This window comes from Pseudochaenichthys georgianus, unplaced genomic scaffold (genome assembly GCF_902827115.2).
Source record: "Pseudochaenichthys georgianus unplaced genomic scaffold, fPseGeo1.2 scaffold_705_arrow_ctg1, whole genome shotgun sequence".
NCBI lineage: Eukaryota > Metazoa > Chordata > Actinopteri > Perciformes > Channichthyidae > Pseudochaenichthys > Pseudochaenichthys georgianus.
Genome location: NW_027263259.1, coordinates 3,046 through 75,134, shown reverse-complemented (window position 1 = coordinate 75,134; position 72,089 = coordinate 3,046). Strand labels below are relative to the sequence as shown.

The 72,089-nt window shown below is 42.4% G+C and overlaps 1 protein-coding gene across 1 annotated transcript; it reads right to left on the bottom strand.

Annotated features, from left to right (window-relative positions):
- Window positions 1-31,131: 31,131 nt before the first annotated feature.
- Window positions 31,132-59,473, bottom strand: LOC117443911 (gonadotropin-releasing hormone II receptor-like). Its single transcript, XM_071202678.1, has 3 exons — window positions 59,444-59,473; window positions 31,679-31,883; window positions 31,132-31,577 (listed from the first exon to the last, which is right to left on the bottom strand). Exons 1-3 carry the CDS (start codon window positions 59,471-59,473, stop codon window positions 31,132-31,134), a joined length of 681 nt encoding a protein of 226 aa, XP_071058779.1.
- Between the last annotated feature and the right edge of the window lie 12,616 nt (window positions 59,474-72,089).

The window sequence follows — 72,089 nt, the reverse complement described above, 5'->3', positions numbered from 1 at the left end:
GGACTCTCCATGGAATCACTAGGATCTACTAGGTACTGTAATATACATCTCTGGTAAACAGGCATGGATCTAACGATAACACAAGACGAACCAACACCAGACAAAGGGAGAGAAGGACTAAATATACATATTAGGTAATGGGGCACAGGTGGACACAATCAGGGGCGGGAACAACAATGAGTCTAGCAGGTGCCACACGGACAGGAAGTGCCGACACCTGGAGAGAGTATAGTGATTATTATCAACAGACCGATAGACAAAACACTAAAACACAACAGCTAACAGCATACTAGCACTAAACCATGACATATACAATGTTTTCCAAAGAGAGTAAGGCTTGCCACTAGCCATGTTCCTTGTTCTAGGTCCGTAAATTACAAAAAAGGTATTAATTGGCCATGACACGTAAAACACAAACCAATAACTTAATATATACGATATAGATATATGCATACACAATTTTTGACAAACACAGATAATAAACGTACACCTGCAAAACACAGAACTGGCCAACAACCTTTTTTTTAGTCTCCGTAAAAATGGATTAATTTGGTCAGTTTTCTACGGACTACTTTTCCTTCTTTAATCTTATCCGTCTGCCGTCTTGCTATATGATTTAATCTGACTTTGCAGTACAAGGCAGAAGCCATCTTTACCAGAACATGGACATGGTTAGCTTCAACACACATGTCAAACATGTGGTTGTGCAGCTGTGGGAAGAGATTTTTCTCAGAACACTCAGAAAGCACCTGATGGACAATTGCCGCTGTTGTTCCTCTTCCCTGTGGAGCCTTTCCCTCATTGGCATTTAGAAGCCGCTGAAAACATCTTTCGGTAACTTGACACACTGAAGTGATGCCTGGTGATGGTTTCTGTAGGCCACCTCTGTTCTTCAAAGTTACAAATGGATGCACAGAGTCAGCTGATGTCAGTGCATGTGAGCAAGGCATGCAGGTGACCTTCTGTTCTGTCTGTTTGACACTGAAGCCTGCGATGTATGAGATCGCTGCTTCTTTGTACTCAGAGAGATGGTTAACGTCAGGAAGGTTAGCAAGGGTGTCATCCTCAGTCAAAATCTCTTCCACCGGCTCAATACCCAACCTGCATGCCATGTTGATATTTGCCGGTGTTGAGTCAAGGATGGTTGTGTTGTCACGAAGAAGACAGTTACCTGTGCCTTTTTTCACCTGGTGCCTTACAAGGAGACGCTTGTATGCCCCTCGGAACTGCCTGACATTGGGGTTGTTGTTGTAACCTCCACGCGCTCTGATTGCAGAGAAAAACAGCTCCAAATGATCCTGACTTAGCTTGTAGGTCAGAAGGTATCGACAGGGGGCAGCTGGCTGCTCTACCAGGTCTTCGTAGATGCCAATAACACTTCTCCCACAAACAATGAAACCACAGATGGGTGTTTTCTTCTGTGTGGCATGTAAAGGAACAAGTTTGTTGTCCTTTCCTTTCATTTTAAGCCCATGGAGAAGGGACTCAGCTTCTAATAGAATACCTATGGCACGGTGTTTAGTTGCTGGATTGATGGGTGCTTTGTGTCCTCTTCCGAGTGGGTTTCGGCTGTTAAGGACGTCAAAGGCTGCATCAATTGTGCGCAGGAACTGAACTGTGGCTGCACTTCCAGTAAACTGAGGATACTTAAGCTCCTTTTCTGAATATTCAAGGGCATCTGCCACACTGCTGCTAAATAGTTGGGCTGCAAGATTGACCTTCATTTTCTGATTTCTCCACTGGATGTGGGCCATTTTTAGTTTGTTGCCAAGACGCAAGCCCTCCTTCTCCTGCAGCTTGTGGAGCTCCTCGATGTACTTCCACATTATCTGCTGGCCATCTTCTCTTACCAGAACCCCAACTGTTGAGAAGACATTTCGAAGAAGCTTGAGCATATGACATGGATCAAGGATCACATAGATCTTTTGTGTGTGATCCTCAGGATGGAGAAAAAATGATCTCATGTAAAAAATGTCCAATTTGGCACCAAGCTCCCTGATCATGGCAAAGTTTTGGGAGGGTCCATCGCATGTCAAAGAGATAACCCTTACTCCAATTGCACGAAACCTAACAAGGCTCTCTCGGATGAGGTTTGCTCTCTCGGTTCCAGTCATGCTGTTTATGAGGAAGTAAGCAATGGAGATCTTCCAAGACTCGTTGATTGCAACAACCATAAGGACCAATGCTTGGGTTGCAATCACATTTTCAATTTCTCCAGAGCCAATGTCAACATACCCATGAATTTGGTCCCCCCCAAACTCAGTTTGCTTATGGATGTACATTTCATCCATCATTAATGAGCAAACTGTATCTTTCCCTGCTTCTTTCCTTTCAGCAACATGACTTTTTAAAGCTGGGAATGCAGCAACAGTAAATCCAGGATCTGCCGAGATGCTACTGTACCATTTTCGAATGGTCTGAGGATGAGGCAAAGACAAGTAAAACTTCTCTCTGACATAGTCATAGGCCTTTGGAGAGTAGAAGTGCAATGTGGTGGCAAATTGCTTCATGTTTTCAGAAAACACTGACTTCTTCTTTTTTTGTATTCTCTCAAAGACATCTCGGGGAACCTCATCAAGACCATCAAGAAGAGAGGCACAGTCAGTTGAAATAAGGAGTTTCTTCTGAAGTACTTTTACAATACCTGCCAAGGAAGAAACTCGTGCCGTCAGTCTCCTTGTCTGCTGGGCCTTCAACCTCAGTTTTTTGCGAGCTGCGCATAGCTTAACCTCAACGTGGGAATGTTTCCTTTTCAGTGTTTTTGGAGACTCAGAAATAATGTAGCAGTGATCACTCAGAGAGCTGCTAGCCAGCTGTGTTGTAATGGTGTAAGAGTGAACGGAGTCTGCCTGTTTTCCAATTTGTTTTGTTTGTTGGCTGCTGCTACCCAAACCAACATCCTCCCAAGCATTGACTGTTGGAATGTCATTATGCTCGACATTTTGAACAACAAAGGCTTCTTCAGGTGTGTCTTGTATCATAATGATATTGCTCTCATCAGCAGCAAGACTGTTTTCACCACTACCATGGTCTACATCTGCAACCTCCTCCTCATTGCTATTAACAGGCCAACACGGAGTGTCACTTACCTCGTCATTGCTACTCACCCTGCTTTTCCTTCCAGGCTGTTGTTCTTTGCCATTGGTGAAATAGAAAATGGTGGGCACTGCAGTGTTTTTCAGGCATCTCCTTCCCTAATAAAAATAATAAACAAAAACACATAAAATAACAGTTTGAGGTCTGTAGATATTCAACTTTCTTTTGAATAATGTTGTTTTAAATGTAAGAGTGCATTATAAAAGACAATAGAGGGTCAACAACAATTGACACCTACAAATTGAACCATAAAAGTTATTTAATAAAAAAAAAGTATCTGTACCCATGAGTCTGTGCTGAAGTGATGACTCTCAAAGTGTTCACTGCACAGGCGAGAACACACTTTGGGGGTCCATTTATTTCTCCGGATGTTCAGCAACCACTGGTCCAGCCTGTCTGGATCATCTAAAGGAAACCTTTATACAAAAATACATGAGAAGTTATATGTTAGGTGTAGGGTTACAGACTGATTAACAAGCAACACATAGAACTTAAAATAGTGATGCAATGCCGAAATGTAAAAATGTGACAGTCAAAAAGTGTTTTCCCCCTTAGTTTGGTGTTCGCGGTCAAATTTGACCGGTCCTGTTTTAACTGCGATTACATTAATACAAAAACCATCACCACATTTAATTTAACAGTCTTTCAAACTGTGGGGGGATGGGCACATAAGAGCGGGAAATGTATCAAATTGTTCTCTGCGCGTGTTTGTGTGTGGCAGGTGTGATAGGCACATAATGGGGAGGGGAAACCTTTATATGCTTTATATACAGTCTATGGGGGAAACACATCTAGTGTGTGCGTGGGTTTGTGTGTGTGTTTTATCTGATCTGGATGGTTAGTAATTCCTTTTCTTTATGGCGGTGACCGGGAACACCGTGGGTGTTACAACGTTGACTAAATCATCCATAATTTACTGAAAGTGGTGATCAGTATATGTTCAAATGTGTATTGTGAAGGATATCATAAAGCCTTAATGCAATCGAATGTAAAACATGATTGATGAATGTAGTAAATTGGTCAGATTTGACCCGAAGACAACAGGAGCGTTAATGCCATATTCACTTAGTAACGCATGAACAACTTTTACAAATATTTCTATATAGTCTGTGTTGGTAAATGTCATCTAGGTTGCACATTTCCTGCTGAAATACATGCATGGGCCTACCAAGTTACTGCGTGGCACTTTAGTTTGGATAAAACAGTGTAGTTTCACTATATAAACGTTACATTCATAATCAAACGAGACAATCTGCAAGATAATTAGCTATTTGGTATTATTCTTAATGCTTGTCATTCACAATAAAATAAAAGAAGTACCGATACATAGCAGAATAATTGTGGCGGTGTTCAGCTTACCTTGTTCAACATCATTTATTTAGCTAATACTACAGCGGGCTGCAGGCGAACCAAGTCCGCGTTTCGATGCATTCCTTGATCTCCAGTTATAACGCCGGACTCCGCCGCCGGTCAAAGCTAACGGAGCCCCTGGGGGCTAGCTACGGCCGCCGGGACCTATGGCCGGGACGCGCTAGCGAGCTAAACCCCCTGCAGCCCCGTTAGCTTCGGCGGCGTGGACTCCGGCGGCCCCACTGGGATAATTGGGTCCCCTTTTAACATTTGCTCCCGTTTAGCATTATGGGCGTCATATCCATATAGTATAAAAGTCTTACCCAAGGCTGAATCATAAACTAAACTGTATATATGTATAAAGGGTTAGGTCCTTAGCTGGCTAATAAGCTACATAACAAGCTAAGCTAACAAGCACACAAACACCTGCTAACGGGGTGTATAATATTATCATTTTACTCACCGAAAAAGCTGAAAGTAGACTTCTTGGAAGGTCTGTTAGTACATTCAAGCGCACAGCACGACATTTTAATTATCTGGTATTTGTAACAATATTCCCTAACAGGCACGATCACCACGAACACAGCTAAAGGGTCAAGTACAGTACTATGACTAACTAACGTTGTAGCCTCTATGGTTGTAGCCTAGCAGAGTGGACAAGTTGCTGTTAGCTGACAGTGAGGCACGTATCTGTCAATCAAAGTGACCACGCCCTAATGTATGCACAAACTTTAAGACCTAATATAAATAAAAGGGTCGCGTTAGAAAACAATTCACTCACAGATCCATAATCATGAAGGTGGAATCTAACTATATCGATAATAAAATGTATGGAGCCAGGGAGAAAAACCGCTGTAAAGTTGGGCATTTTAACATGGGGGTCTATGGAAATTGCTCCTTTCTGCAGCCATCGCCTATCGGCCAATATATGAACTGCAGTGTGTGGCACTTCCGTATTGGCTTCCCGGCTCTTCCCCAGAGTTTGCCGCTTGATGATAACTAATGAAAAACTTGGGTCACAGGTTCCTCAACAGTGCATTACAAGACATCTATCAATATGTGTGTACCTTCACCATTAAACTCTCATATTCTGCACATTTCTTATTCTATCTACATACATAAGAGTATAATTAATGTGTATAATATCAGTTAAAATAAGTGCTTCAACATAGTTAACATTGCAGGAAAGCAATATATTAGACGTTAATTACTTTGTCAGGCTTAATATTTAATGTTTAAATAAAGGTTAATCCGTTTTTCTGTTTTGCACCTCCTCCTATTAATATCTGTGTACATCCTGCACTAAACTGTTTTATTGTAGAGATCACTTATAGTATCTTCTTGATTTTTTATATTCTATATTTATACTTTCCCCCTATGAAAGTATGTACTCTTAATATTTTTTTAATCAAATATAACACATAAAACAATAATTCAATAACGTGCTTTAACCACTAGGAGGTACACACGAGGTGCACACAGCCATAATAACTTTGTATTATTAGTGTGTATGTACAACATCTGAAGATGTATAGTTTTATGCATGCTTTCACATCATTTTACAGCATATTGCTATACTATTTCAGACTCAGTATTTACATTCTTACATTCAAAGAAAATCAGTAATATCTTTGAAAACTACAGTCCTTTTCTATCACCGTGCACCGTTATGGTGTAAATATAACCTATCTATGAATTAGATCAAATGTAAAAGTCAGCCGAATTATTGTTGATACTGCAAGGAGACGTATTGTGTGAAGAGAAATTGAAGATGTTGTTTAATTGTTGATATATTTATGATCCACGTCAAGTATTCAGTTTCGGCGCCATTTCTTCCAGTTTTTCCAAAGGTCTTCTCATCAGGGCTCTCTAAATAAAGAACTACGGCAGATCTGTAATATGTAATGCAGCCGAACCGTGTATTACAATGCCGTTATGTGATGACTTTCAAAGAGAAAAGCAAGAGCACTCGGAATTAAGTATTATTTTATACTTTTAAAATGTTTTCCGGATTTCATATAATATAAACACCAAATCCCAGCATGCATTGCGGCTAACACATCCAATCAACCAGCTTAAAACCATAGCTGAGGATCTTGGGTAATCGCTCGAAATGCGTACGTCTGTTTCCGGTTATATTTATTTTGAAATTCAGTTCCTGACGGACGCCAAAAAAGCCAGAGATTATGGAATTAAACCAATAAATAAAAGCAAGGATAATTGTGTGTTATTGTGAGTAAATAACAGTGTGTTATTTTGAAAAGAATAACAAATTAGAAGGAAAAAAAGATTTAAAAAATACAGATTTCAGTATCCTGAGGCTCTGAGCCCCATTTATTTTCCTCACAGACGGCAACAAAAGTCCGAAATTATACGATTTAAAATAAAAGCAATAACTGTGGCTTGATATTGAGTAAGAACATGTTTTTATGAACCACACAGCTTCCGGTCTTCCACGACCCGACCGGAGAAAAAGACGTGCTGCAGCCTGCAGGCACGAAACACATTACCAGTAGAAATACATTGCTTTTAAAATCGTGCTGTGCAACACGAAAAAAAGGGGCAAATCGTGTTGGTGAACACGAATCAATAGATTAAAAATCGTGTTGGTGAACACGAAATGCCGTGAGACTGGGTTGGGCTGCAAAACAGTTTTTAATTTTTTATTTGTATTGTTTAATGGCATGCCTTTTTGATACACCATTTTTTTTTTTGTATACTGCCATCAATAAAGTACTTATTTGACTTGGGCTAAGGCTAGGAAATCAGGCTCAGAGGTAGAATGGCTACGTTATCTTATCTCTTGTTGATAATGAATTGCACCCAACAGAAAAAAATCAGATTCACATAATCTTGATTTAGAGAAGATATAAACATACATGAATTTATAAAGGAATAACAAACACCATCAGTTAGGAAAAAGCCGAGCAGAGATTTAAAGCAAGAAATTGAGTTTGCTAACTTGAGGTCCTCCTCTAAAACATTATTACATGTTTATTTTGTAATAGTATTAAGAATACATGATACATATATAATACATGTAGACATTTCTCAATTGTAATACCCTCGTTCTACTAGACTCAAACACATTCCTTATATATTTCAAAGACGAGAGAACAAAAGAAACCTATAACCCATTCAAGCAAGCTTTTAACATGTCTAGAAGAAAGATTGAGGTTATATTTTAATATATTTTATATTGTGGAGACTTTAGCCTCCATCCATGTTTACAATTGTCCACACTATTTTACACTTGCATTTATGAATATAGTTTTGCCGTGTTTTACACTTTAGTATTTATGTTTATAGTTAGCTTTGATATTTGCTTAATTGATTAGAAAGATTTTCTTTTCATGATCTGATATTTCCTCAAATGTTATTATGGGGCAGTACTTACTGGGGATTGAATTTCAAATCAGATAATATTTGTTTAAAACATTTGACAAACACATACAATGCTTGCTGTGATCACTTTCCTTCTTGCTGTGATAACAAGCCATACACCAAGAAACAAGTAAACGATCGCTTCCACATCCTCCATTGGTGTGTGTGTTTTGTGAGTTGTGTCGCATTGAAGATGACGCCACTGCAGTTTTACCCAGCGTCGCTCCGCCCAAAAAGCCCGCCAAAAAGCTGATCGCCCCGCCTACACTGCGTTGCTACCCCAGGTCCTAAACTGTAATGGAAATGCGCCACGGCCTCGGTCGGCCAGCGAGGCAGCCCGAGGCCTGAGCGAGGACGCTTAGGGACGCTTAAACGGGGCTACCCCGTTGCAGTGGAAATGCGCCATAACTCAGGATGAGATGACAAAAAATGAGACCAAAAGGAAAATCGCTCAGGTAGTGAGGAACAAAACTATTCTTGAGCACAAAAGAGCATAGACCTGACCATGGCAAGAGACAATAGCCGCGTTCACACTGCGGTACTTTTCCCACAAAGGTTCATGCGAACTTAGTTCATGATCGCGTTCACACCAAAAAGAGCAAAAAGAGCCCCTCGAAAGTCCCTGCTAGAGAGCAGGGACTTTCGAGCAGCTCTTTTTTGAGAAAAGAGCTATATTTCTGATTGGCTGGGCGGATTGCAAACCACGCCCCTTAAAACTCCCAAAAAGTTTTGTGAAGCCGCCATTTTATTATCCTCGCATTAGCATTATTAGCATTAGCATTAGCCCAGCGCAGAAACGCAGAGAGACTAACTTATGGCAACACAAAATAAAACATGGGAGCGGTGGAGATGAGGAGGTGTCGGCGTTCTGGCGATTTACTCGGAAGGCTTCAGTAGAAGCTGCTGGGACTCCCAGCAGCTTCTACTGAAGCCAGTCCCCAACTCCGGGGACTTCCGGCCGGGGACTTTGGGCGGCAGTATACGCCGTGAAGTGGTTTGCTGCCTGCCAGTAAACCCAAAGCAGAAGAAGAAGAAGTGACGTCAGCGGCTTCATTTGCCTAATCCACCCCCAGGGACTTTTTCTGGTGTGAACGCGATCTGTACTTAGTTAATGCGAACTAAAGAGTTCGCATGAACCTTTGTGGGAAAAGTACCGCAGTGTGAACGCGGCTATAACGAACTAACACTGAACACTGGGAGACAGGGGAATTTAAACACAGGGTAACTAGACACAGGTGGGAACAATCAGGGGCGGGGCTGACACTGATGAGCACAGGAGACACACAAGGAGTGACAATCAAGAAATTAGACACACCAGGGAAACTAACGACAGACATGAAAACACAGGAAACAGAGACCAGACAATATACAGGGAGGAAAACATGTCAAGGAAAACGGAAAAACACCCACACATAGAAACGTGACATGACATAATAATCCTGACAGGTAGCAAATATTTCAGACACCACAGATTGGATATTATAGAGAAAGTAATAAGTTGTTGATACTGGTGTCTCTCGCTGTCTTCTTTCCTGTCTGTTTTTTTTTTCATGCAGCAGATGGTGGAGCTGTAGACCACGATATGTCATGACGTTGCCTTCCCTGTGGGCGCTAGGTCTAATTTCACACACATCGTTCATTTGAGCCTCAGGATTTTTTGATTTACCCTTTTTTTTTGATTGCCTTTTTTTCCAAATGGAAAACTAACATGGTTTGTGTATGGTTAAAGAGTAAATTAGAGGAGAAACTATTTCTGATTGCAGCCTGATTGCTGTCTTGGAATGTCCTTCTTTATTTGTATACATTGACAGCAACAGCGTAATCAGAGTTCCGTAAATCTCCATTCATTCCCAATCGTCTGTGGTCAATCTTTTTTTATAAATTGGGAAAGCAAAGATAAGTGAAGAACAGAATAGAAGGTTTGATTGCTCCAAGTACTCATTTCCTTGCTTTAACACAGAAGTAAAGACAGTATAATTACAAATTGTATGCCTTATCATGTGAGTCTCATTGGGTTTCAGGTATTATTTGTTGTCTCAGCCATCTCATGGGTTGTTTGTTGCTTTTTTTCTAATTTGTATGTTTTTTGAATACTTTATCACACAATTATTTTAATCCTCAAATAACAGTGATAAGTTCCAACCCAGTCTCACGGCATTTCGTGTTATAGTCATGACATTTAATCTATTGATTCGTGTTCCCCAACACGATTTTCTTGGGTAATCAGTTCAGTGGGTGTGTATCGCCTATACGTCTGTTTCCGGTGACTTTATTTTGAAATTCAGTTCCTGACGGACGGCAAAAAAGCCCGATATTATAAATAACAGTGTGTTATTTAGAAAAGAATAACAAATTAGAAGGAAAAAAAGATTTAAAAAATACATATTTCAGTATTCTGAGCCCCATTTATTTTCCTCACGGACGGCAAAAAAAGTCTGACATTATACGATTTAAAATAAAAGCAATAATCGTGGCTTGATATTGAGTAAGAAAATGTTTTTACATGTATGAACCCCACAGCTTCCGGTCTTCCAAGACCCGACCGGAAAAAAAGATGTGGTGCAGGCACGAAACATACTACCAATATAAATACATTGCTTTTAAAATCGTTCTCTGTGACATGAAAAAAAAAAGGGGGAAATCGTGTTGGTGAACACGAATCAATAGATTAAATGTCGTGACTATAACATGAAATGCTGTGAGACTGGGTTGGAATTTCAGCTCCCTTCAGCAAACAGTAAGAGGTCTGGGTGTTATAGCCCATGTTAAGGCAGCAGTGTAATTCTGGAAATGTTGAAATGCAGTAAAGAGATGCAAAACTTTCCCAAGTTTCCTCAAAATCCAATCAGTGATGTCTGTGAAATTGTGACTGGCACATTGACAAATGAATTAACTAAGTTCCCTAAGGGCTGACCAGTCCAATTTGAAAATGACTACATGCAGTAGTGAGATACATTAATCTCCAATTTTTAGTGAAATTGAGGCCAGCAGTGACATTACGTGGGACTAGCAGACAAAGTCAACGTTTGTCTGCTCCTCTTGCACCAATTAAAGTCATTTTGAAAATTGCTTGCAAGGTTATAAAATGATGGTATAAAGGAAATGCAAATATTCCATACTTTTCCCATGCATTATTTGTATGTCACAAGATGACCTTGCAGATGACCTAGCAGTGCAATGATCTTTCTCCAAATGTAAACAAACAAACTGTGGATGCTTGGGGATATAAAAGTAGTTGAAATCTGTTTCAATGTGAATAATTTAAGATTTTTTTATAAACATGTATATAACAGCAAGCATGCTTCACAGGGAGAAAATGATAACACAGTAATACATTTAAAATAAAAACAGTAACACAGCAGCATTCGTGACACTCTTCATCAACGCGAGCCTCTTCATCATCATGTAATCAAAAACCTTCAAAGCTCATCACTCCGTGGGATTTGAGATCAGAAGGGTTAATGAGTTTGTGCGACGTTGAACTCAGAGTGACTCATGCTTTTCTTTCTCAGGGTCCTGTCACTTTGTTGTGCCCACAACAAGTGATCTCAGTCAACAGCGTTAACAAACAGATCGAGGAGAACGAATAGCTCGATAATGCGAGTGAGTCAGATGATGTCAGCCTGAATTTTAAATAGTTGTGTGGGTAAATGTATTATGCTACTCAGGATCTTTTATAACATTTGACTTTATTGTTGATTAAGCATCTAGTTGAACTTCTTGTTTTCCGTTTCATTGCTATTAAGTGATTCGATTTTTCTGATTCACCTAATCTAGTTTCAGCTTCATGTTTAGTGTGGTTTAACCCCTGAATACAAAATGTATACACTTTAAAGAGTGATCAGTAGGCTGATTGACAGCCATCCTGATGAATTTACATACTGATGATTGGTACACAATGCTTATTGGTGTATTGATTGGATAAGATGTGGAATGTACAGTGAGAGAGCTTTATCTCCTTTGAAATTACATAAATGTATACAAAGAATATTCTGCTGATGTTGAAACGTACTGACGTGTAATTTAAATAGTATCTAGTCAAATCATCCCTGTTGTATCCTTCATAGTGGATACAAGTGATTATCCAGCACTTATAACAGAACTTCAAGTTTTCTTTAAATCATGTTCACATGGATAGGAAACTAAATACATTTGCACACATCTTGTGTCCATATCTTTCTGTTTTGGTGGTCATGCCACAACCGTGCACGTGCATGCATACGCAAGTCATGGTAAGATATCTGGATTAAGAGGTTGATTTTTCTTTGCACAGCAAGAAAGGCGAAATTAATGGGCTGTGATTTTAGTATTTTCAAGCAGAGGTCAATCATTTGTACGGCTCTCGGAGGATGTTGAAACATTGAAATGGCCCTTGAGAGGAAAAAGGTTCCCCACCCCTGATCAACAGGAAGTTAGACAGTGGCTCTTCTCTGCAACTTTACCCTCAGAGACACTTAATAGGAGAATTCCAGGTTGGAGGGGTGTGAATTAAAGCTAAAACCCAGCCGCTGACATCTTGAACTATGTGAAGCTTGGTAAAACAGCTTCAGTTCCAATCTTCAGTCCTTATCTTGCCTTAGAGTTTCCAAATGAAAATTAGTTCATCAAACACTGAGGAACACTCACACATGTCATTTTTTGGCTTCTTCAAATCATCACAAACAGGGCCAGTGGCATATCCAGAGTTTTTAAATATGTTGTAAATCCTTTTAGTAAGCTAGCTAAGATGTGTAAAACATTTGTCTTTTTGTATGTTTGTGATATGACATCAGTATTCCACATTTTGAGTGACTTACTCACACAAGAAATTGTATCAAAAACAGCATCAGTATACAGTAAAAGTGAGAGTCAAATTACTTCCACCTGCTTTGCTGTAGGGCAGGCTATAAAATAGCCTCGAATTCTGGCAACTCCAGCTGGGTTTTCAGGATAAGATCAAATAAGTCTTTATTGATCCACAGAGAGGAAATGCAGGTGTTGCAGCAGCAAACAGAAATAAGTACAGATAATATCAGCAGAGAAGTACAAATACAAATAACTAAGAGTTGAATCCATACAACAAATATATAAGAGCAAATAAAGACAAATGTATAGTTTGACAAGTTAAAGTAAGAAGTTAAAGTGAGAGTATCATTTTATGCATATGGTTACAGTGAACACCAGTATAACATACGTTTTAAATTAAGTAACGATGTAAAGTGCAAACGTATTAAAATAGAAGATGATGTTGTAACATAGTATAGTAATACATGTAGGTATTGTACAGTTTAGTATGTAAGTATGACGTATAAGATAGCAGATCAAATGTTATAATAACAGTAATAATAGTAACAAAAAAAAGTGCAGATCTCTGCCAGGTGTGTCTGCAGCGACCACAGCTGTCATGTTTCATTTAATGAATACTAATTCCTAGTCCTTAAGGTAAACAAGAGTCCAAACTGAAGCAACTGTTGATGAGTCAATGACAGTATAAACCAGTCAATTACTGTTTCAATAAATTATTAATTACCACCAATGTCCTTGGGCATAAATGAGCCCTGAAAAAACAAGACTGATGGTTCAAATCGAGGCCAAGATTAGGCATGGACACAGATATAGACACACACACACACACACACACACACACACACACACACACACACACACACACACACACACACACACACACACACACACACACACCACACACACACACACACACACACACAAGCACAAAACTACTGAACACATCATCTCCCCTTGTTGTTCAGTGCTGACAGTCTGTGGTCTCTGCTGGTAGTCTGACAGCGGTGGGCACAAAGTACCTGAGGCTCTCAGTATTGGACCTCGGTGTGATGATCCAGAGGCTTAATAAGCTGCACATCTTCCTCAGCTCGATGTTGGGAGAGGCGGCTTTCAAAGATGACACCACTGACTCCAGAATGTCCTGTTCCATCTTGTTTTTCCTTTTATTCATACAACCATGTTCTTATACTTGTGATTTACAAATGAAGTTGTGTTTTTAAAGTTATTTTCATTTTTAACAAAGTGTGATGCCAAAGAAGACTTGGTGCTGACTGAAATATTGGTGTACGGCCACAAATAGTGCAAATATCCTATATAATTAATTATATATTGAATGAATCCTTGTTCTAACAGTGGTTGAGTTATTTTGATCATGTTTAATATGCACAGGTGTTTTGCTGTTTGTGCCCTTAAATATAGCTTATGTTCCAAAATAGATGTTTTCTTTGCAGTATACTGCCTGACACGTTGCTATGCAGTTAGCACAGCTTGACTGTGTGGAAAACAGCTGCTGAGCAAACTGACTCATTCTGCTAACTTGGGCCAAAAAGTAAAGAATCTTGGGTTCAATCAATTGTGCAGCAGATAAAAAAATGATTTGTCAGCGTAACACTGACTGAATCTCTGGAGTCAAAGGAAATAAAAAAGTGTATTAGACCGCCTCGAGACCTACACCAGGGTGACGGACACGGCTCTGAAGTGGTTCTCCTCCTACCTCACCAACCGGAAGTACCACGTGTCTCTGGGGGGGTTCCAGGTCTGACGATACCGCAGTGACATGCGGGGTCCCACAGGGCTCAGTGATGGGGCCGATCCTGTTTTTAATCTATCTATTACCTCTGGGTCATATCTTCAGACAACATAACATCAACTTCCACTGCTACGCTGACGACACCCAGGTCTATATCAAAAGACAACCCAATACCAATACTATCCAAACACTAAACCTGGATGCCTGGAAGACATCCGCTCCTGGATGACCACCAACTACCTCCAGCTCAACAGCAGCAAGACGGAGGCAATCCTGATAGGCACCACCGACCAGCTTGCCAAGGCTGCCAACATCAGCCCCTCCCTTGATGGTCAGCTAATTTCTCTCTCCTCTGTTGTCACCAAGCTCGGTGTAAGGTTTGACCCCACTCTGTCTTTCCAAGCCCACATCAAACATATCACCAAGACCTCCTTCTTTCACCTGAAAAACATTTCCCGACTGAAGCCCTCACTCTCAACTGATGACACCAAAAAACTGGTTCATGCACTCGTCTTCTCAAGACTAGATTATTGCAATGCACTCCTCTCCGGTCTCCCAGCCAAATCCATCAACCGCCTGCAACTTGTCCAGAACAGTACAGCCAGAGTTCTCACCGGTGCAAAAAGGTCCGTACACATAACCCCCATACTTGCACAACTACACTGGCTCCCAGTCCACTACAGGGTCCAGTTTAAGGTTCTGCTCCTCACTTACAAAGCCCTGAATGGACAAAGCCCAAAATTCCTCCGTGACCTCATCCGTACCCAGGCATCTACCCGCTCTCTGCGCTCCAGCCACGCTCCTCTTCTTTACATCCCCCGCACACGTCTCCGAACAATGGGACACCGAACCTTCTGCTCATTCGCCCCGCGCCTCTGGAACTCCCTCCCGATCAGCTAAGATCTGCCCCTTCCACAAGGTCTTCAAAACCGGCCTTAAGACCCTTTTATTTCAGCAGGCCTTCCAATAAACTTTGAGCATGGTACACCTGGAGTACTGCAATTTGTATCGCTATCTCCGACTTTTATTTTTTATTTATTTTTTAAATCCTCAAATTGTATCAGTGTCCTTTGTTGTGAAGCGCTTCGAGATTGTCTTGGCAGATGAGAAGCGCTATATAAATTAAATGTAATATTATTATTATTATTATTAATGAGTTTGCCCTTGGATTGAGCTCTCATTCACTTCAAATATGAAGTGTGTTATAAATGAAACCAGTGACGTGCACAGGTACGGGCTAATGTTGCCCGGGCAACAGCCCGTTTGCCATTTTTGTCCGACGCGAGAGTTTTTTTTTTTTTTTTTTTTTTTGTGACCGAATCAACATGATAAGCCCACAATTAGTATTGTAGCGTCTCACTGCGATAAAAAACACAACTTGTCAGCGCCTCCAGTCACGTGACTTTGTTTACAATCTGACAGCTGGAAAGCAAAGGCAAGCCCCTCCGAGTCCGGCCTCATATGGCTATGGTGATCACACCAAATGGCGTTAGAGTATAGGGGACAACCAGGGGACTTTACTTCCTCTTGACACTGTTGGTTATTTACAACAAAAAAAACTAAATATAGCCTATTTGTTGTTATTGTGCTTCGGTCTTTCTGTGTCTTTTACTCTGCTCCGTGAACTCCCTCAACGGGGCCGCTCACTCTCTTTTCTTGATTGCCCTCTCTCAGAGAACACTTCACTGTCCCGCTTCATTGTAGGATTTCTGCCATGTCTCTACTTTATTTTGACCATCTCTGTTATTAAGTTATGGAATTCTAAATAAATAAGTAATAAAATACCTTACCGTTACGCTCATAAAGAATTATAAGAATAATGCGTATTGAACTGGTTTCATTAATTCGTGATTTTATTTATGGCTATTTTATCAGTAGCCATGTCTGCAGAGCAGTTACAATGGTCAAACTACATTAAAACAGAATTTTCCTCATCTTTCTTTAATAGTTACTAACATTAGATATTTTAATGAGATATGTGTCACGATCTGTCTTTATGGTGTTTTGTCTTGTCTATATCTGTTTTTGGTTTTCTGTCTGCGTTGGGTTTTGTCTTGTTTAGATCTGTCTGTGATTCCCTGTCGTTAGTTTCCCTGGTGTGTCTGATTACCCGATTGTGTTCACCTGTGGCCCCTGTGTTTTCTCCTCCCTCCTCACCTGTGTCTTGTTGTGTGATTAGTCTTGTGTGTATTTAAGTTCTGGTTTTTCTGTCTGTCTGTCTTTGTTGGTTCGTCTTGTGTCATGACTAGTTCGTCGGTGAGTGTTCTGTGTTGTCTTTGTTTATCACCTAGCCTTGAAATAAAGGAATTTTCACTTTATTCTGCATTTGGGTCCTGCCTGCTTCACACACCGTAACATTACGAACCGACCATTATGGACCCAGCAGACTCAGCCCATTTGATGCTACAGGCAGAATGTCTTGGATACTCTCTGGAGTACATTTGTTATACGTGGAAAGGCGCCTCATCTAGACAGGGTAGAGAGGCTGCATTGAAGGAGGCACGTCAGGAGGTTGCTCGCAAGCCCTGGCTCTGGAGCTTGTTGCCCGAGTGGCTTAGGGTTTTTCTCACGTAGCCCTGAGTGCCAGTCTTCATGTTCTGACCCTTTCTTGGGGTCTGGTCTGGCATTTGGAGGTCCACGAAGCCTCCAAAAGACTCCTAAGAGACGCAAGGCCAGGGTTCCAGCCCCAGTTCCGGCTCCAGAACCGGCCTATACAAGGCCATGGATCCATGCACCAGTACCGGCCCACACAGCCATGCTTCCATTCTCCATTACCTGGCTTACACAGCCAGGGTCCAGGCTTCCGCTCCGCGCCCATGGCTGCATGGGCTGGTTCTGGAGCCGGAACCATGGCTGTGGGGACCGGTTCTGGAGCTCTCATTCACTTCAAATATGAAGTGTGTTATAAATGAAACCAGTGACGTGCACAGGTACGGGCTAATGTTGCCCGGGCAACAGCCCGTTTGCCATTTTTGTCCGACGCGAGAGTTCTTTTTTTTTTTGTGACAGAATCAACATGATAAGCCCACAATTAGTATTGTAGCGTCTCACTGCGATAAAAAACACAACTTGTCAGCGCCTCCAGTCACGTGACTTTGTTTACAATCTGACAGCTGGAAGCAAAGGCAAGCCCTCCGAGTCCGGCCTCATATGGCTATGGTGATCACACCAAATGGCGTTAGAGTATAGGGGACAAACCAGGGGACTTTACTTCCTCTTGACACTGTTGGTTATTTACAACAAAAAAAACTAAATATAGCCTATTTGTTGTTATTGTGCTTCGGTCTTTCTGTGTCTTTTACTCTGCTCCGTGAACTCCCTCAACGGGGCCGCTCACTCTCTTTTCTTGATTGCCCTCTCTCAGAGAACACTTCACTGTCCCGCTTCATTGTAGGATTTCTGCCATGTCTCTACTTTATTTTGACCATCTCTGTTATTAAGTTATGGAATTCTAAATAAGTAATAAAATACCTTACCGTTACGCTCATAAAGAGTTATAAGAATAATGCGTATTGAACTGGTTTCATTAATTCGTGATTTTATTTATGGCTATTTTATCAGTAGCCATGTCTGCAGAGCAGTTACAATGGTCAAACTACATTAAAACAGAATTTTCCCCATCTTTCTTTAATAGTTACTAACATTAGATATTTTAATGAGATATGTGTCACGATCTGTCTTTATGGTGTTTTGTCTTGTCTATATCTGTTTTTGGTTTTCTGTCTGCGTTGGGTTTTGTCTTGTTTAGATCTGTCTGTGATTCCCTGTCGTTAGTTTCCCTGGTGTGTCTGATTACCCGATTGTGTTCACCTGTGGCCCCTGTGTTTTCTCCTCCCTCCTCACCTGTGTCTTGTTTGTGTGATTAGTCTTGTGTGTATTTAAGTTCTGGTTTTTCTGTCTGTCTGTCTTTGTCGGTTCGTCTTGTGTCATGACTAGTTCGTCGGTGAGTGTTCTGTGTTGTCTTTGTTTATCACCTAGCCTTGAAATAAAGGAATTTTCACTTTATTCTGCATTTGGGTCCTGCCTGCTTCACACACCGTAACATTACGAACCGACCATTATGGACCCAGCAGACTCAGCCCATTTGATGCTACAGGCAGAATGTCTTGGATACTCTCTGGAGTACATTTGTTATACGTGGAAAGGCGCCTCATCTAGACAGGGTAGAGAGGCTGCATTGAAGGAGGCACGTCAGGAGGTTGCTCGCAAGCCCTGGCTCTGGAGCTTGTTGCCCGAGTGGCTTAGGGTTTTCTCACGTAGCCCTGAGTGCCAGTCTTCATGTTCTGACCCTTTCTTGGGGTCTGGTCTGGCATTTGGAGGTCCACGAAGCCTCCAAAAGACTCCTAAGAGACGCAAGGCCAGGGTTCCAGCCCCAGTTCCGGCTCCAGAACCGGCCTATACAAGGCCATGGATCCATGCACCAGTACCGGCCCACACAGCCATGCTTCCATTCTCCATTACCTGGCTTACACAGCCAGGGTCCAGGCTTCCGCTCCGCGCCCATGGCTGCATGGGCTGGTTCTGGAGCCGGAACCATGGCTGTGGGGACCGGTTCTGGAGCTCTCATTCACTTCAAATATGAAGTGTGTTATAAATGAAACCAGTGACGTGCACAGGTACGGGCTAATGTTGCCCGGGCAACAGCCCGTTTGCCATTTTTGTCCGACGCGAGAGTTCTTTTTTTTTTTGTGACAGAATCAACATGATAAGCCCACAATTAGTATTGTAGCGTCTCACTGCGATAAAAAACACAACTTGTCAGCGCCTCCAGTCACGTGACTTTGTTTACAATCTGACAGCTGGAAGCAAAGGCAAGCCCTCCGAGTCCGGCCTCATATGGCTATGGTGATCACACCAAATGGCGTTAGAGTATAGGGGACAAACCAGGGGACTTTACTTCCTCTTGACACTGTTGGTTATTTACAACAAAAAAAACTAAATATAGCCTATTTGTTGTTATTGTGCTTCGGTCTTTCTGTGTCTTTTACTCTGCTCCGTGAACTCCCTCAACGGGGCCGCTCACTCTCTTTTCTTGATTGCCCTCTCTCAGAGAACACTTCACTGTCCCGCTTCATTGTAGGATTTCTGCCATGTCTCTACTTTATTTTGACCATCTCTGTTATTAAGTTATGGAATTCTAAATAAATAAGTAATAAAATACCTTACCGTTACGCTCATAAAGAGTTATAAGAATAATGCGTATTGAACTGGTTTCATTAATTCGTGATTTTATTTATGGCTATTTTATCAGTAGCCATGTCTGCAGAGCAGTTACAATGGTCAAACTACATTAAAACAGAATTTTCCCCATCTTTCTTTAATAGTTACTAACATTAGATATTTTAATGAGATATGTGTCACGATCTGTCTTTATGGTGTTTTGTCTTGTCTATATCTGTTTTTGGTTTTCTGTCTGCGTTGTGTTTTGTCTTGTTTAGATCTGTCTGTGATTCCCTGTCGTTAGTTTCCCTGGTGTGTCTGATTACCCGATTGTGTTCACCTGTGGCCCCTGTGTTTTCTCCTCCCTCCTCACCTGTGTCTTGTTTGTGTGATTAGTCTTGTGTGTATTTAAGTTCTGGTTTTTCTGTCTGTCTTTGTCGGTTCGTCTTGTGTCATGACTAGTTCGTCGGTGAGTGTTCTGTGTTGTCTTTGTTTATCACCTAGCCTTGAAATAAAGGAATTTTCACTTTATTCTGCATTTGGGTCCTGCCTGCTTCACACACCGTAACATTACGAACCGACCATTATGGACCCAGCAGACTCAGCCCATTTGATGCTACAGGCGGAATGTCTTGGATACTCTCTGGAGTACATTTGTTATACGTGGAAAGGCGCCTCATCTAGACAGGGTAGAGAGGCTGCATTGAAGGAGGCACGTCAGGAGGTTGCTCGCAAGCCCTGGCTCTGGAGCTTGTTGCCCGAGTGGCTTAGGGTTTTCTCACGTAGCCCTGAGTGCCAGTCTTCATGTTCTGACCCTTTCTTGGGGTCTGGTCTGGCATTTGGAGGTCCACGAAGCCTCCAAAAGACTCCTAAGAGACGCAAGGCCAGGGTTCCAGCCCCAGTTCCGGCTCCAGAACCGGCCTATACAAGGCCATGGATCCATGCACCAGTACCGGCCCACACAGCCATGCTTCCATTCTCCATTACCTGGCTTACACAGCCAGGGTCCAGGCTTCCGCTCCGCGCCCAGCAGCAATGGTTCCGACTCCAGAACCGGTCCCCACAGCCATGGTTCCGGCTCCAGAACCAGCCCATGCAGCCATGGTCCCTGCTACAGAACCGGCCCACACAGCCATGGTCCCAGCCCCAGTCATGGCCCCAGCAGCCATGGCTCCGGCCCCAGCAGCCATGGTTCCGGCTTCAGTACCGGCCCCAGTAGCCATGGTCCCAACTCCAGTTTTGGCTCCAGGACTGGCTCTCCGGCCGACGCCAGCTCCCCGTGTCCTGTCGGCGTACCGGCCGACTCCAGCACCTCGTCTCCTGTCGGTGTACCGGCCGACTCCAGCACCTCGTCTCCTGTTGGCTCTCCAGCCGACACCAGCTCCCCGAGGCCTGTCGGCGTACCGGCCAACGCCAGCTCCCCGAGGCCTGTCGGCGTACCGGCCGACTCCAGATCCTCGTCTCCTGTTGGCTCTCCAGCCGACGCCAGCTCCCCGTGTCCTGTCGGTGTACCAACCGACCCAAGTCCCCTCTCGAGTTCCCTCTCGAGCTCCCTCTCGAGTCTCCTCTGGAGTTCCCTCTCGAGTCTCCTCTGGAGTTCCCTCTCGAGTCTCCTCTCGAGTCCCCTCTCGAGTCCCCTCTCGAGTCCCCTCTCGAGTCCCCTTTCAAGACACCCCTCCAGTTCCCTCTCGAGTTCCCTCTCGAGTCCACTCTCAAGTCTTCTCTCCAGTCCCCTCTCGAGTTCCCTTTCAATTCATCTCTCGAATCTCCTCTCGAGTTACCTCTCGAGTCCCCTCTCGAGTCCCTGTTCAAGACACTTCTCGAGTTCCCTCTCGAGTCTCTTCTCGAGTCCCTGTTCAAGACACTTCTCGAGTCCCCTCTCGAGTTCCCTCTCTAGTCTCTTCTCAAGTTCCTTCTCGAGTTCCCTCTCGAGTCACCTCTCGAGTTCTCTCTCTCGAGTCCCCTCTCAAATCACCTCTCGCGTTACCTCTCAAGTTTCCTCTCGAGTTCCCACTCAAGCCCTCTCTCGAGTTCCCACTCAAGCCCTCTCTCGAGTTCCCACTCAAGTCCCTACTCAAGTACCGTTGGATGTTCCGCTGGGGGTCCTGCCAACCCTTTGTCCTGTCCCGTTGGATGTCCCGCCGTCTACTCTTCTGCCGGGGGTCCTGCCAGCTCCTTGTCCTGTCTCGTTTGAGGCCCCGCCGACTACTCTCCTGCCGGGGGTCCTGCCAACCCTATGTCCTGTCCCGTTGGAGTTCCCACCGTCTACTCTCCTGCCGGGGGTCCTGCCAGTCCTGTTTCCTGTGCCGTTGGAGGCCCCGCCGACAACTCTCCTGCCGGGGGTCCTGCTAATCCTATGTCCTGTGCCGTTGGAGGCCCCGCCGACTACTCTCCTGCCGGGGGTCCTGCCAACCCTGTGTCCTGTCTCGTTGGAGGCCCCGCTGACTACTCTCCTGCCGGGGGTCCTGCCAACCCTTTGTCCTGTCTCGTTGGAGGTCCCGCCGTCAACTCTCCTGCCGGGGGTGCTGCCGGTCCTGTGCCGTTGGAGGCCCCGCCGACTGCTCTCCTGCCGGGGGTCCTGCCAACCCTGTGTCCTGTGCCGTTGGAGGCCTCGCCGACTACTCTTCTACCGGGGGTCCTGCCAACCCCGTGTCCTGTTTAGTTGGAGGCCTCAACATTACATGTCTCGCCGGGGGTCTTGCTCCTTGTTCTCTTCCGTGGGGAATCTTGCCGATACCTGTCCCACCGGCTCTGGTTACTGTCCGGTCAACTCCGGCTCCTGCCCGGTCCCCTGAGAGCTGTGGTCTTCGCCCCTCCTCGAACTCTGCCTTGCCCCCGGGCCGTCCGCCCGAGAACCCCTTTTTGAACTCTGCCTTGCCCCCGGGCCGTCCGCCCGAATTTCCCTTTTTGAACTCTGCTTTGCCCCCGGGCCGTCTGCCCGAGATCCCTTCCTGGTCCTCTGCTTTGCCCCCGGGCCGTCCGCCCGAGATCCCTTCCTGGTCCTCTGCTGTGCCCCTGGGTTGTCAGCCCAGACCCGTCCTCCGGACCCCCTCCACCCGCCCTGGTGGCCCTAGTTTTGTGTCCCTCCTCCGGACCCCCTCCACCCACCCTGCTTGAGGTTTTGGACTTTTGTGGGTTTGTTTTTTTTAGGACGTCTGGAATCCGTCCCTTGAGGGGGGGGTTCTGTCACGATCTGTCTTTATGGTGTTTTGTCTTGTCTATATCTGTTTTTGGTTTTCTGTCTGCGTTGTGTTTTGTCTTGTTTAGATCTGTCTGTGGTTCCCTGTCGTTAGTTTCCCTGGTGTGTCTGATTACCCGATTGTGTTCACCTGTGGCCCCTGTGTTTTCTCCTCCCTCCTCACCTGTGTCTTGTTTGTGTGATTAGTCTTGTGTGTATTTAAGTTCTGTTTTTTCTGTCTGTCTTTGTCGGTTCGTCTTGTGTCATGACTAGTTCGTCGGTGAGTGTTCTGTTTTGTCTTTGTTTATCACCTAGCCTTGAAATAAAGGAATTTTCACTTTATTCTGCATTTGGGTCCTGCCTGCTTCACACACCGTAACAATATGGACCGCAAAAAATGTGCCTGAATAACGAATTTAGCAGTTGGACATGAAAGTCAACTGAGTGTCACTTGCAATGACAGTGTTGTGCTTTTATTACATTACATGTCATTTGTTAGACACCTTTATCCAAAGTGACTTACATACATTCAGTACTGTGGACAATCCCCACAGGAGCAATTTGGGGTGAAGTGTCACCAGGGAAACAACGACATGCTGACTGCAGTGGGACTTTTGTATTGTATTGTAGCATTTATTTAACCAGGTGAAAATCCCATTGAGATCAACGATCTCTTTTTCAAGGGAGACCTGCAGCAGACTTGAACTTCCTTTCCCCAGATTCGAAGTCCAGCACACTACCCACTGAGCCACAGCCACCCCATTTTATATCATGAACCTTCTACATTAAAAACAAGGGGGGAGGCCCTTTTTCCAGTTTCGAGCAATAGCCCCTCCAAATGTCTGTGCACGTCCCTGAATGAAACCCATTATTATCATTGTTTGAATATCCATTTGATAAACTAAAGGACTGAATAAATGTCTCATGATTTTCATTTGGCTGACTCCATGTGCGGGGGCTCATAAAGAAATTCTGCTGTTGACATAAATTCACGGTATGAATGACCTCTGTCACACAGGAGCCTCCGTTCAACACCGGTCTTTTTTGCCTTTTGAATGAGCTCTGTGATTTCTAAAGGCTAATTGCATGTTTGAATGCTGCATGCTCCCTAACGGTGCTTCTTATCCATACTGTGCAGTGCAATTTTGTTATTTTCTTTATCATTTTTTGTTCTGGCCTGTTTTTTCTCCACATGGATAACAATTTATTTAAAAATAAATAATGTGTGTATAATCAATCTCACTTTCACTGCTAATGCTCCTGCTTCTGCCACAAACAATAAACTGGAACATTTTTGCATTGTACGTAGTGCACCCATTGCCAGACATGCATCCTTTGATTTGATCGGTAAATGTTTTTTTATAGCAAGACCAGACTAGCTCTAGTCAATGTCTCAAGCAGTATCTCCATGACAGGCGCAAGATCTCCTGCTAGGTTTCGGTTTAATAGTGTCACTGCAGCGCATTACGACTTCCTTGAGCTGGATCTGCTGAGATGAATGTCATCGCTACATGATGTAGCGTGGGCTATGTGCTCAAGGTCACTAACGAGTATTTCTCTGTGCATACCTGAGCATGTACCTGTCAGCGACATCCTGTCAGTTTTAACAGGTTCAGCCACAGTGCGCTGCTCTCTGTGGAGAATAGAAGCTGTACTAGACAGATACTTTCAATTCTTCTCAACAACACTGGAGGAGATTAATTATACTTTTATGTATTCTTGACAGCTCACATAACTGGCACTCATTGTATATGATATGGATCCAAGACAAGTTTAAGTTATATTTAAGACGGAGTCGCAGTCTTACACGCTTCTCTGCGCTCTCTCCTAGGCAGTCATCCATAGGAATCCCGAACCCAATAAAATACCCAATATTAACGGTGTGTGTGTCTGCCCAAGGACAATTTAAGGTAAAACCTAATAGAAGTGTCATACATAATAACCTAATAAAAGTAAATGTAACAACTACTGTACTACAGTGCAACAAAACAGGAAGATTAAATGTGGTCTCTTAAACATGAGATCTCTAGCATCTAAAGCAATATTGGTAAATGATTTAATATCAGATTATAATATTTATATATGCTGTCTCACTGAAACTTGGTTGAGACATGAAGAATATGTCAGCATAAATGAGGCCACTCCACCCAGCCATATCAATACTCATATTGCTCGAGACACAGGCCGAGGAAGTGGAGTTGCAGCAATCTTTGACTCAAGTTTACTTATCAATACTAAACCAAATTTAAATTATACCTCCTTTGAAAGCCTCGTTTTTAGTCTTACGCATCCGACCTGGAAAAATGTGCAGCCAATCTTATTTGTTACAGTGTACTGTGCACCAGGTCCTTATTCAGAATTCTTATCAGAATTCTCTGAGTTTTTATCAACTTTGGTACTTAAAACAGATAAAGTAATTATCGTAGGTGACTTTAATATTCATGTTGACGATGATAAAAAATAGCCTTACTGTTGCATTTAACTCTATATTAGATTCTGTTGGTTTCTGTCAGAGTGTAAATAAACCAACCCACTGCTATAATCACACTCTCGACCTTGTTCTGACTTATGGTTTTGAAATTGAGCAACTATTAGTCGAACCGCATAATCCTGCTTTATCCGACCATTTCTTAGTAACTTTTGAAGTACTGTTACTAGACTACAAAGCATTAGTCAAAAGCTCCTGCAGCAGAAACCTATCTGTTAGTGCTATAGCCAAATTTAAGGAAGAGATTCCAACAATACTTAACTCGATAGCATGTCTGCATTTAAGGGAGGAAACGTATACAAAATGTACACCACCCCAAATTGATCATGTTGTTGATAGTGCTACAGATGTGCTGCGAATAAAATTAGACTCTGTTGCTCCTTTGAAAAAAAAGAAAATAAAACAACATAGATTAGCTCCATGGCATAATGCCGAAACTCGCAAAATAAAACAAAAGTCGAGGCAACTTGAAAGGATATGGCGTTCCACTAAACTTGAAGAATCTCGTTTAATGTGGCATATTACTCTCACTGAATATAAGAAAGCACTGCGTAAAGCGAGAGCAGCCTACTACTCTTCATTAATAGATGAGAATAAGAATAATGCAAGATTTATTTTCAGCACTGTGGCCAGGCTGACAGAGAGCCACAGCTCCATTGAGCCTTCTATTCCCATAGGACTCAGTAATAATGATTTTATGTGCTTTTTTAACGATAAAATTGTTACTCTTAGAAACAAAATTAATTACCTCTTGCCTTTGACCAGTATAGTGTTATCAACAGCTCCCGGAAACGTAAGTTCTAATATTACACTAGATAGTAAACTAGAATGCTTTTCAGCCATAAACCTTGAACAATTAAATTCAATGATTCTCTCTTCTAAACCATCAACGTGTATCTTAGACCCAATTCCAACTAAGCTGTTGAATGAAGTTTTCCATTAATTAGCATTATGAATATGTCTTTATTATCAGGCTATGTTCCACAATCATTCAAATAGCAGTGATAAAACCGCTTCTTAAAAAGCACAACCTCGATCCAGAGGTTTTAGCCAACTATAGACCTATTTCTAATCTTCCGTTCCTCTCAAAGATTCTTGAGAAAGCAGTCGCAAAACAGCTGTTTGATTACTTAAAAAACAATGATTTATTTGAAGATTTTCAGTCTGGCTTTAGAACACATCATAGCACAGAGACAGCTCTGGTTAAAGTCACAAATGACATTCTAATAGCCTCAGACAAAGGACTTGTCTCTATTCTTGTCTTGCTCGATCTCAGTGCTGCATTTGATACTATCGACCATGATATCGTATTGCAAAGACTAGAGCACTTAGTTGGCATACAGGGAACTTCTGGTTTAGGTCCTATCTATCTGAACGCTCTCAGTTTGTACGTGTCAACGATGAATCTTCCACGCAAACCAAAGTTAGCCATGGAGTGCCACAGGGCTCAGTGCTCGGACCTATTTTGTTCACATTATATATGCTTCCGTTAGGCAATATTATAAGGAATCATTCAGTACATTTTCATTGTTATGCGGATGATACTCAACTATATTTATCAATCAAGCCTGATGAAATTAATCATCTAAATAAAATTCAAGACTGCCTCAAGGACTTAAAAACGTGGATGAGCTTAAACTTTTTGATGTTAAACACGACCAAAACTTATTGTACTTGGTCCGAAGTTATCTAAAGATATACTAACTATGGATGGCATTAATTTGGCCTCCAGTGAGACTGTAAGGAATCTTGGCGTTATATTTGATCAGGATTTATCCTTTAACGCCCACATAAAATCAATTTCAAGGACCGCCTACTTTATTGTAACTCTTTATTATCAGGGTGTACCAAGAAGTCAGTTAAGTTGCTTCAGCTGATTCAAAATGCTGCAGCTCGTGTACTAACCAGAGTTAGGAAAAGGGACCACATTACTCCTGTTCTGGCTGCCTTACACTGGCTCCCTATAAAACACAGGATAGAATTTAAAATTCTTCTTCTCGCCTACAAAGCCCTTAATGGGAAGGCGCCATCTTACGTTAAATAACTTATTATACCCTACTGTCCTACTAGGGCATTGCGTTCCAAGAATGCAGGGTTGTTGGTTGTTCCTAGAGTCTCTAAAAGTACAATGGGAGCCAGAGCCTTTTCTTATCAAGCTCCACATTTGTGGAATCAGCTTCCAGTTTGTGTTCGGGCGGCAGACACCCTATCCATTTTTAAGAGTGCGCTTAAGACCTTCCTTTTTGATAAAGCTTATAGTTAGGTCTGATTAGATTCAGCCCTTAGTTTGTCGGGGGACATCGTACTTCTTCCTTCTCTCTGTCTATACCTGTGTACTCTCATGTTCCGATTAACCCAGCTTCCCCAAATGTCTTTCTTTTTAGTGTCTATATATACTGTACGCCGGGATCCGGAATCATGGATGATCCTGTTGCTGCGGTCCTGTGTCCTGGATCGCGAGCCCTGGATCTTGAGTCGTGGCTGTGCCTATTGCTGTGGTCCTGGATCATAAGTCCTGGATGGATATCCTCGTGGATTCATCTTCCCATTATACACACATGCATTTCCAAACATTTGGAGTACCTATGTTGCAAATGTATTATCTTTTCAATTTACACACTTTTCAATTCTATTGCACGTCTGTCCGTCCTGGGAGAGGGATCCCTCCTCTGTTGCTCTCCCTGAGGTTTCTCCCATTTTTCCATTTAAACTGTGGGTTTTCTCCGGAAGTTTTTCCTTGTACGATGTGAGGGTCTAAGGACAGAGGGTGTCGTATTGTCATACTGATATTCTGTACAAACTGTGAAGTCCACTGAGACAAATGTAACATTTGTGATATTGGGCTATATAAATAAACATTGATTGATTGATTGATTGATTGATTGATTGATTGATTGATTGATTGATTGATTGATTGATTGATTGATTATATTTCATACATTTCAGCAAGTCACATGAGTCATCATCCTCTTAGCTTTGTAGTGATTACAAGCAAAGAGTGTTCAACAAGTGTGGGTAGTGTAAAATGTGGATCATGCTAAAACACAAGTGGTTCACATCTGGTGAATGGAAATGCTCATTATAACACCAAATAACACTTCATTATCCAGATAGCAGCTCTCGTAATCTGTAGAAAATGACAACATTTGTAGTTTAAGCAGCTTTGCATGAATATCTCTCACAATGAAATTGCACTTCAGATTAACTGATGAAAGATAACAATATTTAATATCTCGATATAATCCTCGGTAGCACTTTCATTTTACACATTCCTAATAATTACTTTTGGAAGAATCACTTTTTTGGCAGTGAACACAGAAGAAGAGATAATCCTAATGGTTACAAAGGAATTCTGTATCCAACTAAATCCCCAATTAAACAAAGTGAAAGAGTGGTTTGATATGGTATCCTGTCACTGTAGGACATTTCATTTCAATTTAATAGCTTTTCAAAAATTCTTAGATAGTCAGAGAACAAAATTGTCTTATTATAAATGAGTGTTATTCCTCTCTAGGCTTGCAGAGGGTGGCCTGATCTCAATGTTGAATGCTGAATAAAGAATACATGTTAGCAGTGTTAGAGACAAGATAACTGTGTTCATTCGTAACCTTGGAAACAGCATTTGAAAAGTCACCGGCAGGTTCATTTATAAAAGCTGCTCTGGAGTTTTCCATCATATTGCATGATCTCTATCAGCAGCTGCCAAAATTGCTCACATCGAGGAGAAGTCCTGGAAATTTGAACATCTACTATTCCATGACAATGACGTGGCGAACTCCATCAGCGATATAATTGAAGGTTCCACAATGGCAACTTAATGGACCACACTTCAGAAAATAATAATTAGTGAACTACCTTTTTTGTTTTGGGGGACGGTATCTGTTTGAATATTTGTTAAGGCTGTACAAGGGCGTGGAATCAAATGCACGATGCAGAGACAAACAAAGTATCAAAATAAAGTGTTTTAATGTAGACAGGTCATAACACACTGAATACATAAAGCAACAAAACAAACACTCAATAAACTGTGTAATCTATACTATAAAAAAACTAAAAAAACGACTTACTTAATCTAACTCTATGGACGATAATAACTCTATGGACAATGACAAAATGATCTTACGCTGGAAGGCTTGGAACTCACAAGACAATCTGGCAACGAGACAGGGGAAGACGAGAACTATATATACTAGACAGACAACACCAGGTGAAGACAATTAGACAATCACAACAGCGGGAAAACAGACAAGGCAGGAAACGTACTTTAGACACATGAGGGTAGACAAGACTATCAAAATAAAACAGGAACACATAACATGAAACCTAAACTAGGGAACAATCTTAGCAGAGCCGTCTACACACAACAATATTAAAAAAATAAAGAAAAACAAATGTGACAGATCATGTTCATTTGTCTACTCGAGCCACTCAACAATCGTGTTGGTATGTGGCCATAATGCCTAAATGGCAAAGGGTAAGTAACATAATATTATTGTATAGGAAAAAGAAAGTTATTCAGTGGATCTATATCAGTAATGTCTGTGCTCTTGACTTTAGGTTTGTGTATTGAGATACCAATAAATGCCAATTGCTTCTAGCCCTTGCAAATAGTCTCCTCTGATATAGATATTCCAGGTAATGATAAATGCAGCCGTTCTCAGTAAAAGGCAGCTCATTGTTTGTGCTTCACCCAATGCATGGAATAGAGGCAGTTTTTTTGTATTCCACAAATTGCAAGTATACATCACAACATCTTCCATACATTGCAAGAAATAAACGATATCATGCAAACAAACAAATGCTAGCCTATTGATCTCTCTTTTTTGCACCTATTAGAAAAACTATTGTTTACTGCTAACCTTACAATACCAATGTTTTCAATTAAGCAGTTTTTTTGGTCTCACAAAGCAATACAATCCACAACATAATACACTACCAACACAAATATAAATATAAAGTATAACAAATGGCATTATGGGTAATTTCTGCGTATTTCATAACGTTTTGACTCCAGTGTGATTTGTGCAACACAGCAAATACAGAATTGATCTTAGACAATTTCACAGTCAATAGCACTTCAATAACATGCAGCACAGGTACATTCAATACATGGAATTGTATGCCTAAACATTTATTTAAAAGGCCTTTGTGGTCGATAATGTTCATGTCATAACGTTTGTAATGAAAGAAAATCACAGTCTTTTATATCGCAAACACAACATTACAAATTACATTCTAGAGCAGTTTCCAATAAGCAATGAACAGCAGCAAAAACTCCCAATAAAACAACAATGTACACATTTACACATAACATGTAAACATAAAAGAGAAGCCACACAACAGACAGCATATTATATTTTTGATCATCTTAAATCAAATGCACACATATTTGTTTCTGCTGTTTCTTACAGGATATTTTGAGATCCACTTAGTAAAGCCCAAATGTGTGTGTGTCCACGAGTGTGACTGCCTTTCAAACTGTGTATCAAAGTCCTTTTAAGGACTTTTATCCGAAAGATGCTAGAAAATATCTGTGAAAGACATTTTAAATCCATTTATAGGAAATTCAAGCAGATTTGTCATCATTTGGGCCTGATTCTTTTCCCACCAGCACTTAAGCTTCATAGGAATATCGGATCAGCAGTGTGTGAGATATTCTGTGTGATGTACAGGGTGACCCTCAGCCAATCACAGGGGGGAAAATACATCATGCACCACTCTGCAGCTTTTTGTCAAATCTGATCAGTGATGCAGGAGAAAACCAAGGCAAAGCAATAATACTCAATCGATTACATCATTGCAACTGAAACAAACTGATTTCTCTGTGAAAGGAGCTTCATATTTTCTAAGCAACATCATACAACTGGCTGTATCTGGAGAAAGACTAAACTCAGTGCTGGAATATTCCTTTCATTCCTTTCATTGCAATTCGTCAAGCCATTAGATCTTGCTTACTGGGATGATTGGCCTTTTCATGCTGTGGTTTCCTTCAGTGTCTGTATTGTGACTACTAGACACCATCTGCCTGTGAGACGACAGGCGATTCATTTGTACAAGGCAAGTGTTGTTTTCCAATTCAGTCCGTTTGGTGAAAGTTGGACAACATCTTTTAAGACCCTTGTGAAGATGAATGGTGAAGAGACCATACGTGATTGGGTCCAGACAGGCGTTGAAGAGACCAAAGATAAACAGCATATGAGTCATTGAATGAGAAACCATTTCCTCCATTTTATCAGGAAATAACCAATACCACAGGCCTAACATGTAGTACGGGGTCCAGCAGACGATGAATGAAGTCACGATGACAATGCTCATCTTAAGAGTCCTCATCCGAGCCTTGGGGATGTTGTTGTGGGAGCGGCGGAGATGAATATCTCTAGACAGCACTGGAAGAGGAGAAAACACCATATTTGTCATGCACGGCTCCATGGGTATCAGAAAACATATTTTATCTTTTTAAAGATTTTAAAGAAAACGGGTCACTTACAGTTATTTTGGGCCATGCGGCTGGATATCTCGATGAGGATTCGTGTGTAACAGAAGATCATGATGACCAGAGGCAGGAGGAAGAGGCACACAAAGTTGAAAATGTTGTAGAGGGTCTCCTGCCAGTGGTGGACAAAGCTGCCGTGGGTGGTGCACTGGGTGAAATTCTCCGGGACTGTGATGGTCACTTGGTGAAAAATAAACATCTGGGTGAAATCACAAAAAGAGTTTTATTTAGTGATACATCTTAATCAGATAGACAAGACAGAATTATTGATATGAGGAGAGAGAAGGCTATGGCAATGACCACAATTAATAAAATGTCATAATTGTAAGGTTGGCAAACTACCCTTGAAAAAAGTATATATTGCGCAATCAGTAAATTAATCAATCAATTCATAAAATACATATCAACTGCTTCCGAGTCCTAATAAATCACCAACCACAAAACGGTTTTTTTTTTCTTCTCGTAATTTTTTCTTTGGAAAGTACATTCAGTAAATGTGAAGTGACCTAATATGTTTAAAAAAGAGCTGCACAATCATCGTAATTTGGCCCATAACAACACTTACTTACTTTTTCCGATAATTTAGAGATTCTTTTTAAATAATGTATAGCTAATTGTGATTGCTGCCTCACTCCAGTCCTGTCTGGGACGAACGCATTGAGTTGTTTCTTTGTCACATTCAACAATAGATCTGTAATCAGTACAATTACGGGTGTTACTTAATATTCTTGCCAGATTTTAGCACGTTACGGACTCAGACAGTGCGATAAAGCTAACTGCAGAGTGGTGAGTTCAAAAGTGTCTTGTTACTATGGTACTAGCCGGTCCACATTAAAGGTAACCTAAAGTGAGACATTTCAGGACTACCCCTTTTACTAAAATCTGCAGGTGGGAATCAAAACCGAATGGTAGCATTTGTTAACCGACCAATAAACTGTACACAGCTGTAATATTACTGTTAAATGCATACTTGCAATCACACTCACACACACACACACACACACACACACACACACACACACACACACACACACACACGCACACACACACACACACCGATCAAAACCTACACAAATCCCTTTAAAAAGTGAGAATCTTGAGTAACACTCTTTATTTTAAAAGACATCATAAATGTGCATTTTATTTTTTTTCAATCTTGTATGCTGACAGGAAGTACATTTAGCTCTGGGCTTGCAATACACTGGCAGAATCCCTGGAATGTGAGAGCAACTAAGATGTCTGAAACAAACATCTGGTGATAGACCCCACTCATCAGGTATCTCAGACATTAACTTCCCAAGGCAACAGTCGTCCGCTCTCAACTGATTCAGGACCAGACATGGGGTAACGATCTGAGCTTATTTTGTACTTTTGGAGAGAAGAAAACATAAAAAACATATTTTTCCCTCCCTCAGACTTAAATAAAGTAATTCTTCATAAAGCGGACCAGGAGGCGACAGCTTGACACATTGACATTGACCAAACAGGCAGGTAAAGCAGGTCATCTAATTACAGGGTGTGTTAAGACCTTGACAAAACAGCAAAAAGATAACGTGTTTTAAGTATACTGTTTAAAGGCAGAGTACACACATTAGATTTTTTGAGTTTTGTAGTGTTTTCTTCTTTCCTAAAGAGACATGATACGATTTAAACTGAGAGCAGTCTTCACTGTGATGGAAATCTTAAGGCAGAGTTAAACCTAAAGGCTAAAAGATGAGTTGAATTTTAAGAATACCTTGCAGGCTCTGAGCTAATACATAAATAAAAAGAGCAGCAGTATAGCTCCTGGCCATTAAAGTGAACAAGATAAATGCATTGACAGAGGCTCAGATGCACAACAGCTGAGCCTCTGTCAGTCAGAAGAAAAATATGTGCCAAGCATGAAAACACTATAAAAATCCCAATAAACTCTGTGTCAATATAGACGATATGCATCTTTGATGAACGCAATAAAACATTTTGTAAAGGATAAAGCCTTGTTTGTGTGGAAACTATAAGGCTGAAGTCAGTTAGTAAGCTTCCTGGACCAAAGGAAAATGTCAAGATAAAATGAAATACATTAATCTTTTTTTCCACGTTGTGACAGAAACGTCTCTGTCGAAGGATAGGTCTTTAAAAGCTGTGAACAACCTGTTGAGTGGGGATCTATTTGTACCTCTCCGGCTCACCTGTCACTCACTGTCAATCAAAAATGATGTTGTTCTTCCAAGTTACGGTCCAACTCACAGAACTCTATTTTCCACTCCAATGAAAAAGACAAATAACAAATATGTCGTGCTGAATCTGAAGAAACGTGCATGTCCAACGAATACTCAAAACGCCTGGGAGATTTGCATTTAATGAAGGAATATGGCCAAATGATCATGCCACAGAGTCTAAAGTTTAAATATTTTATTCAGGGCAATTATCATGGACTGTAGCTTCGAAATGTTGGAAGAAACTGATACAGAACATTATATTATATCATACAGGCAGGCAGGACTGTGAAATAAGATGATAACCTTAAAATAAGGATGGATGTTATTTTAAAAGGTCAAATCATTTATTTCTTTGTGTTGTTGTTTCTTTGTAAGTATGTTCACTTTAAATACCTTGTTGTGCTTTGTGTCATACATGTGTGACACATGCAAGAGCTAGGGTTGAGCACTATCATAAATAATGTTTGCGTTTATGCAGTTCCAGTGCTTGAGAGGTAAAGTAGATCTCCTAAGCTACAGCAGGGTTGGATGTGAATAACATTCGAATTATATCTCTGCTTACAGCCTAGATATATTATAGGAGAGCTTTAGTGCACATTAATTTATCCATAGACAGTCATAAATGATAGGCATATACACATCAGGGTTTCCGTTAGCCGGTAATTACCGGTTTTTAGCTGGTAAAATGTATAAAAAACCGGTAAATTCAAAACCTGACGGTCAAAATGTCTGGTAATAATTAGGGAGGCTCCGATCGATCGGCCGCCGGTCATTATCGGCCGATATTCACTCTTAATAGTTTGATCGGTGCTCTCTATAAAGGCCGATCAGGAGAGCTGGATCTGATCGATATGGACATAAACGCGAGTGAAGTATAACCGGACGCGAGAGAGAGATCAGATCAGCTGCTAAGTCTGACCGAGACACGCAGCTCTGCAGAATCACCTGAAGCCCCGCCCTCTGTTTAGCGCGCTGCAGGAGCTGCTTAAGAAACTGACTGCTGTCAGGAGAGAGAGGGAGGGAGAGGGGAAAAGAGAGGATCCGTTTCTCCCGTGTTATTATTCAAAGTTGATGTAAACTTCTGAATAATGTACGTTATCTACTACAAGTAGTTTGTTTGAATGTAATAATTATGTTGTTTGTTGTTTGTGGAATCATTTATTGAAAAATTAATCTGATTTTTTTTCGATCTGTTACGATTATAAACTGAAGCAATATCAAAATGAGCCCCGTGAACTGAGTTTTAAACATCAGCATATCTGCTCATAGTCCGGTAATTACCTGTTAACGGAAACTCTGCTACACAACTATTATTATTATTATTGAAATATGACCGGTAAGTTTCAAATTTGTCCGGTAAAATAAAATCTGCCCGGACATTTGACCGTCGAGAAAAAATCCTAGTGGAAACCCTGATACACATGTGTGAATACTAAAATAATGCATCGGTAGAAACCAGCTGGCTCAACATGGTTCAAGACCTAAAATATGAAGGAGTCAAAAGAAGTGATCATTTGGCAGAATGTTGCATAATATTTACTATCAATGTAATATGAATAATTTAAAGTCCACAATGACTGACTGCATTAAGGATCCTAAGTCAAAGCTGCCCACAAACATCACTGATGCATTTATCACACAGCTTACATGTTCAGATCACGTCAGCAGCTGTCATTCAGGAATCCTGAAAAACAGGCATCATGTTCAAACATACGAATATATCTATGTTTGAACATGGATAACAACCTGTCCTTCACTGCAAACATCGCTGCTACAACCCGCTGCTGCAGATACACGCTTTTCAACATCAGGAAGATACGCCCCCAGCTGACCCAGAAATCGACGCAGGTTCTGGTCCAGGCTCTCGTCACCTCACGCCTAGACTACTGCAACTCCCTCCTGGCTGGTCTACCTGCATGTGCCATCCGACCTCTGCAGCTCATTCAGAATGCAGCGGCTCGTCTGGTCTTCAACCTTCCTAAATGTTCCCACACCACTCCGCTCCTCCGCTTCCTTCACTGGCTTCCGGTAACTGCTAGAATTCACTTCAAGACACTGGTACTTGCGTACCATGCTGCGAATGGATCTGGCCCTTCCTACATCCAGGACATGGTTAAACCGTACACCCCAGCGCGTGCACTTCGCTCTGCATCAGCCAAACGACTCGCTGCACCCTCGCTGCGAGGGGGACCCAAGTTCCCATCAGCAAAAACACGTGGGTTTGCTATCCTGGCTCCAAAATCGTGGAATGAGCTCCCCATTGACATCAGGACGGCAGAAAGCCTGCACATCTTCCGGCGCAGACTGAAAACTCATCTCTTTCGACTCCACTTCGAGCGATAGAATGACTAATAAAGAACTGCTAACAGGGCACTTAGATACTAATAAAGGACTGGCTTATCTAAAGCCAGTTGAGTGGCACTTGAAATGTTTGGCTCTATGAAACCTGATGTTCTTGATGATTCTGTTTTCTTCAAGGTTGTGTCTTCCTGGTCGAATGTACTTATTGTAAGTCGCTTTGGATAAAAGCGTCAGCTAAATGCAATGTAATGTAATGTAATGTAATATCTCAGTTACATATCTTAATGTTGTAAAATACAACCTGTATAGGGTACATACTGATATTATCATAATTGGTGAATCATTGAGTAGCCTCCAGTTATAAATTCATGTAAAGCAAATGCACACATTGAGAACAAATTCATAATATGGGTCAATGATTTGTCATTTCTTTGGAAAAAACCTAGGAAAGCTCTCTATATTGGGTCCACATCATACAATAAGGTCCATGAGATGACCATTGAGAAGACACATTGATGCGCTCGGCTTGTAAGAATGAAGCCACAGGCTGAGTGCTGTAGATCGGGAGACAAGAGCCACTATGAGAGCACTTCAAGGTTTCAGGGATAATTTATTAATTTATTGTCATTCTACAACGTAGCGTTAAAACCATGTATTCTACATAATGAAAACATATCCAAACAGAACAAAACCAGGAATACAATACTCTGCTGAATTTTTCCAATTCGCACTACAGTGCAGATAATGGCCGGAAATCATGTAACACGCATCACCGCTAAGCACCAAGCATCATCATATTATAATGAGGTCGGGATCCACTTCACACTCTGCATGTCTTGCTGTTGTCACCTGGGAATCTAGTGCTGCATGTGAAATGCACAACCATTAGGTCAACATGACCTAATGTTCAATGCTTGAGAGCCTCCATGTGTCTGCACCACAGACTAGTCACAGTGGGGTTTACTAATGCAACACTGAATCATCATCCCCCGTAACGCATGTGATACAGGTGCAAAGTTTGGAGTGGACTAGGCTTAGAAACCTACTGTTAATTATATTACTTGGATACCTGGATAACAAACCATGCTTTCGAATCTAACACAAAACATAATGTGTATGTTTTTCACTAGTTTTAGGATTGAATCATTGTCAAAATGGTAAATGGTGATTCGATCCGATGAGCTTCCACGTTTTGAGAAATCCAGTAATCCAATAATCAGTCCAGCTCCAGCAACCTATCTGTTACACCTGATGATAATAAAGATGATTAAATGTCAGCTATTTTACATCTCTTCTCCTCCCTCCTTGTTCATCATCAAAGCCCTGAAATAATTGATAATTGTAAGGGGTGGTGTTGCTGAGGACTGTTGCTGGTGGTTACCAGTGAGAAGATGAGATAATAAGGTGTAGTTTTTAACACACTGCACATGGCTTATACCTATAGTATCTGGCTAGATGTTATAACACTTGTGTCAGCATCAATGTTCTATTATCACACCTTTACCCCCTGATCCCACCGGAAGCGTCTGCGCTGCGCTGACTCCTCCTGTGTCATAAGACAATAAGTCAGGCCGGGAATTATACACCCAGCCAGGCCACTACCAGTTTTTTGTGCCATTTTGCTGGATTTATTTGTCAACTTTTACAGCGTTGCTGCCCATAGTGATAGCCCTCTAAATCTACTACCCAAAAATAAACATATGGACATGGGTTACTATTTTAAAAAATGCGCAAATCTATTTAGGAACCCATGTGAACATATTTTAAGTGGGGGTGGACCTCAAATCCTATAGGGGGGTCCGGGGGCATGCTCCCCCGGAAAGATTTTTTTTTTAAATGTTGGACTTAAATGCATCAATCTGGTGCATTTTGACAGGGAAATAAAGAGACTACACCCATATGAAACATAACTGTATACATTTAAAAAATCATAAACACATGGCCATAACCAATACCATATCCAATATGAAAAAACATTGAAACTTGTTTATTTGTTTTTGGTTAATTTATAGTTGTGAGTGTGTCTGTGCTCCTGAACCAGCCTCACCTGTCTCCCCCCTCTCCCTCCTGCTCCTATTTGAGGCAGCTCTTTAGCTCTCAACAAGTTTTAATAGTTTATCTTACCTTTTTTCACCTAGTTAACGTTTTTTTTGTATTATGCATGCATATTTTACTAATCACTCCCCCCTCAAATGGAAATATGTGTTTACATGAATGGTGACCAAACCGTTTGAGACCCACTGAGATAACTTAACTATTTAAACACTCAGAGTCCTTTACATCACCTGAGCTGTAGTTATCAGTCTCTCATTATGAATGAATCCGTTAGCGCCGCTAGCTAGCACCAGATGCTAACAACAACAATACACGTAACCGGTGCGCGCGCTTTATCTCACCCGCGCCACACATACACACACTCCCGAGTTTGAATGACACACAGAGACCAATCGAGGGCATTAGTATGATCTGTATGAAAGTGGCCATGTCGGCAGGCCACATCATGTAGGCAGCCAGTCACCCTCTGTGAGGCAGAGTCAGACCCACATTTGCGCAGCGTTCCGTTACAATACATTACAATACATACATAAAAAAAAAATCCTCAGGCCAGCAGGCCACTTAACAGGCCAGGCCATCGGGAAACCTCCCGGTCCTCCCGATGGCCAGTCCGGGCCTGCACCAGGCGCATTTCAAAACGTGGCGGAAGCGGAGCGTCGTGTGTGCAGCCTCGCAGTTGTTGGATGAACGTTCCACTTCCTGCCTGCGCCGTGTCAAAAATAGGATTCATCCTATATTTTAGAAATTCCTTGCAGCGAGGAGCTTCTGGGACGCTTCGAGCCGCGGCGCGGCGCGGCGGGTCTGGTGGAATAGTCGCGCAATATTCTCATCTGAGTCCGGCGCACTTCCTGGGGGCTTGGTGCAGCCCAAGCCCCCAGGAAGTGCGCCGGACTCAGATGGAAATATTCGTGCTGGCCAAACGGCGGTACTGCACATCCGTTTGGTTGCCAGGCCCGGAAACACTTTTTCCCATTGACTTACATGGGGAAAGAGTGGTCTGTAACTCGTTGGATAATTTTTTTTAAACTAAATAAACAACCCAGTATGAACACTTGTATAGCCCTTATTAAAAACATTCATTCCTCAAGTTGTACAAATGTGCTAATAACGTTATTCTGAGAGTTATTTCCCTCGGCATTATGAACGCGCATCTAACCCACGGGACCGCGCCGCCCGGCACGTTCATGTTACGTGTTCAGCACTACATGAGTTTCTCTTTACCCATGGATGCACAATAACAACGGACCCATATCGCCTTACTGCCAGCCCACGGATCTGTAATAATGGATATATTGCACATGTTTGCTGTAATTCATAATTTGTAAAATATTATACTACATGTGCTGTATGTAAATCTTGTACCGTAAATGTTGTATTAAATAAAGTTAATATTACCGATGTAGATTAACGTTCCTGTAGCTTCTTATTGCACTAACAAGTTTATTGCACTGTGTATATATATATATATATACAGTGCACTAATTCTTTCATGCTAAATGAAGCTCTGTTGGATATCACTAGATCCTGTTACAGCATAATAGAAGTACATAACGATTGATGTGTACATTAGCATAATTACTAGCTAGCCGCTAGCTGCTAACTGCATAATAACAAACCATTACCATGCTGTCATGAACGCACGGTGCTGTTACGTGTACGCAAATTGACGTGCTTGATGTGAACGAGCATGTTGGTTAAAGTTGAGCATGCGCTATGAGCGCACATACGGGTACTTCTCAGGCATGCCGGTTAATCTGTGACGTTTCACTCTTTCAAAAGTTGGGCCATTTTATCATCATGCGCTAATGACCTGGGCTGCAGTCGAATAGTCCAAAGATCAGCTCCTAAGTTCTAACCCTATCGTCTATTGACCTCTGAGTGAAACGTCACAGGGTTAAGGGATAGTGGACAGGAGAATTCAAAAGGATTTAGGAGAAGAGACTGCAGTACTTTAGAGAATCCGAATGCACTTTCACTATCCGACGTGTTTATGATGCGCCAGCGGACGTCATCAATGTGTCTGCTGCTGTGGGGGAACTATGGAAACTACAGTTTTCTATACAGCGGACTACAACATGGATGTTTAATAAGAACGAGGGACTACTGTAAACTCATCTAGAGACTCTGCACCGTGCTCTGATGCTGTTGCTTTGCTTTATGAACGTGGACAACAGAGAAACATATTCTTCATGACCAAAGTTGGAATTGAAATAAAAAAGGAAAGTGAAACTTATGCTCGTCACCCTCTCCCTCCGGTCCACATTAATACCAATGATCCCAATACGTATGATTGTATGATCTAAAGATCTTAAAATCAATACAAATGTATTTATTATAAACGTTAGTCCTTAACATCTATCACTGTGTATATCACCATTCAAACATCTTTTAAAAGTTAAACAAACTCCACACAGCTCAGTAAAGACTGTGAAATGTTGACTTTATTTGATAATTTCAGTAAAAACTAACGTTCATATTTCTCTTTTTGATTATAATACTGATGAACGTTCAAAACAAAGCACTTTGGCAGCTTACCACCTATGTTTTAAAATGCTTAATAAGCACCGTAACTTTCATGATATCATTTCTCGGTCATAATCGGTTGTTTCCGTGAACGGCCGACTGTTGAGTGACGGCAAATGCTGCGGCTGCAAGGCATTGTGGGGCAGCATTTTCGCTTCTCCTGTCGGTTAGGGAGGTCCAGTGGTTCCTAAGCTAAAGGAGGTTATAAAGGAAGTTTGAAACCTCCTTTCCTATCATTCTCATCATTCTAGAGAATTCGAACGGCACTTATCATGGCTGCCACTGAGGGACTTCCGGGTCATTTCACTCCTTTAGGAAGGTTTCTAAGCTAAATGGACTATTCGACTTCAGCCCAACTCTCATAAGAATGAATGAGGCCCCGCCTCCCACGCTGTATCCAGTTCTTATTATACATCCATGGTGCAGCCTCGCAGTTCTTCTTCTTCTTCTTCTTCTTCTTCTTCTTCTTCTTCTTCTTCTTCTTCTTCTTCTTCTTCTCTTTAATGGCGAATCGCTTCCACTTGGAGCATATATCGCCACCTACTGTTGAGTTATGAAATGTTCATATGAAATCCTTGTCCTCAAACCAGTGCTTTTGAGGAATTTGAATATCAGCTTGTTTTGCGTTGAGTTGTTCCAGTGCAGTTTTCAGAATGAGTCTTTGCCTTGTATATTCCGGGCAGCTAAAAAATACATGATGTATTGTCTCTGGTTATTGGCAACCATCACAATTGCCATTTGGATGTTTTCCAATCAGATGCAGTGATGAGTTTAATCCAGAGTGTCCCAATTGTATCCTGCTGTGCATCCTTGTATGCTCTGTTCTCTTCTACCACTCCCCCAAGTGCTTCCTGTTCCTACTTCCCTTTGTATCTGGTATAAATGTCTTCCTATGATGTTAGCCTCGCAGTTGTTGTTGATTTTGGAATATTTCCTGGACATTTGTACTTCTACAAGTAAGTAGGCTACGTAGTTAAATGGTTTATGTTTGTGTCTGTTTAAATCGTGTTTATTGTTGTTATTTCCTATTTTGTTGTGTTGTAGACTACAGACACAGTTAATAATAATTGTAATATTCCAGTTATAAACGACATGAATCAAAGATGTGTTGCTGTATTTTAGTGGTAAGAAAATATGCATTCATCATCATAATTATTCTATATATATATAATTTACAGTGCCTGTAAACCGGAGGAGAACGCTGGCATGTATTCTCCTACTTGAAAGACTATGGGGGGATGGGGGGAGGAGAAGGAGCCGGTTTTGGGTGCACCGCCTCAACCAGCAAAGGAGACAACAAGGTGATTTTCATCACCTCGTGGCTGAGCTGAGGCTGGACAGCCAACGACATCACCAATATTTTCGGATGAGTGCAGAGCAGATGGATGAACTGCTGTCCCTCCTGGGCCCTGAACGGACCAGACAATCCACAAATTACAGAGCTGCCATTGAACCCAAGCAGAGACTGGCTGTTGCACTGAGGTAAAATGCACATTTCACAGACAATAAATCACTGACCACAAATTTAATAAACGTTTTATTTTTAACAATTTCACCCCAAACAACATTTTAAACAGAAACATTAAATATAAACAATCAACACAAAAAAAGTAACTATTTACAGTAAAAAAACAATGAACTCAATTGCTCAACTACAATTGTTCGTAAAAAGACTCCTGCCATGCTGAGCTACTGCTGGAGGACAGCATGTCTGATGGCCTTGTAGGTGTTGATTGGGCGCGTGGGGGTTGGGGTACACTTGGCCGAAAGGCTACTGGCCTGGAGGTGTGAATGGAATGTTGAGTGGCGGGGGGATGGTCAATGGGCTGCCAATGTTGCTGGTGTTGGGTGTTTCTTTCCAAGTTGTGGAAGGTGTTTAAAATACAGATTTTTGCCTGATGTTTTCTGTCTTTGTCCAGTCTTTGCAACATGGGCACAAGACTGAGAGCAAAGTAGTATGACTCCTCTAATTCTGAGTCTGGCATGTGTGGTGCAGTTGGAGGTTCCTGCAGTAGAGATATCAGCTGCTCTCCAAGGTATGTGCTCTGTGGCCTCCTCCTTGTGTCCCGTGTGGAACACTGGGCCGCTGCTGGTGTGGAAATGGGATCCCTGGGGCTACGGGACCTAGAGGGCCTTTGCCTCTCGGCAGAGGTTGTGGGTACCAGAGGTGGTGGGGCTGGAGATCCACATGCTGTCCTGGCATGTTCCTCTGTTTCCAATGACAGGGGTGTAGATGCTTCTTTTTGAATTATATGAAAAGAAACAACATGAAAATAATTAAAACCTTTTTTCTTGGGATTCATTTATGCAATAGGAACATATTTATGTAATTTAAAATAAAGTCTTTCATACCCTTTGCAATACATCATCACAAATTACAAAATTATATAAATTAAAATATGTGCATACATACCTCCTTTGCTGTACATAGGGCAAAAGGAAGGACAATAGGTCTGTATACTTCCAGCCCTTTTGCGTGCCACCTGCAGATCCACTTGGGAGAGATTTCTTCCTGTTTTTAACAAAAGCATCCCGGAGTGACTTCCATCGTGCCTTGCAAATGTCGACTGAAACAAAGAATAGATTCAGATTAATAACATGATTTCACATATTTGTCTGTGTATGTAATACAATTTATAATAAATTGTTTTGTCTGACAAATGACTGCCAAATTATTCTTGTCTGTCCTCACAATTTATCTGACTATAAATGCAAGGTTTTCCACCACAGCATACTGTATTTAAACATTATTGAGAGTATTTTTGGTAGTTGTTATAACACATGAATAAAAACAAATTATAAAACAAAAATATAATATCATTATAAAGAGTTAAACACAACTGTATTGATCCCTGGGCGAAATTCACAAGATAAAGTATAGTTAAAAAACCAATATTTATAAAAATATAAATACAAAATAATAATAATATAATAATATTATAATCTTGATATAGGAAATAAGATCTTACTTTATTGTGAAATGCAAGTTTACTGAACAGTTTTTTTAACGACTTTCACAAGATGTTAAACTACTGAATGGCTCTGTACTGTACCTACAAGTATTAATTAACTTTAAAACATTAATATGTAGTTGTTACCTTCCACTCCACAAACTGCAGCGACTAAAAACCAGGCCTTGTCCTTTCTGATGTTGTCCTTGTAAAAAGCATTGGTTACATCGTATAAAATTGTGTGTTTCTCCACTTCCATTATGAACACCTCGTCGTCCATTGTGCGTATCGTAGTGGAGGTGTTGTGATGAAGGAGGGGGGTCTGCTAAATTAGTATATGTGGGGGATGGGCCTGGCCCGGATGCTCACCTTTCCACTTCCTGCGAGGGGGGGGCTGCCTGCCCGACCTTACCTTGGCTGCGCCGCGGCAAAAATAGGATTCATCCTAATTTTAGAGAAGCGCTGCGCCGAGCCGCTTCTGGGACGCGTCTGAGCCGTAACGTGGCGCGTGTGGTAGAATAGCACCCATTGACTAGAGTGGCCGCGATCCTTGCGGCCGTAACGCGGCGCGGCCGTAACGCGGCGCGGCCGTAACGCGGCGCGGCCGTAACGCGGCGCAGACGCTCCTGGTGCGTTTCATGGATGTATAATAAGAACTGGATACAGCGTGGGAGGTGGGGCCTCATTCATTCCTATGAGAGTTGCTCAATTGCGCATGATGACAAAATGGCCCAACTTTTGAGAGAGCGAAACGTCACAGATTACCCGGCATGCCTGAGAAGTACCCGTATGTGCACTCATAGAGCATGCGCAACTTTGACCACGCCGCCCAAAAGGCTCGTTCACATTAAGCACGTGAATTTGCATACACGTAACAGCACTGCACGTTCATGACAGCATGGTATTGGATTTATATGAACAAGGCGGCAGTTAGCAGCTAGCTAGTAAATTATGCTAAATTACACATCAATCGTTATGTACTTTTATATTACGCTGACATCAGGATCTAGTGATATCCAAGCAACAGAGCTTCATTTAGCATGATACTTGTGTGGGTTGTACATGAAACCATTTGGTAATATATAAAAATGTATATGTTGAAGCCTGTTATGATCAATTGTGAGTTAAAACTTTATCTAAAAAGTAAAGCTGATGATGGATTACTGTGGTGGAGTTAAAATAACAATAGCCTATTTATTTTGAAATGTGATGGAGTAGTAACTGATTATTCATGTTAAGTAAGTCCCACAAGTAACTAAAACAATTGCAAGTGCAATAAGAAGCTATAGGAACGTTAATCTACGTCGGTAATATTAACTTTATTTAATACAACATTTACAGTACAAGATTTAATCATACAGCCGATATGGTCCGTTGTTATTGTGCATCCATGGGTAAAGAGAAATGCATGTAGTACTGAACACGTAACATGAACGTGCCGGGCAGCGCGGTCCCGTGGGTTAGATGCGCGTTCATAATGCCGAGGGAAATAACTCTCAGAATAACGTTATTAGCACATTTTTACAACTTGAGGAACGAATGTTTTTAATAAGGGCTATACAAGTGTTCATACTGGGTAGTTTATTTAGTTTAAAAAAAATTATCCAACGAGTTACAGACCACTCTTTCCCAATGTAAGTCAATGGGAAAAAGTGTTTCCGGGCCCAGCAACCAAACGGAAGTGTAGTACCGCCGTTTGGCCACAACGAATATTCTCATCAGACTCCGGCGCACTTCCTGGGGGCTTGGTGCGTTTAGGGGGTAAGCCATTTCTTGGTATGGCTGTAGCCTACCCCAGCCATACCCTGGCACCGCCACTGGAGGGAAGATATTTTCGTTTGGATTACTGGTATGGGGGAAGCAAGCGAGTGTGTGTGTGTGTGTGTGTGTGTGTGTGTGTGTGTGTGTGTGTGTGTGTGTGTGTGTGTGTGTGTGTGTGTGTGTGTGTGTGTGTGTGTGTGTGTGTGTGTGTGTGTGTGTGTGTGTGTGTGTGTGTGTGTGTGTGTGTGTGTGTGTGTGTGTGTGTGTGTGTGTGTGTGTGTGTGTGTGTGTGTGTGTGTGTGTGTGTGTGTGTGTGTGTGTGTGTGTGTGTGTGTAATTTTGCGTTTGTAATTTTGCATTTTGTGTGTATTGTGTTTGTTTCCTGGGGGAAATTTTGCGTTTGTGTGTATTGTGTTTGTTTCCCGGGGGAAACCCTCGGCTGTTGTTATGCCTGCTGTGACGTTCAATTACTCCGTTCTCCGCTTGTAATTATGCCGTTACAAGCTTCAAAGTTGTATTTATCATTTGAATTTGCCGAAACAAGTTTAATATTCTGAAAGCCAAGACTTTGTTTATTTGAAATCCGATGAAAACAAACTGTAACGGACCCTGCCGTGTTATCTATGATTACTATACGCTTACATTCATAATTTCAGCCGGAGGGAGGGGGGCAGGCGCTGCGGAACAGCAGAGTGGCGAGTGAGAGGTGCCTGTCATCTTCCCTTTACAAGCTTCAAAAATGTATTTATCGTGTGATTTTGGAAATAAAAATGTCATATTCTGAAAGCCAAGACTTTGTTTAAAATCAAACAAAACACCCGAACCCCGAAAAAATAGTTTTTTACGCAAATCCACGTTTATTTTTAAATGAGCCGTTGCGACTTCCGACTGATTTCAATAGCTGGTCACATAATTGGGGCATATATATGTGTAGTTTTGGCGCAGTGGTTAGAGCGTTGATCATCAGATCAAGGGGCGTTGGTGAACTCCAGTTTGAAGCCTGCCACCGTTGTGTCCTTGGGCAAGACACACCCGCATTTGCTCCTGTGGGTAATGTCCACAGTAATGACATTTGCATGTCTAATATGTGTAATATGTAATTGTAAAGCGCTTTGAGCACCTGTAAAAGGGCTCTAAATAAAAAAAATGTAATCCATTATTATTATTATTATATTCATTCATCAATCAATCAATGTTTATTTATATAGCCCAATATCACAAATGTTACATTTGTTTCAGTGGTCTTCACAGTTTGTACAGAATATCAGTATGACAATACGACACCCTCTGTCCTTAGACCCTCACATCGTACAAGGAAAAACTTCCGGAGAAAACCCACAGTTTAAAGGGAAGAATGGGAGAAACCTCAGGAAGAGCAACAGAGGAGGGATCCCTCTCCCAGGACGGACAGACGTGCAATAGATGCCGTGTGTAAATTGAAAAGATTTTAATTTTAACATTTATCATATGGCATATGTGTCAATAAATGTCAATAAACAAAAAATACAAACAAAGTCTTTCCTGATTTAACTGAATCTGGATCCAAAAATATTTTTGCTTGTTTTTTCTGGTTCTACATTTTTTTAAGTCACATGTCGTTTCACAAACCTCAGAGTAATATTTGCTTTTGTGAAAAGTAACCCTACCTAACCCATCAAAAATGTTAAGGTTGCTCTACCTTGTGAAGTTGATCTGGTGAACTTAATAAACGGTTTAATTTACAAATCCAGCAAAATATGAGCACTGGTTAAGAGTCGTGCTGTTGTCCACCTGAGTAGTAGTAATGATGCTGTTTCAATCACATTAGTATGCATAAAAAGGTGGACACGCCCCCAATTATGCAAATGAGCTAAATCCGTCTCCCATTGGCCAATGAGCTAAGTCCCGCCTCCCATGTCCCGCCTCCCATTCTTTGATGTCAGATTGGCGTGAAAGGCCCCCCGGCGTAATTCTTTGTTGTATTGATTAAGATAGTTAAGGTATTTGACCCCTGACCCTGAGAGTGGAGTAATTATCCTGTAATCAGATTAGCGTGAAAGGCCCCTGGCGTAGTTCTTTGTTGTATTGATTAAGATAGTTAAGGTATTTGACCCCTGACCCTGAGAGTGGAGTAATTAGACTGCAATTAGATTAGCCCCAGGCACCCCCTTTGTTGTATAGGTCTTTTGATGTATTGATTAAGATAGTTAAGGTATTTGACCCTTGCCCCCGAGAGTGGAGTAATTAGACTGCAATTAGATTAGCCCCAGGCACCCCCTTTGTTGTATAGGTCTTTTGATGTATTGATTAAGATAGTTAAGGCATTTGACCCTTGCCCCCGAGAGTAGAGTAATTAGACTGCAATTAGATTAGCCCCAGGCACCCCCTTTGTTGTATAGGTCTTTTGATGTATTGATTAAGATAGTTAAGGTATTTGATCCTTGCCCGAGAGTGGAGTAATTAGATTAGCCCCAGGCAGTCACTTTGTTGTATAGGTCTTTTGATGTATTGAATAAGATAGTCTCTTTGACCCCTGCCCCTCAGAGCCCTTTGTTGTCTAATCTAATTAGCCTTTGATGTTTGCCCTTTGATGTGATGTGTAATTTCACACTGATGAAAGCCTCTGGTGTTAATCTCTGTATAAATGAGCCTCCTAAGGCTATGACCAGTGTATAGAGATATGCTCAAAACTAAATTTAAAAAAGACAGACAATTCAGCTTACCAAGTCAACCGTCTGAAGCGCCAGTCAAGAAACGAATGCAGCATCGGGGGTTCAGAGTACAGCCTCTTTCTGGTCATGTGTGTTGGAGGAGGGGCTCTGTAAGGAAGTCTGAAGGAAGGGGGATATATCCCCCCCCCCCCGTTTGTGTACTTTCAAATTATAGCTCACTCGAGATGGTTTCTCCAAAATGACAGGTTTTGCATACATAAAAAGTGTATCTTACAGTTCCTTTAGTTGTAGGATTGTGAACTAATGTATAATTACTTTTATTAACTATAGGTTTGCATCCATTAAAGTGTATCTTACAGTTCCTTTGTGAGTGAATTACACACAAATCTGCAGAGTGTCACTAAAAAAGTTTTACGCAGTGACTGACATTCTGTATGGGAGTTCACACCCGAGCTGCTGTAGGGGGTTGAGTATGTTTTGGCTCTCGGGGGATGGTGGGTTAAGAGACAGATTCTTAACTAAATCTTTACACATAAATCTGCCGAATGTCTGTAAAAAAAGTATTTAAATCAAAAAACTTGCCTTTTTAGAGTCAGAAGCCTAATGAAATCTCATCAAACAGAGTACTTTATGTTAGTGGTCCTCTTTTATACACAAAAGTGTATCTTTTCAGTAACTTTCTCGGAGAATTTAAGCATAAATCTGGCAAATGTTCAAAACAGCCTTGTTTTTCACTGAAATAGCCTCAAAATCACAAACTGACATTAAGAGTCAGGGGGTTAACGAAATCTACTAAAACAAAGTACTTCATTATCTACTTTTTTCAGCTTTTATACACAAAAGTGCAGGGAAGGTAGGCAGATTTAGAACACTATCTGTGCGATGAGAAGGAAGAGGGACGGGGGAGGAAAATTCAGAGGATGAAGAAGCAGAAAACAGCCATTATTCTTCACTCTTTTGTAAAACGGACAGTTTCAAGAAAGATGACACCGTGTTTATGCATGACATGCAAAATATCTTGAAGCCCTATTAAAAAAAAACAAGTTACAAGTATATTGTGTGAAAATATCTCAGAAAGTCGTAATATTGTTTATTAGTGATACCTGAGGATATTCTCTTTTTTATTTGTAGCGACTGTGAACTAATGTGTAATTACTTTTTTACTAACTATAAGAAAAGTCTCTCTGAAGAGGGGAAATAATAAAACAATTTTAAAAACATGATCTTTGTCTTTTTATAATTACTTTACACCACTATAAGGAAACCCAATATTAAGTTTGTGTGAGGTTGAACTAGGGATAATATTAGAATTTTGCTGTACCCATAAAGAATGTGTGTTTCTGCTCCATTTCACTCCATGAAGCCTCCAGCTTGTACAAGGCTCCGCCTCCACTCAACATAACATGTCCCGCCCTCCTCACCAGAACATTTAAAAGTAAGGGGATGGAAATAGACGAAAATAAATACCCTGAAACTAAATAACAGGCCAGTCATTTCCAATCACCAAGGCACTTTTCAAAAAAGAAAAATGGCCAAGAGAAGCATAGATATGGGTTTAATCAGCGAGACGCCTGTGACAACATACAGCCATCAGTCCGGAGCGCCAATCAAGAAACGAATGCAATATCTGTGCCGGATTCAGACGCCTCCAGCCGAAGAACTTCATGAAGAATGGACTCTGAAAAATGGCGATGTGTGGGGTTATGTATTCAACTATATGGGAAATGAACTGCATTTCTACAATCTGAAGAATGGAGTATAGTATGTCAGAAATATGGAAAAGTCATATAGTATGTTGAAAATCAAAAAAAGAAAACTCAATTCAATACAAATTAATGAATATTTTACCCTGTTCTAAAGTTAAATTAAATTAAAGCAAAGAATAAGCAGTGCAGAAGCCAGCATTCTTATCGTGCAACACTTTTGATTAAATTAAATCATCATGCAAATGCAGAAATGATATAAGAATCAGAATCAAGTGTATTGCCAGGTATGGTTGTGCAAACGAAAATAATATAAGAAGATAAGTTGCAATAGTAGGTCAAAAATATGAAGATAAAACAAATATTTATTTTTAAAGAAACTATTTAGCATTACAAAATAATAATACTACACCAAATTTAAATGAATATAAACAAAGAACTTTAAAAAGCTCAAACAAATAGGACAATGAATATATAACAATAAACTGTTATTAAACTTTATTATTATTTAACACTAATGGTATGAAAGTTTTATTTTATTTTGATTGTTGTTTGAGAGTCTTGGGATACAAATAGTGCAGCAATGCTTGTGTATGCAAGGGGTTGTGCAGGGCTTAGTTCCCTTTTGATTTTCAAAGGTTAAAAAATAAACAGCAAAAAGGTTTCTGACATAACTCCTTGCCTTTTAAGCAGAAGCTTCTCAGCAAAGATTGTTTTCCAAAAGGTCAGTGCATATGCAGGAAGAGTGTTATTTCATTAAATATTGGCACTTATAACTACCCTCATCATCATGTAGTGTAACTGCATCTTTCAGGCAGAGTTTGTGAATATTACTGGCCAATAATTGGAAAAAATAGGCTACAGGTAAAACGTGGATAAAGAGGACACTTTGTTTTTTACCCCATTATTATTTGCAGCAAATCACATGTAAGGCAAATCGGGAACATTACCTGTTACTGACCCTGAAAATAATGTCAATGCATACCACTGTGAATCAGGGAACAGTGGCAAAGGCTACAATTCTAAACTGACTGAGTCAGCACTACAAAGCTGTTGGAGAAATACAAAGAGTAATGCCTGTAATGTATAATTAATCGTATTTGGCAATTCAAGAAATAGGTGTAGGTACATCTGGATTTGATATTTTGTTCTGTCTTAATGTCGTTGCAAATAAATTGAGAGATGTCACGGACCACCCATCAAAGAAAGAGGCCCCGAGCCATTTGCAATTCAATAAAAAAAATCCAACAATGCACTGAATAGAAATGAGAATAACAACAATTTGTAAATGAAAACAAAATGTCGAGGGCATGTTGTTCCTGTTTTGGGGCCGACCTTCTCCTTTTTGTGAATGTGATGCCAATTTAGTACTCCAAAATGAATGGATTGATAACAGGAATCCAATCAATCCTGTTGATTAGCGCCTACCACGCCACTTTATTTTGACCTTTCATGTCTTAAGTTTGTGAGTCATCTCTTTCCATTTCTTATTTTTTTTTTAAATGACTACATCAGTCGGTAAGAAAAATACTGTTTTTGCCAAACAATCAATTAGTTAAAGGTCCCATGCAGAGGTTGCGCTAGACTTTTTCGCTGCCCGTCATTTTGACGGACAGGATCGTAAAACTTCTGTCAAAATCCAGAATTACCCGTCGGCCTTTACACAACTCTGACGGGGGGGGGAAGCATGCTCGTGAACTCTCAACGGGGGGGGGGGACAGTTCACATGCAGGTCAGGACATTGCAGGTCTCCCTTGAAAAAGAGATCTATGATCTCAATGGGACCAATCTGGTTAAATAAAGGTTTGAAATGAAATGAAATGAAATGAAATGAAACATGCGCAGTGTTATGCATGGCTGCACCTCGCAGGAGCGTGCACAGCGTAAAGCCAAAACTCACAGACATTTCAATGATTCGTATGGCACAGTTAGGTTTGGAAACGGTAAGATTTCCTTTTTGGAGGGCATGCATAACACGGCATAACACCGGAGCCTCACTGCGGGGAAACTTTGGCGCTGCGGGGAAACTTTGGCGCTGTTCCGAGTTTGTTCTAATCTGTCAAAATGACGGACTGCTTTCAGATTTGTCCGTCATTGTTAAAAAAAATCCGTCATAGACGGAAAATATTCGGTTAACGCGCCCTCTGGAGTCCCATGACATGGCCATTTCTACTGATCATAATTCCATTGTTGAGGTCTACTAGAAGAGATTTACACTGTGCAATTTTCCAAACTCACATTGGTTTCTCATAAAGCATCTCTGTATAGTATGTGTATTCACTCTCTGTCCTGTACGGCTTGTTGGAGCTCCTGACCCCTCCCTGTGAACCCAGTGTGCTCTTATTGGTCAGCTCACCCACTCTGTTCTGATGAGTCCACCACCGTTACAGCGGAACATCAGTGATTATGTGTTACAATGGCGTTAGCAACCAGAAAATGACACCCGTAATGACAAACAGATGAGAATGCTGCGTGGGGTCTGGGCAGGGGCGGACTGGCCATTGGGAATACCGGGAGTTTCCCCGGTGGGCCGGTGCTGTGCGTGAGCCGGAGGGCCACATTTTTAAAAAAAATAATAATAATTGGGAAACGGGGTTCAGGGGGAGTGGCTACGGCTGTACCCGTAGCATAGAAAAGGGGGAAGTGACGTGTGACTCAGAGGTTAGAAGAAGAATTGGGAGGGATGAAACCCTCTTTAATAGTCAGAGCGCAGAGGCATGACAGGGGGGTCGCGAGAGACCAGGAGGAAAAATGGTTATTAAAAAAAAATGATTAAAAAAAAAAATCATATTTTGAAAAATTATTGATTCGAAAATAATATGATACAGTACAGTACTATTACGTCTGGGTCTCTGTGTTTCATTAAAGCTCGGTTCTGTGTGTGTGTGGAACGAGCCATTTTGTGTGCTTGTGCGCGAGAGAGAGCGCACCGGGCGGTACCGGAGATCGTTGATGTTAGCTTCTGGTGCTAGCGAGCTACGCTAACGGATATATTTTTCAACAACAAAGTGGAGGAGAGTCCTCTCCTGTCAGACTGAGAGACTCAGTGAGCTAAAGGACTCTCTCAGTGTTATCTCAGTGGGTCTCAAACGTTTTGGTCACCATTAATGTAAACAATTATTTCCGAGGCACACATTTATATGATCATTATAGTTATAAAAAAATAAGAGAATAAATTAAAAACAGGTATGAAATACTATATGATATTAAAAAATGAATAAAGTTTAAAAGGGGAGTGATTTGTAAAATATCCATAAAGAAATAGTAAATCTGTTTACAGTTCTGTTTTCATATGGGTGTTGAGAGATGTATCCATATAACTCTTCATTTTGCTCTCAAAGTGCACCAGATTGATGCTTTTAACTTCAATATTTAAAAATCTTCCCGGGGGAGCTTGCCCCCGGACCCCCCTATGTGAGGTTCACACACCACCTATAAAAATAGCACTTTACCCCTGCTTACACCTATATGCCGTGAGCTGATGATCGAGCCTTCATTGTAACAGTCGCGTGTACGTTGTGTATTTGCGTGGGGAGTGTTGCAGTAGAAAGTTCCACTGTAGCGACCGGTACATTAATGGGAAACCCTAAATGTTTGAGCACCCTCTATGAAACGTCAAGCTACCCCACAGCACCCCAAAATAAATCTCTGGCGCCGCCACCGAGCCTGACTATTTGTGTTGGGGGGGGCCCGTCTTTTTTTTTTCTCCAAAGGGGGGGCCTGACCGAAAAAGTTTGAGAACCACTGTTTTAACCCATCCTAGTACCAGGAGTCTAGTACCAGGAGTCTAGTACTAGGAGCAGTGAGCAGCTCTTGTACAGCGCCCGGGGAGCAATGGGAGTGAGGGGGGAGGGGGTCCCCTCTTCCCGGGGGACCTTGCCCCCGGACCCCCCTAGAGGAGGTGAGGTCCACCACCTGCCCACACCCCCTGTTAAATTGTCTCACCCACATTGAGGATGCTTCCTACGACCATGTTTTATTCCATGCGTCAAGTCAGGCAAATTGGGTCCAAATGTTATTGCATCTATGATCTGTTAACATTAAAATCACTAAATACAGTGGGGCAAAAAAGTATTTAGTCAGCCACCAATTGTGCAAGTTCTCCCACTTAAAAAGATGAGAGGCCTGTAATTTTCATCCTAGGTATACCTCAACTATGAGAGACAAAATGAGAAAAAAAAATCCAGAAAATCACATTGTCTGATTTCTAAAGAATTTATTTGCAAATTATGGTGGAAAATAAGTATTTGGTCAATATCAAAAGTTCATTTCAAACCTTTATTTAACCAGATTGGTCCCATTGAGATCATAGATCTCTTTTTCAAGGGAGACCTGCAGCATATAGGTTCCACATGAAACATAAAACAATAAAGGACATTATACATTATATTTACAGGATACATAGTTATAGACATTTACAAGTGCCCATAGTATCAGCAAGCATTTCATTTAGCCTAGCTTTAAAAACATGCAGAGGAATGAGATTGCTCAGTTTCAATTATTGCTGAAGATTGTTCCAAGCAAGTGGAGCTGCGCACATAAAAGCTGTCTTGTCTTACCTAAGACAGTCCTTGCTCTTGGCACATCTAACAAGACTACATCATATGACCTCAGACAATAGCTGCTTGCAACTCTCTGTGTTATCAGAGAGCAGATATAATACGGGAGTTTACCCAACAAAGCTTTATAAATAAACGTGTACCAATGACTGAGCCTCCGTACAGAGAGTGATGGTAAACCTGCCTTGGTATACAGTGTACAGTGATGTGTAAGCGCTTTACAATTTGTGACAAATCTCAGAGCACTGTGATACGCAGCATCCAATTTGCTCAGGTAATTGGCAGGTGCATTCATATACAACAAATCACCATAGTCCAGCACAGGTAAAAAGGTCACAGTGACTAGCCTTTTCCTGGCCTCAAGCGAGAAGCAGGACTTGTTTCTGTAGAAGAAACCTAGCCTAACCCTCAGTTTTTTAAGCAGGTTATTGACATGGAGTTTAAAAGAGAGACAATCATCAAGCCAGATACCAAGGTATTTGTAACAGGCAACAACTTCAAGTTTTGTTCCTTGCGAAGTTACAATATCTAAAACAGGCTCTGGTGTCTTTTTAGCTTTTGAAAAGAGCATTACCTTGGTTTTATCCACATTTAAAAGAAGCTTTAATTCAGAGAGCTGAGTCTGAATAGTGTTAAAAACAGCTTGTAATTTAACAACAGCCTCTTTAATGGAGGGACCTGCACAATACATCACAGTATCATCCGCATAAAAATGTAAAGTAGCTTCATCCACATTATCACCTACACTGTTAATATATATGGAGAATAAAAGTGGTCCTAAAACAGAACCTTGTGGTACACCATTAGAAATGTTTAACCATTCAGAAGACAGTCCATCAAAATGAACACATTGGGACCTTTCAGAGAGGTAGTTTACAAACCACCCCACTGCATTGCTGGATATGCCAATACTGAGTAGCCTCTGCTTTAAAATGCGATGATCAACGGTGTCAAATGCTTTGGAAAGGTCAATAAACAGAGCTGCACAACTCTGCTTATTATCTAAAAAAGTTCATCTCAATACTTTGTTATATACCCTTTGTTGGCTATGACAGAGGTCAAACGTTTTCTGTAAGTCTTCACAAGGTTTTCACACACTGTTGCTTGTATTTTGGCCCATTCCTCCATGCAGATTTCCTCTAGAGCAGTGATGTTTTGGGGCTGTTGCTGAGCAACACGAACTTTCAACTCCCTCCAAAGATTTTCTATGGGGTTGAGATCTGGAGACTGGCTAGGCCACTCCAGGACCTTGAAATGCTTCTTACGAAGCCACTCCTTCGTTGCCCGGGCGGTGTGTTTGGGATCATTGTCATGCTGAAAGACCCAGCCACGTTTCATCTTCAATGCCCTTGCTGATGGAAGGAGGTTGTCAGTCAAAACCTCACGATACATGGCCCCATCCATTCTTTCCTTTACACGGATCAGTCGCCCTGGTCCCTTTGCAGAAAAACAGCCCCAAAGCATGATGTTTCCACCCCCATGTTTCACAGTAGGTATGGTGTTCTTTGGATGCAACTCAGCATTCTTTCTCCTCCAAACACGTCTAGTTGAGTTTTTACCAAAAAGTTCTATTTTGGTTTCATCTGACCATATGACATTCTCCCAATCCTCTTCTGGATAATCTAAATGCTCTCTAGCAAACTTCAGATGGGCCTGGACATGTACTGGCTTAAGCAGGGGGACACGTCTGGCACTGCAGGATTTGAGTCCCTGGCGGCGTAGTGTGTTACTGATGGTAGCCTTTGTTACTGGTTCTAGCTCTCTGCAGGTCATTGACTAGGTCCCCCGTGTGGTTCTGGGATTTTTGCTCACCGTTCTTGTGATCATTTTGACCCCACGGGGTGAGATCTTGCGTGGAGCCCCAGATCGAGGGAGATTATCAGTGGTCTTGTATGTCTTCCATTTTCTAATAATTGCTCCCACATTTCTTTACACCAAGCTGCTTACCTATTGCAGATTCAGTCTTCCCAGCCTGGTGCAGGTCTACAACTTTGTTTCTGGTGTCCTCTGACAGCTCTTTGGTCTTGACCATAGTGGAGTTTGGAGAGTGACTGTTTGAGGTTGTGGACAGGTGTCTTTTATACTGATAACGAGTTCAAACAGGTGCCATTAATACAGTTAACAAGTGGAGGACAGAGGAGGCTCTTAAAGAAGAAGTTACAGGTCTGTGAGAGCCAGAAATCTTGTTTGTTTGTAGGTGACCAAATACTTATTTTACCGAGGAATTTACCAATTAATTCATTAAAAATCCTACAATGTGATTTCCTGGATTCTTTCCCCCCATTCTGTCTCTCATAGTTGAAGTGTACCTAGGATGCAAATTACAGGCCTCTCTCATCTTTTTAAGTGGGAGAACTTGCACAATTGGTGGCTGACTAAATACATTTTTGCCCCACTGTATATGCTGTAACTATTTTGCTTAGGCAACTCAAGGGCTCAGGTAATGTGATTATTATATGAATAATGGTCCAAAATAACATTAAATGCATAGGGTTTTTTGTTAAGTAACATACTTTCTTTGCCGGCCGGCCGATACATGCCGCGCATTAAGTGGGCCTGTCTGTCAATTATTCCCCGGGCCACTTTTTCCCCCCAGTCCGCCCCTGGGTCTGGGTGCCGTGTGTGCGTGTGCGTGTGCGTGTGCGTGTGCGTGTGCGTGTGTGTGTGTGTGTGTGTGTGTGTGTGTGTGTGTGTGTGTGTGTGTGTGTGTGTGTGTGTGTGTGTGTGTGTGTGTGTGTGTGTGTGTGTGTGTGTGTGTGTGTGTGTGTGAGGAAGTCTGCGGATTGGTCGGCTCCGTGGACGTAACGTAACGGCTCCACGGATTGGTCCATCGGGTCGTCGTTACGTCACTTGGGGCAGCATAGACAGGTCTTCTCTGTGTTAGAGTTTTACTCGCTACAGGGTGTACTTTGAGGGTTTTTGACTCTGCAGACCGTTTACATGCAGAAAAAGCTACATAACACACAAGGGGACGGGTAATAACCGGAAAAGCATGACATGGGACCTTTAAGGGTCAGTATCACACATGTGTGTTCTGCCAGCTGTTAACACATTGACAGACTCTAAGATTGTGATACATCAAACTGTTTTCATTAGTCTAATAAATATGAAGCTGAAGTTTAGATTAGCATTAAGATCAGCAAACAAAATCAGCACTCAGCTCCCTAATCAGCTCCCTAATTAACACATTATGATTTATTTGTATGATTTGAGTGTATCTGCATTTAAAATCACCAGGAAAAAGCCTGCTACCTTAGCTTATTACACAACAAAGACCACATAACCCCACTACACAAACGATACACTTCAAAATCCTACTTTCAACATACAAAGCACTTAATGGACTGGGACCAAAATACCTGTCAGAGATGCTTCACTGTTACGAGCCAGCCAGAGCTCTGAGATCAACAGGAGCGGGTTTACTCGTCTTCCCCATTTCAGAACTAAATGTACCGAGGCAGCTTTTAGTGTTCATGCACCACAAGCTTGGAATAAACTGCCCCAACACTGGGTTATTTTAAATCAAGGTTGAAAACCTTTCTTTTTCATGCATCCTATCCTGAGATCCTTTAACCGTGCCTTATCGTTGCACTTTTAGTTGCAGCCAGTATTTTATCGCTTTTATGAATTGTCTTTTTTTTGGGTTTGTTTTTGATTGTGTGTTTGTATTGTGTTTAACTATTATGTGTTGAATGCCTATGTGAAGCACTTTTAATTGCCTTTGTGTCTGAAAATGTGCTATACAAATAAACTAACCTTGAACCTTGAACCTTAAACTGTATCAGAGGTCTTTGTCACTTCATCATTAACAAATGCACTGCCATTTTTCTTGGGATAAATCTCTGTGTAAAGTGACTGTAGTACTAGAGTAGTCTATAGTCATCTTTAAGTGGTAAAAATCCCCTAATACCCAATTGACCAGAGGATTGTACCTATGTGTCCTCAGTGAAGCTTTGGCCTGTCCCTAATTAAATGCACATTTTAATAACAGAGTCTATACGTTTAGTAGAAAGATGTTGACTTCTTTCATCCCAGTGTGCTCACATAGCTGGTGTTATAAAATATGAAAGTAATTGTACTCCTGATAAGGTACTTGATAAGCATTCCTATTAGCAAATCTCCTGCAGCCTCTCGGGTCAGGGATCCTTGACATCATGCTACCTGAATAGAAATCCAATTTGATAGAAGCAAGCCCCAACCTCATTGATTTTCAGTAGTTAAAACTAATTCAACCTTTTATGAATTTCTCATACTATTCAAACAACCAGTGACCAGGACCTTGTGCTTGTATGTGCTGGAGCAAATCATATCAATATTAATGTTAAAGGTATCATGTAGCATACAGAGTTGTCCCCGGCTCAAGTAGGCTAAAGAGTTGTTGAAGAGGGGGATAACATTAAGAAAAAAGCAATGAAAAAATGCATGTTTTATTCCACTGGGAATAAAACATTTATTTCTGATCATGGCTGTGACATTCAAAATAAAAGGGAAAATACAAAAGTGCGGGTTCTCTGCAGACACCACCACACACTTCTATTGGGTCATTAGGAATGAAGTTCATTGTTTTTCTGAAGAAAATGCTGCATATTATACCTTTAAGTATTGCGAAACATTGCACAACTTGTACATTTTACAACACTTAATGTAATGATTACAACAGGTGTGAAAAGTGCAGAGGTGTTTTCAGGTAGCAAATGTTTAGATGTGTGTTAATTTAGTTTTCTGCAAAATGCATTACAAGATACGGTGCAGATTGACCTCCAGATGTATATGTTTTTTAATTACCTTGATTGCCTGAATGTTGTTATATCTCTCACAGGCTCCGCCCTCTACTGGACTCTATGGGTACTACCCCTTGATCATATCATGCAAGCATTCATCCACTGAGACTTCCATAAACGTAGCCGGCCCCGGGGCGGGCCTACCTGAATGCGCGTGCCTCTCACCGTATAAAAGGAGGCCTCGCCTCCTGACTGTCATCCTTTTCTCTTCAGTGAGCAGGATTAAACAACCTGAGCAGTAAACGAGAAAGGAAAAGAAGAAAAGCATGGACTCACCACTCCTCGAACATCGGGCCTGTCCGACATGCCCTGCCCTGCCCTGATTCGCACTGGCCTGGGGCCGGACCACACCGAGGACGGCCTAAGCCAGTCGCCGGCCTAAGCCAGTCGCCGGCCTGCAACGCTAAGCCGAGGGACCACCTTACCGACATCGTGGGGATCATTTCTGGGTGAAGTTCGCCCGCCGGAGGATCAGGACCTCAAGGTGGTGGAGATGGGTGAACAGGATGACGAGGTGCCATTCGTATTCGCCATCCCGAGGGGCCGGGTGGCCACGGTCACGGAGGAGGAAGACGACGAGGACGCCTCGTTGTCTGGTACTTTCGGGCCCTCAGACGGACGCCCCTGCCCTCCCGCTTCAGGACAGGAGCGATTATCCGGACCGGTCAGATGAATAATCTGATCCATGGAGTGGCCACCGCAGCAGGGCGGGTGAGGTCCTTGGCCATAATGGCGTCGCATCACGTGTGGCTAGGACTCTCCGCCCTATCCAAGAAGGACCGAGAGGATCTACTTGGAGCCCCCGTGTCCACGGAGGGGCTCTTCGGGTCAATATCCTCGGTTACCCAGCGCATCAGCCGCCTGGAGGAGGAGAGGATGCCACTTAGCCGCATGCTACCGCTGGCTCTTCCTCAGGCGTCGCAGTGCGCTCCTCCACGGGCTTCCCTGCAGCCGAGGGAGCGCAGCGTGACGGTGAGACGAAGGGAGAGGCGCAGGCGCGGAGCTCCCGTGCCCGCGGCGCCCTCCACCTCTTCGGCCCACCCCGTGGAACCGGGACATTATGGCGGAGCGGTGCATTCAGGGACCTCAGTAAATTGTTCCCTTTCTGTGTCGACCCTCCATGGGCAGAACTTCCCTTCATAGGGAGTTTTGCGGCGGAACGGGTCCCCAGGGAGTACCACTCCGCCCCGCAGCTGAGTGCTTGTCCCCTAACACAGTGTTCCCCGGGCGCCGTACATAATGGCAGCCCACTGCTCCTAACACTAGGATGGGTCAAATGCAGAGAAACCGTTTCGTTACATGGTACCTGTACTGTGTAATGACAATAAGTTGAATCTATCTATCTATCTATCTATTATGGGGAATGGAACTCAGTTGTGTGTTAACATGGTGGATGGACAGGACGCTGAAACAGGGTTATTCACTCCAGTTTTGCAGCATCCCGCCTCCATTCAAAGGCATACGAGAGGTCAATCTAGCATCCCAGGAGGAGATGGGTTTCCTCTCGGCAGAGATTCAGGCCCTGGTGCAAAAACAGGCAGTGTCTGTCGTGCACCCTTAGCACAGAGAAAGGGGCCTTTATTCCATGTACTTCCTGGTTCTCAAGAATACAGGGGAATTCAGACCTATTCTAGATCTCCGCAGCCTGAATCAACACATTGCCTGTTAACTATAAAACAATTACTGGAGCTAGTGCAGCCGGGCGATTGGTTCACCACCATCGACCTGAAAGATGCGTACTTTCATGTAGAAATTGCTCCAGAGCACAGAAAGTATATGCGTTGTTGCCTTCCAGGGGATAGCCTACGAGTACAACAGATTACCGGTCGGCTACTCCCTATCCCCATGCACGTTCAGCAAATGTGTGGCCAGAGCGCTCCAGCCGCTGCACCCATGGCATGAGAGTTTTCTTTTATCTGGATGACCTCATAGTCATGGCCAGGTCCAGGGAACGGGCAATGTTTTGCACAGCCCAATTGATCCTACACCTAACCAAGTTGGGCTTTGCGATCAATTGGAAGAAGAGCTCCCCCATACCTCACCAACAGGCGTTGTATTTGGGAGTGGTGCTCAATGCAGGCGTGCTGCGCTCCACCTTGTCAGGGAGCAGACACTCGTCCCTGCTTCGGGCGGTTTGCAGGCTGCGACAGGGGGAAAAAGTGACAGGGGAGACATGTACTGGTCAGGAGCGACAACAGCACCACAGTGGCATACATCAACAGGCAGGGCGGAGTCCGCTCCGCCGCCTTGTTGACCACAGTGGAGAAACTGTGGTTATGGGCTTCAGAGGTGGTGTTATCTCTGAGAGCCCTCTACATCCCGGGACTGGAGAACAGGGGGGCCGACCTCATGTCGAGGGGCGGCCCCCTGCCAGGCGAGTGGGCGCTTCACCCGGAGGTGGTGAAGCAGGTCTGGGCCCAGTTCGGGAGAGCAGAGGTGGACCTGTTCGCCAGCCGGTGCTACAGCCACTGAGCCCTGTGGTTCTCCATGGCTCTGAGCGACGTTCCGCCCTTGGGGGTGGACGCGTTCGCACACGAGCCTTGGCCAAGAAAGATGCTCTAAGCCTTTCCACCGCAGCATCTCATTCTCCCTCTCCTGGGGAGAGTGAGGCGAGAACGTCTGTCAGTCTTCTTAGTAGCTCCGGATCGCGTCGGGCGCCGTGGTACTTATAGAGATGACACAGATGAAGGTGGGCCAGCCCTGGGCGGTTCCCCAGTTATGGGGGGCGATGTCTCAAGAGGCAGGTGCAATCGGGGTGTTACCCACTCTGGGCCAACCTCTCCAGGCTCGGCTCCTGAGATGGACAGGCTGAGACAGGGTGGATTGTCTGACAGAGTTATTCAGTCTATCCAGGCAGCTAGAGCGGGATCCACCACAGCCTGTTACAGGCCGAAGAGGCTGGGATTCCAGCGATGGTGTGAGGAGCGGAGAATAGAGCCCCTATCTTGTGAGTTGGGCTCTATTTTGTCCTACTTACAGTTACTGGTGGACAGAGGGCTTGCTCAGTCCACAGTGAAAGTGTATGCAGCAGCCATCTCGTCCTGCCATGAGGGATTTGACGGCAGGTCAGCCTTTAGACAGCCACTGATGTTGCGGTTTTTACAGGGGGTCAGGAGGCTGCGCCCAGTAGTGCACGCCTCCGCCCGCAGTGGGACCTGCCGTTGGGAGATGGGTCTGGCTGCAGACCGCAGCAAGGAGGCGGATCCTATAGGGGCGGATCCTATAGGGGCGGATCCTATAGGGGCGTTTCCTATAGGGGCGTTTCCTAACTTTTTTTTATCCAATAGCAACTTAAGGGATTCCAGCTGCTTTTATAAATCCTCGCAGAAGAAGTCATTCGTTCTAGTGATGGGAATTCCGGCTCTTCTTGGTGAGCCGGATCATTTGGCTCGGCTCACCAAGAAGAGCCGGCTCTTCAGTTTACCACATATTATACCTTTTAATTAAATAAAATGTAGCCCTGTTTTGACTAATGATTTATATGTGTACACATATATCACTTAAATTATTCAAGACATCCTTTGTACTAAAGTATTCAAAAGTAAAAATTACATGTTTAATATAAATGATTTGCTGTGGCCAATTGTTTTCATTGCATTTACAGACCTGTGTAACTCTCTGATACCACCCAACGAATGCATTGACTTGCTTGTAGAACCACGCTACACAAAACAGATGGCAACACCTATAACAACTATTTTAAAAAAGGGGCTACTGTATCAACCTATATAAAGTATATAAATATAGTTTTTCTCCCTGCAGGAGAGGGGAGCGTGCTTTGAGATCAGCTGCTCGGCTGCAGCGGGGAGAAGAGGGGGACAAAAAGAGATCTCCGTCCTCCGTGTTTTATTCTTATAGAAGTAAGAAGAGAAGTAATGGGGCAGAAACCCTCCTTTTTACGCAGCGGTCCAGACATAGACATCATAGCTACGGCGACACATATTCAGTTGCCAGTTACTTTTGGCATTAGGGCAGGGATATCTTTCAAGGTTTGACATAATGAATTGTGCTACTTTTAAAGCAAGCAACGATGTTTTCAAATCTGTAATCAAAAAGCTCCTCAAAAACACTATAGAAGCAGTTCCTGCCGTTGTTACGTTAGTTCAAACAGTAACAACGGACTACTTTTCTTAGCGGATGCATGTCAATTTAAATCAATACATAAAACTATTTTTTAAATCAATAAAATCTTTTTCTAAATCCATAAAAGCATTTCAATTATTATTGGGAGTCATGTCGTTACTTTGTTGAGAATGTGGCCATGTGTAATAAGCGGGATAATGTCCACATTGCACATTGCATAATGTGCCTTCATGCCGATCTAGATTCCTCCGCAAAAACAAAACAAAAAACGGCTCGTTCGCAGGCGAGAGCCGGCTCCCGTCGTTCACTATAGGAAACGCCCCTATAGGATCCGCCCCTATAGGATCCGCCCCTATAGGATCCGCCTCCTTGCTGCGGTCTGCAGCCAGACTCTATTGGCCGTTGGTGCTCTAGGCTTTGGTCACCGAACCATTTGAGCCTCTGGAGCTCTCCTCCCTGAAAGCATCGCCGTGGAAGACAGCCTTGCTAATTGCCTTAACGTCAGCCAAGAGAGTGTCCGAATTAACCGCTCTGTCGGTGCACCCGAGTTGCTTGTGATCCGGGGTGACCGGAGCGGGGCAACACTCAGGCCGAACCCCTCCTTTGTGCCCAAGAGCCTAAGGAGTGCGTTCAGGTCGAGGGCTATTCAGCTAGGGGGCTTTAGTCTTCCACCCCATAGTGGGGCCAGGGAAGCTAAATTGCACCTCCTCTGCCCGGTGCGTGCGCTAGCATGTTATATGGAGCGCACGGCTGCCCTTAGACGCACTGAACAGCCGTTTGTGTGCTTTGGGGGCAGGGTGACCGGAAAAGCTCTGTCCAAGAAGCGCCTGGCAGGCTGGCTATGCGAGTGCATTGCACATGCCTACGGACAGGCGAGGAGAGCCTGCCCCGCGGGGGTCCGTGCACACTCTACATGGGCTGTGGCTGTGTCAACAGCCTTATTCAACGGCGTAAGTGTAGAGGACATATACACGGTGTGCTTGGTAAAACTCCAGGCCACTTCATCAAGTTTTATCTCTTGGACATGTCTGGCCCTTTCTCATCGTCTGTGCTTGCTGGGGCAATGCAGGACTGGTGCTTACATTTTTTCCGGGCCCCCTGGAGGGTCCCGGGGGACGTAGTGCGCGCTGGGCCCATACGGGGCTGGAGGGCTCTCCTCGCCTGCCTAAGGGCAGGAAGGGAGAGCCCTCCACTATGAGGGGCCATGTAGGCCAAAATTCAAACTCACCTCGCACACACACTACTGAAAACATCTGGCCTTGCGCACACACTACTGAAATACTCTCACGTTCACTACTGAACACCTCACACACACACACTACTGAACACATCTGGCCTTCCACACACACTACTGAAATACTCTCACATTCACTACTGAACACCTCACACACACACTACTGAAAATTAAGCCTCACACACACACTACTGAAAACATCTGGCCTTGCACACACACTACTGAAATCCTCTCACATTCACTACTGAACACCTCACACATACACTACTGAAAATTAAGCCTCACACACACACTACTGAAATACTCTCACGTTCACTACTGAACACCTCACACACACACTACTGAAAACATCTGGCCTTGCACACACACTACTGAAATCCTCTCACATTCACTACTGAACACCTCACACGCACACTACTGAAAACATCTGGCCTTGCACACACACTACTGAAATCCTCTCACATTCACTACTGAACACCTCACACACACAATACTGAAAATTAACCTCACACACACACACTCCTGAAAAACATTTTACTGAAAGGTTCTCAGTAGGGAATGTGCATGTGTTTCACCTATGTGTGTGTGAGGGGATTCTTGCTGTAACGGAAGTCATTCTAATGTAACGGATGTCATTCTAATGTAACGGAAGTCAGTGGTCTCTTTGCTAGCCCCGTTAGCTTCATTAGCTCCAGGCTGCTACTCCGAAGTGTTTGTTGTATTGATGCCTGGTGGAGTATTCTTCATTGAAATATCGCACTTATCGTATGGCTCTGCGGTTCAAACAGACCGTCCATGAATGCAGTTTATTCGGTAAGTATACTTCAAGCACTTTATTTCTTACTTGTCTTTTTATTCAGCTAACAAGCGAGACGAAGCAACATCTGTGCTAACGATGCTATCCGTAGCATACAAGTTAAAACATAATGGAGAAGTGTAACACATTGAGAAGGATTATACTGTAAAACATAAGGCTTCTCTGTGAGGTTGGTAAAATAAGGTGATGCTTGTACATTAGTTAGTTTGCTAGTTAGGTAACTGTATGCATTGTTATTGTTAATTTAAAATAGCTATGCTCGACGATGCAGACAGCTAGCGTCACATTAGTGTTGAAGAGCAGAGTACTGTATGAGATTAACCTCACTATAAGATCTGTGTATCTGAAAAATATGAATCTCACATTTCCAGTTGGTTCCAGAAATAACGTTGACGTAGATATTGCAATATGGTTTGTTGAGCTGGAGTTGATTATTGAAGCTTACTGGTTAACGTTCATCATATTAAACGAACGAACACAAACGTTGTTGTTTTTATTAATAGTATTACCAATACTTACTTAGCATTTTATTATCATTACACTGGAGAAACCGACTTATTGTGGCAGCAGAACATGAACATGTAACTTAATGCCTGCATTTGAGGACGAGAAATAGCTCAGTCAATGCTTTAGGGACAAGGAAATGATTTGTTTAAATATTAGATATGACGTTATGTGTGCTTCTGTGACAATGAAGCTTATTCATTGCTTTACATTTGTTGGAGATGTTTGTCTTTTACCCTTACGTGTGTGTTACAAATGAATGTGAATATGGCATAGGACAAATATTTAAATTGACTGTCATGAAAAACGATTCTAAAATAAAAAGGACCACAACTATACAATAATACACAATCCAACTGATAAGATACAGTAAGGGCTTTGATATCCAGCACTTTCTTTAAGGATAACAAAAAGATTATCACATGACATTTGCATGTAAAAAAGTCTGTGACCAACACATTGTTACTTTACATATATATATATATATATATATATATATATCTGTTTGTTTAAAGTTTCCAGGTGATGCGGCAGACAGACCAGAGGATGCTGACCACGAGAGACAGACCTATTCCTAACATCAGTGAACTTCAGCATGATGGACTCAAAGGTACAAGGAATCGAGAAACGTTCTGGTTTAAATAGATATAAAGTAACAACTATAATCAGCTTTCACATTTCAATGTATTTAAGGCAATTATTATTTTACATTGTGAGAATTGCTACCATTTGTCTCTACATATTGTCTGTAAAAGATGTGGTAAAAGTGGTTCTTGCAGTGAGACAACCAAGCAGTTGAATATTATTTAATAAGATATTTTAATGTTGATTAACTGCAGACTGTTCATTCATAATCTGATTATCTTTGTAGTACAAAGTGATGAATTAAAAAAACACATTAACATTTAAAAAATACATTATTTCTACAGCCGCTAAATAAACAAACGTTTCATAAATAACACACTTGCGCTGCAATAATGTCATATGTTTCTTGTCATTTCTGTTAGGAAAGGACATACCTGAAGGACACAACTGCCTCACCGTTTTCTCAGAGGGACAAGAAGAAAATGAAAAGCTGATTTCAGATTAAAGACCAATACAGGACATTCACTAAGAAACTACACTTTTATTGTGAACACAAAGTCAAACAGGACCATCATTTGTTTGTGGCAGCTGAGCCCAGTATGGGCTCACAGATGCAGTTAGGTGGTTTCTTCATCAGACCTGGTCCTCCTCCATCAGGCCACGTCCTCCTCCATCAGGCCACGTCCTCATCCCAGAGAAAGACCTCTCCACCTTCTCCAGCCAAACCCACAGACAGGACATCCGTCACGCTGAGGTTTCTCCCAAAGTCTCCACACTGTCTCAATTGATCCACACTGTGAATATGAGGGGGAAATGTGTGTCATAAATGCTTTAGACAATAAGAAATATGAAGTTAACTGTAAGGAATGGCTCATTCTTTTTTAAATAGACAAAACTATTACTGTATTTCAATATCTCATGTCTGAAAGTTTAATTTAAAAGAAGAAGAGGCCCCAAAAATAAAGATTGGTATATCAATAAATGTAGTTGATTGTGTCTTTTTAATTGTTTAAAGTAGATAGAACTGGTACTTAAGAGTTTGAATACAGTTTGGTTGCGGAGGAGGCACACAGGTAAGAGCATATAGCTACCATCACATGTAACTAAGCTTGACTTGAATTTATTAAAAGTATAATTAAGTAACAGCAACAAATCAATAACAAATCGTGCAAAAATGTGAATCTTTGCTGGGTCCACTGTTGAATTTACCATATATTGTATGTTTTAGAAACCTTAAGGCATGTATAGATTTGTATGCAAGTAATATCCCAAAACTCAATAAATACCGTAGATTATTATTGAAAGTTATGCTGAATAGTTTCATGTTCACTTACCTTAAAGAGCCTGTGACACGGTTTTCCCCTATCATCCAAACCCATCAATTTGAGTACATATTGTCCCCTTGAAAACCGTTACTGAACTGATTTTGGATATTTGTACTTTGATAACCATTAATCTGCCCTTCAATGTTGACAATTTTCTGGATCTTCTCGCGGATTCTTCAAGTCCCGCCAAATGATGGGTGACGTCATTGCGGGCACAGCGCTCCAGCTGCACCGTCCAGGATCCCAGCATCTGCATGTAAACCTTTATATATATACAGTCAGATGTAAACGCACGACGGCGCACACAGCAGCAAGCTCAGACAGCGATGACAGGTTAATGTTGAATGTGTCTGAGAGCTCATATGAGGCTGAAGGATCGGTTTATGTTGCATCTGTTAGAAGTTTAGGAATGAGGTGCGTCAATATGGGCGATCATACGGTCATGTAGCCAGTGGTGGAATGGGACTAAAAATCATCCCGGGACTCTCGACCGGCCCACTTCGGTACCGCTAGTAAATTGTCAACGGGGGGAGTGGGGGATGTCAGGGGCGGTGGGTGCTGTAGATCGTAAATGTAAATATGTAAATATTTGTGTCACTGCATCCTGGTAAAATACAAATATAATGTCTGTGTCTTTGACATTAGCGCTGCTAGCCACCTGTGCCCTGTACTACGAAGCCAGTTCAACAGACCCTGGATATGTTTGAGTAACAAACAAACTAACAACAACAAACTAACAAACGAGATCTCGCTAAGCGGTCCTACGACGCTGGTTATCAACTCGGTAAATCAAGCCAGGGTTTCTCTCTCCAGCTGAGAGCGCGTTCACGTCTAAGACACGAGTGGATCTGACTTTAATTACATTTGTCTCGAGTGTTTCGTCAACATAATGTGTTAAATAATACTTCTGCATATAGTCTGTGACACTGTGAGTGTTGCACGGCCAGATACGGCTGGAGAAGCTGACTCAGATAAGGAAATATATGATATATTATGATATTATATGATCGATGATCTGATTGATGATGTAATATGAATGATAAGTGCGACACGTCGGCGTCTTCTCTGCATACGGCAGTTTAAACTGTATTTTCTTTATCCTGTAATATGACTTGAGAGATTTAAACTCCGCACACTGAGTTGATCTCTTTTCTATAGACGCCGGAGGCGGGCAGCGTCAGGTAAAAGAAGTTATTTAGCCTTCTCAGGATGCCAGCGACGACCTAATGATGTTAGACGACGACAGAAACTAGTTCATTGTTCGGCATGTCATATTTAATGTAGTAGATTATATTATTTGCATATTTTAAATAATAGATTGAAAAGGAGAAAATGAAAACCAACCAGGACCAACACTGTGTGTGTAACGGGAAACACAAGAATGAACCGAGAGAAACAACAATCTAACATATTGTTAGAAGCTTGTATGAGAAGATGGACGCTGGCGCTGCTTGTTCGCCGCTTTCTCCTCGCTAGCTCCAGTTTAATTTGTTGTTGTTGTTGTTAACTTTCAACGACTAACTTTTATATTTAGCTGACTGTATCCCTTCCTCTACCATTGCTACTGTGAAGTATCTCCCGGACAGCCTTTCAGCTATCCCGGTGTGGTTAGCCCTAGTGCAGCTGCCTCCACAGCTAGCCAGCTAGGACAGCTGCCTCCACAGTTAGCCTTCGAACAGCCTGCTGACTAACCTGCTTTGACACAGACTGCTTCTCCCAGCTTCCTCTCCTCCTGCCATGCTATGGGTCAACATCTCATTCTACCAAACAGTCTTCAATCTCTGTCTATGGCTAACGGCTAGCTCTAGGCGAGAACCTGCGGCCAACGGCATGATGTCAAAGTATTCCATCCCGCAACTGCTGAGTCTCAACAACTACAAAACTCCAACGTGCATCTCAGCCATCAAACAACTTGGAATACTACGCCGACCTCGTTACATCCACAGAGGCTCTCGGAGAAAGTTTGTTTACAACCGACCGTGCCCGCCTGGATCATCCATTCCTTCCATCTGGACCACTGTCGCACGTCTGCCGCGTCATCACAGCGCTGACGCTCTCGGTGTAAATTGCATGGGAAATACCGCGAGACTGCTACACACTGAGCTGTGCGGAAAACGGGGAGTGGATCATAGTTTACTGCGGACCCTACAGAAACCCAGCATTTCATCTACAGTCAAAATAGAACTATTTAATGCACAATCCCTTACAAACAAATCGGCATTCATACAAGACCACATCATGGACAAGGGAATAGACTTTATGTGCCTCACAGAAACGTGGCAACAGCCAGAGGTTTACTCTGCCCTAAATGAAGCCTGTCCCCCTGGCTACAGCTACCTGGAAAAATCTCGCAGCACTGGTCGTGGTGGCGGATTAGCAATAATACACAGAAAAGAACTGGAACTGTCCACCCTGCCTCTGCCTGTACTATCCTCATTTGAATGCCTTGGATTTAAAAGTAAACCCCCCCTCTCACTGACAATACTTCTCATCTACCGGCCACCCAAACCCAACTCTGCCTTCATCCCAGAGATCCACGATCTTCTCAGTACACTCTGCGCTACCTCCGCCAACATTATAATACTAGGAGACATCAATATTCACGTTGACACCCCCTCCTGTCACTATGCAGCCGAGTTCCTACACCTTCTGGACTGCCTCAACCTAACACAACATGTTGATGTCCCCACACACACTAGGGGACACACACTGGACCTTGTAATCACAAACTCTGCCCCCATTAGTAAACTATCCGTTTACGATCTAGGTGTGTCGGATCACAAGGCCATCTCAATGGAGCTGCCACTGCTGCTACCCCACACCAAACCCAAGCGTCAAATCCGTTTCAGAAATCTGAAAAACATCAACCCGGACACCATGACCTCGGATCTCCAGCATCTCTCCACAATAACTCCTACATCAGTAAATGAATCTGTGGATTTTTACAATACATCTCTGAGCAGTCTCCTGGATCTCCACGCCCCTGTCAAAACTAGAACAGTCACTTTCTCACGGTCAGCCCCCTGGTACACCTGCGAGCTGAGGAAAATGAAGACAGCGGGGCGTGTCCTTGAGCGGCGCTTCAAGGCTTCAGGCCTCTCTGTTCACAGACAGGCATACCGGGACCACCAAAATGCCTACGCAAAGTCCCTCAGAGACACACGGTCAAAATTCTACTCCGCCATCATCAACAATAGCCCTGGCAACTCCAAGCTACTTTTTTCCACCATAAACCATCTCCTCAAACCTCAGACTCCGCTACACAAAGACACCACAGAGGAGCAGTGTGATAATTTCATCACATTTTTCAGGAAAAAGGTAGAGACCATCCGCTCTCTCCTCACAAACTCCGCTGCTCTGCTAGTCCTGACCGTCAACCCCCAGCCTGGACCGACCCAGCCTCTTTGCTGCTTCACTAACATCTCGCAGCATGAAGTTGAGGCCATCATCAAAAGATGATGAAACCCTCCACCTGTGCCCTGGACCCCTTTCCCACAGCTTTGGTTAAATCGAACATTGATGCCATAAGTCCGCTGATCACTTCAGTGATAAACCAGTCCATCCAGTCTGGTCATGTTCCACCACCATTAAAAGCTGCTGTCATCAAACCACTCCTCAAAAAACCCACTTTAGACCCTGAAGTCCTAGCCAATTACAGACCCATATCCAACCTGCCATTCCTATCCAAGGTACTGGAGAAAGTAGTTGCCATTCAGATCCAGGAACATCTAACACTGAATAAACTATTTGAAAAATTCCAGTCTGGTTTCCGCCAGGGCCACAGTACAGAAACTGCCTTAGTCAGGGTGACCAATGACCTGCTGATGACAGCTGACACCGGATCTCCATCTCTCCTCATCCTCCTGGATCTAACTGCAGCATTTGATACCGTCGACTAGTGCTGCGTACCTGGACTCACATTCAGGTTCAGGTCCGGACTCAAGTCCAGAGGTTCAGGTTCAGGTCCGGACTTATAAGTCCGGACCTGAACCCATGGCTTGTGTCAAGTTGTGTGAGTAACTAAAGTGAACTTATTGTGAGCTAATTATCAATTGAAAATTAACTCATAATCAACTCAAATTCACTCATCAGGTTTATTGTGCTCCCTTCCAACTTGTGTCTACATTTCTCTACAAAGTACAAATGTGCCACTTAGTCTACAAATGACTTATGACAGCAACTACTACAAAGTTCAAACATGTATTTCATTTACCAAACTAAAGTAACCAAACAGTCCCTGAGCTGACTGAGCCTAAATCCCTAAAGCGTTGCTGAAAGGTAGAGTGTAGAGTAGACTATACGCATTACACTGTTACACACCTACTATACAGTATAGGCTGTAGTGACTGTACAGTCAGAGTGTACTGTACTGTC

What these genes read in the sequence shown, in the direction of transcription:
- LOC117443911 (XM_071202678.1), bottom strand. Translation starts at nt 59,473, where the DNA reads ATGTCGGACAGGCCCGATGTTCGAGGAGTG. An exon ending in GGCCCGATGTTCGAGGAGTG is followed by an intron (nt 31,884 to 59,443) that starts GTGAGTCCATGC and finishes GATTTCACCCAG; the next exon opens with ATGTTTATTTTTCACCAAGT. An exon ending in CCGCATGGCCCAAAATAACT is followed by an intron (nt 31,578 to 31,678) that starts GTAAGTGACCCG and finishes CTCCTCTTCCAG; the next exon opens with TGCTGTCTAGAGATATTCAT.